Source organism: Staurois parvus, unplaced genomic scaffold (genome assembly GCF_062004578.1).
Source record: "Staurois parvus isolate SC_StPar_1 unplaced genomic scaffold, SC_StPar_1.0 ptg001246l, whole genome shotgun sequence".
Classification (NCBI taxonomy): Eukaryota; Metazoa; Chordata; class Amphibia; order Anura; family Ranidae; genus Staurois; species Staurois parvus.
Genome location: NW_028319042.1, coordinates 671,306 through 743,394, shown reverse-complemented (window position 1 = coordinate 743,394; position 72,089 = coordinate 671,306).

Below are 72,089 nucleotides of genomic sequence, written 5' to 3'. Positions count from 1 at the left end.
ACAGCTGCACAACTGATGAAGGTGAGTTTGGGGGGGAAGTCTACAGAACCCCTCAAAAGGTGGAATAAATGGTCGAAGGGTACCAGATGGGAAATTCCCCGGGAAGGTACATTTGACGCATGGAGGTGGGAAAAATTCATCTCTGAATTTGAACCACGGATGCAGGCGTCAGAACTAGAGATCGCACAGCTATGGCTTCACAGGTCAATCCAATTAGGGAGGCAGGGCATACATAAACTGGTGTCTGTCCGGAAGAACCAGGTGATGTATACCTGGCCTCCAGAGGGAATAAAACAGGAGAATCCGGTGTCAGAGGTGGAAGAAGCTCTTTCAGGGCTGACTCTACTAAGGCAGGCAGGATCAGGGTCTGCTGGGGTTCCCCAACAACCAACAGTGGCTGAGATAAGTATAACTGCACCTGTCTCTTCTGTTAGTGACGTCACTCTTGATGTACCTTCTGTGTCTTCTGTCTCTATGCCTCAGCCTCTACCTCTACCTCTCCTTTCTTCCTGCTTCACCCCAGCTCCTTCTGTTTCCAACTATGAAGCCTTCTCAACAACCGATTTGCAGACTATCTGTGAATCAAGGGGAGTAGACACCCGGTTAAAAAACAGGGCGGATTGCATCAAAGCGCTACGAACCACTGATCAGACCCCTGCCCCCCAGCTATACCCTGATCTGAGGGACCTCAAACCTGAAGGTGCAGTAAGCGAGGTGGTTAATCTAAGCCCACCGATGAAGCTGGGTCAGCCCTTGCACTCTTCCCGGACCGAGGCCTATCCAGTCAGGGTGCAGCAATTTGAAGGTCCTCCCAATGCACGGGGGGAACGGACTTTAGGGGAACGGGTAGTTTGGCATGTCCCTTTCACCCCGGCAGAGATCCGCACTATTCTGGCTGAGCTCCCGGACTATCGAGTCAATCCGAGAGGATTTGCTCGAATGTTTGGACAAAACCAGTTCAGCTATGGTATGAGCGGGTCAGATTGTGCACAGATCCTACGGGCAAAGGTGGGCATGGAAGTGGCCAGTACAGTGATTGCAGGGTGCTCTATAACCACGCATGAGGAGATGACTTCAGGGGGCAAAGAGTTCTGTACACAGCTAAAGGCAAAGCTTCCAGAAATGTATGGTGCTACCTCTACTACGGACATGATGAAGCTCACCCAGGGTCCTAATGAGGAAAGCGCCTGCTTCTGGCGCCGTCTCAAGCAAACGGCACTGGATGCAGATCTGGAAGTTGGACCTGATGCTCCAACTGAAGGGGTAAAGGTGACCGCGACGCACATTCTGTTGCGGGCCAAATTTTTGGAAGGCATCAATATTAAAATTCGGGAAAGGCTGGTTCTGGCCCGACCCGAATATAATGAGATGTCTATCCCTGCTATCCTTTCCACTCTTGCGGCAATAGAGAGGGAAATGGATAGAAGAAAACAAGACAAGGCCAAAGTTCTTATGTCCCAGACCTTACACGAAAAACCAAGGGATCTGGGTCACAGGAAGGATAGGCCCCCACCCAGGTGCTTCCAGTGCCACCAAACGGGGCACATGAGGAGGAGCTGTCCCCAATTACCTAAAGGTCGGTGGCAGTTCATTCCTGATGAGTCCTCCGCCCCTATGACCACCATGGTAAGTAACTCCTATGAATTCTCATAGGAAGTTGACAAATCGGTGTCGGCCCAGATCCATCTTTTTCTAGAGGAATTAAAATATCCCCTCCCTTGCCTCACTGACACCGGTGCAGCAAGAACGGTCCTGCGAAAACAGGACATCCAAGGCAAGGTACCCCTCTCAGGGGAAAGCCCTCCTAACCCCTACTAACCTCACTATCAAACGATGCACTATTCTTAACCCAGCTTCTCTTCTTCCTGTGTCGGAAGATGAGAAGGGGGGGGAGGACAGCAATGACAGTGCTGAATTTTGCAACACGACTAACAATACTAACACCTCTTCTGCTAACATGTCTTCTTTGTCCACTACTAATCTCTCTTCCAAAGGACACGACTGCATCTCTTTGGTGGAACTGGAGTCAGCGGCGACACACCCCATATCACCCCGAGAGTAGCGGTAAGGTTGAACGTCTTCCGATACCCAAAAACCTTGGCCTGAGTGTCTCCCCATTGCCCCCTATTCCATCCGGAATGCCCCTCGGCAACCACATGGGCTGTCACCCTACGAGGTGTTGTTTGGGGGACCTCCCAAAACAGGGTTGTACTTTCCTCAACAGTTGTCGTCTTTGCATTCACAGCTTACAGGTTATGTGCAATCTCTGCAACGGGAGCTGCAGAAGATACACCATCGGGTTCGCGAATCGCTCCCCGATCCAAATACAATAACAGGTGTTCTTTCTATTGAGCCAGGTGATTGGGTCGTCCTAAAGAAACATCAAAGAACCGGACTCGAGCCACGGTTCACCGGACCATACCAAGTCCAGCTGACGACACCTACCTCACTCAAGCTCGAGGGACGAGACAACTGGGTGCACGCAAGCCACTGCAAGAAGCTTCTCAGCTACACCAGAGAATGAGGGGTGTCATTTTCCTTTTTCTTTTTGTTTGTATGTCATACATGTGTGTGAACGGAGGAAAAGACGGCAGATACCCCAACCTTTTATTTAAAATGCACCTGCGTTTAGCCAGAACCGCCAACAAAACCAACTGTTGGGTATGCTCTAAGCCCCCACCCAGTCATCACATGTCCGCAATGGCCGCTGTTCATGCCCTATATGACATCCGCGTCGGCATGAAAAAGCAAGGGACCCCTGGTCAGCCCCCACGTAGACATTTGTCGGTAGAACTTAATGACACATTTTTAGCAGGTAACATCAGTTTCAGCACCAATATTAGCTCTAGCTCCTGTAGGGCCCTCACCAGTCCATTATGGGTAACTGGGCAGCTAGGCAGCCCTCAGGTGTGCTTTAACATCAGCTTTGGCACAGGTAACAAGTTTGTTGGGATTACCACCTGCGAGGGAGGTATAACTGTCAATCTGACTAACCAGACTTCCTTTCTGAGTAACCACACTGACCGACCAGACCACGTGTGTTGGAAGGACGGATGTGATGTGCAGACTGAGGGAGCAATCCCCCAGTCTGTGCAACTGTTGCTCAGTACCAGAGGCCGAACGAGGAACTCCTCCTGTTCTGCTCTGACAGGTCCATACTATTTTCTGTGTGGTTCGGCAGCCTATAGAACATTTCCCCAGAACGCGAAAGGTTCGTGTGCCCTCATAAAGCTAGTCCCCGCATCCTATGTAGTGATGGACCATGAAGAGTTGATGGTCCACAAGAAGGTAAGGATGGCAGGGAGAGTTCGCAGGGAGCTGTTCTCTGAGGGCGACCAGGCATGGGCTTGGTTCCCCTCATGGACAGGATGGGGAATAGAACTTATGAAGCGCCTGAACAATTTTTCTGTCATCGTGGATAGTATGTTTAACGAGACCGTAGAGGCTGTCAGAGAAATTGCCCAAGAACAACGGCAGATGGGAATTTTAGTGCTTCAGGAGAAGATGGCCCTTGATTATCTTTTAGCCGCCAAAGGGGGGTTCTGTGAGTTCATCGGAGAGGATTGTTGTACTTGGATAGAAGACACCGATGACAAGGTCCAGGCCCATATGGACAAAGTTAGTGAACTACAGGGAAAAGCTAGAGCTATAGCTAGTGAGGGTTGGAATCCGTTCAAGGGTTTGGGAGGATTGGGAGATTTCCTGTTCTCCATCGGATCTTGGTTGAAGGAAGTGGGAGTGTATATCCTGATGCTTCTCTTTTTCATCTGCCTTTTATATGCCGCGGTGAGATGTTCCTGTTGCCTCATCGACCGTGTAAGCCAAGCTCGGGCAGACGACCACATCTCCATGCCCGCTCCTGGGATCCCACTCCAACCACTGATCGGAGGAAGACCTCACCAACCATCCACCTTCTCTACAGATTACGTCCTGGCTTCCCTCTAATTTATCTCTCTGAAGACCACATTCTCCAAGACCTTCAAGCAAGCTTCAAGCCTCATCATGGTTTGTGTCTGCGATTTGGAAAACTGTCTGGGTCGAGACCAGCCTTGTGTGGCCCCGTCTGCAGGGGCAATTTGAGAATCTGTTGCTGGATCTCCCCAGACCACCGTGGGATCACAAGCTTTATTCATACCACAAGTCTGTTTGTGGTTTTTGCAAGAGCCTTCCTGTAGTGAAGGTTCCAACGCTCTTGAGGATCATCGCTTCAATCAAGCCTGTTTGCGTCGAGTCTGCGTCGGGTCTTGTTGTTTCAGGTACCCCGTGGAGCTTTATTCTCAGGGACAACTACAGGAACTCTTTGAAGTTTGAGACTACACCCATCAAGCTGAAGAAGATCAAGAAGGGACACGAGGAGAATATGATAAAACAGGAGGGAATGTCATGGAAATTTTGTATTGTTGGTCGAACTTTAAATGTGTCATGTATTCGTGTTATTCATATGTCTCTCGTGTGGCTTAATTAAAGCTCTGAAGGCTGCAATTGGGCCATGCCATGTACAATGTATGTATTACAGTACTCGGCTTGGTAATGGATGAGATGGCAGATCTGCGCTTATAGACCGGCGTGTATACCACCACGGCATTCCATGCGAATGCTGCTGTCAGTAGACCGTGGGCCTGTATCCACATATCAGCAGCATGGTACCACGTGGGCTTCATAACGCAATGCGCAAGCGGTGTGAACTCCACGTGTAGGCTTATGCATATCTTACAACCCATTACCAACTTGAAACTGTATCTTGGATGGATGTGTTTTAATAAAGATCGTATCGGGCCCATCCAGGTACAGACTGATATTTTTAGGGAGTGCTTGTGCAGAGAATTTTACATACCAATAGAAGCTAGTAGGACAGGAAATATGACCTCAGATGGCTCATAGGGGGGAAGGGGAGGAAGTCTGCTGACCTCAGAAGGTTCATGGGGGAGGACCAGTGATAGATAATAGCAAAGGCTATGCTCCAATTGGAATGTACATCTTCTGTATAGGCAATCCCCATTGCATTGTTCGGTGGGAGGGGTTTGACTTTATTCATGTGGGGGGCATGTGTGTATTTTTAATAAAAACAGAGAGCTGAGCCTAAAGCCGGCCCTTATGTGGATTGCAACCAGCCTTAGAGTGTCGTGTGATCATTCTAGGGTAACGGAGCTCCATCACCTACAAATCAACAGGACCAAAGTATTTGGATGGGCAGGAATCGTGTAGTTTGGCTGCAGTCGTGGTAAGCGAGATTCACACAGCTTTATGGGGGATTTCTGCGCATCCAACTGCGAGTACTCACGGTAAGGAGAAATTCGTTAAAGCGAATTTCCAAGACAGGGGGGGGGGTTGTGGGGTGGGTGGGGGTATTAGATAGGTGGTGGGGGTAATGGAATAAAGATAGAAAGGGACATATCTGATGGTTTTGTATGTATATGAGAGTAATGAAGAAATATGTATTTTTCATGGAAAATTAATAAATATTTAAATAAAAAAAAAAACATGGATGCTTTGTTCTACTTTAAGACTACTAATCACTATGTGCAAGCAATACTATCCTACTACAGTACCAGGGGTGGACTGACAACTCATGGGGCCCCCGGGCAATAGGGGATCATGGGGCCCCTGTATCCTTGCCCAAACTCAAAAAAGCCTATGAAAAAGGTACCAGGGGCATCTCATGGGGCCCCCTACTTACCCTGGGCCCTCGGGCAGTGCCCGAGTTTCCAAATGGTCAGTCCACCCCTGTACAGTACCAAGATTTCCTGGAAATATGGTCACTTCTAGGTGCTGATCCCTCACGGAGTAGTGCCATCCAGCACCCTCCCATATTTTCCTGATGCAAGTAATACTACCCTATTACAGAGCCCAGATTTCCTGGAAATATGGTCACTTATAGGGGTTGATCACTCATGGTGCAGCACCTTCTAGCATCCTCTCATACTTTTCTAGTGCAAGCAATACTATCTCATTGCATAGCCCAAATTTCCTGAAAATATGGTCACTTCTAGGGGATGCTTACTCAGGGAGTAGTGCCATCTAGCACCCTCCATACTTTCCTGGTGCAAGTAATACTACCCTACTAAAAAGCCTAGATTTCCTGGAAATATGGTCACTTATAGGGTCTGATCCCTCAGGGTGCAGCACCCACCCATACTTTCCTGGTGCAAGCAATACTGCCATACTACCCAGCTACAGATCCTAGATTTCTTGAAAATATGGTCACTTCTATGGGTTGATCCCTCAGGGAGCAGTATCATCCAGCAACCTCCCATATGTTCCTAGTGCCAGCAATACTACCCTACTACAGAGCCCAGATTTCCCTTCTAGGGGCCAATCTCTTATGTAGTAGTACCTTCTGGCACTCCCCCATACTTCCCCTGAAATGGTCAGCTCACAATTATTGACCATCCAAATTCCCAACTTTCCATCTTACAAATAGGTCTGTCACAGGTTAGCCTGCAGTTCTTGTTTGTGTTCTTACCTCCTTGCTGCAGTGCTGTTCCTGATCCCTTTCACATGTGTGTTTGTCTGTGCTCACCTATGAGCGTCATCTGCTATTCTCTGAGTTTTATTTCCTTCCCTTCCATCACTTCCTGGCCCACCACTTTGCCTGAGCAACTTCTAAGTTCTCTGAGCTCCTGTCTGTTGCTACTTCTGTATCTGATGTATCTGACGTATGTACAAGATGTATCTGACAACACGTCTACCAACCCTGGCTTCATCCACTGACTGTGCTTGATTTCCACCCATCCTGACCTCGACTTGTCTATCGGCTTTCCTGTTGTCTCTTGCCATTACACTCTGCTCATGCGAGTGGTCTCTGCATCTCCAGCTGGGCGTACCTGGGGGCAGTGACCTGGTTCTAGCTTGCTGCAAGTCCATCCCCACCATCAGGGGCTCTGGTGAAGAAGCAGGCTGGGGCTTAGGCTGGGAAACCCCAAGTTGGCGATCTACAAGGGCTCACTACCACAGGTGCGTGACAAGGCCCACCTTGACCATCCCTCTGAACACCTTTTGATTAGGGGAATCACCTTCTTTAATACTCAGCTGGGGGTCAAGGACCTCTACTGCTCATTACCCTTTGATCTGATCTGATTCTCACCCATAATTTTTTGATGTATATGACAACATAAATAAAGCAAATAAAAAGGCAGAATTTAAAAAAATGTTGCCTCCATGCTTGAACATTTAATGCTCCCCAGCAAGCCGTACACTGAGCAACCCCAAACATCAGAAAGATATCAGGAACCTCAGTCTATCTCTGTCCTGGCCATGGAGTGAAATGCTTCAGCATGGGGCCAGGACAGAGATAGACTGAGGCTGCTGACATCTCTCTGAGGTATGAGGTTGCATGGTGTGTGGCTTACGGGACACTGCTTTCATTCTTTGGCTTTGACGGAAGTTTAGACAGAATCTCAACCCACCCTGCACCCTAGTTGACATCCACCAGATTTGGCTGCACAAACCGGAGCGGAGACCCGAAGTTAAGTTACCAGGTTCCCATTAAATCCTCTCAAACTATCACAAATCTACTAAGAGACATATCAGCATGGATGTGCATAAAAATGGGGTGTGCAGCTCTATACAAATAAACACACTATCATAGATATGGCAAAAAAGAAGAAAAAGTCCTGTAAACTGAATGGTAAACAGTCTGAGGTAATATATATGATTTCAATCCAAATGGGTATATTCCAGTGATGGAGTATATATGACTTCAATCCAAATGGGTATATTCCAGCATCCTGACATGAAGGTGTAGAAAAATTGCCCACTCACCGGAAGTGCAATTTTAATGTGCACATAGAAATTCCATGTAGCCGGAGGTCCCGTGAAGGTACAGCCTGATGATAAAGGTATCCTCTGGTGGTTATTGAGGTGACAGCTGCCAGGGATGATGGTCTGGACCTATTTGCCAAATCCTCCAGCCTGGGCGGACTACTGGAATGCTGGGCTGAGATGTGAAGGCTCAGTGCCAGGTAATAGAGAAGAAAACGCTCATAGTGTAGTAATGTAAAATGTATTATGGTATAAATATTATGGTAAAAATAAGCATACAGGGTGATAGTAACCTATACAAATATCATGAGCTCTTGAATACACTGACACATCACCCCTACAGGAGACGTGTTATTACACAAAGCGCATCTAGGAGGAGCCTCTGCACGCCTTGACGTCACGCCACCGGATCAGGAGGTCCGGTGGCCATCATATTTATCTACTGGTCAGTGTATTCAAAAGCTCATGATATTTGTATAGGTTACTATCACCCTGTATGCTTATTTTTACTATTCAAAATACTAACCACAGCTTAGAAAGCCATCCACAACACTGCCCCTAGCTACATCACCGACCTCATCCACAGATATCGGCCAAATCGCCCACTCCGCTCCTCCCATGATATCCTCCTCTCCAGCTCCCTCATCACCTCCTCCCACGCTCTCCTCCAGGACTTCTCCAGAGCCTCTCCCATCCTCTGGAACTCCCTACCACAGCATGTCCGGTTAGCCCCCACCCTGTCTGCCTTTAGGCGATCTTTGAAAACTCACTTATTCAGGGAAGCCTACCCCACCTCCACCTAAGAACTGTACTTGAATCACCTCCACCAGATCATCCCCCGCAGCTATCACCTTTTGTATCACCTTTTCCTTCCTTTAGATTGTAAACTCCACGAGCCGGGCCCTCCTATTCCTTCTGTACTGAAATGTATTGTAATTGAACTGTCCCCCACTATAATGTAAAGCGCTGCACAAACTGTTGGCGCCATATAAATCCTGTACAATAATAATATGACATGCAAAACACAAATAATTCATCAATAAAACGCTTGGCTTTGGTGTCCACATATCACTAGAGAGTTTCTAGGCAAAAGCTTCTAGTTTACTCCTCAATTAATACACATACATTTCCAAGTAATATCTTGCAATGTAAAACCTGCTTGAGCTCTATATCAAGGTCATAAACCTATTATTTATTTCTGGAAGACAACAATATGGATAAACAATAGCCGGTATTTAATTATACTCATTTTCGGTTTGTTCTTCTGTGTTATAATGGAGCTCAATCAACGTCTGTTGTCATTAAATAGATTACACCCACAACAAGAGCAGCAGGCACAAAGCTGGACTCATTCCTATTGACAAACCACTTTGCATTTTAACTAAAGAGGTCACAGTGATGTCTTAATCATTACCTGCTCATTACAAACCCATTCATTGGCTGTACAGCCAGATCCGGAAAAGTCCCAGAGCTGAGTAATTATTGCAATTGCAGTCATTCTCATATCATTTATTATATTGTGCGCAAACAAAACTAATGTGTTCCACTCCATGGCTGTTATTATAATGACTGGACCTTGTACCTGGAAGGTTGACATGCGATGTACTTAGCTGTCAACTAAAAGCTGCATTTCTATATTTCTCTTTAAGTCAAGGATAATGGCAGTTATCATTTAGAAAGCTTTGTTTCAGTAAGAATTACTTGACTGGCTGACTGATATCTAAGGACTGATTATCTGCAATACATTGCACATTTGTTCTCGGGTTTAGATACACTTTAAGTCAAGAATATTAGCGATTCTAATTTAGAAAGCTTTATTTCAGAGAGATAATTATTATTATATTATTATACAGTATTTATATAGTGCCAAAGGGTATGCTCAGCGCTGTACAGTAGCAAGGGGGACAGAACATGAGACAAGACGGTAACAATACAATACACGAGGGGTTCGAGGGCCCTGCTCTTTTGAGCTTACAATCTAGGAGGGAGGGGAAGGTGGTACAGGAGGAGATGGCTGTGGGGGATGGAGTGGTGGAGGTTAGTTGTTAGGTGAGGTTGGGGTAGGCTTCCCTGAAGAAGAGGATTTTCAGGGTGCGCCTGAAGGTGAGGAGGGTAGGTGACAGTCTGATGGATTGGGGTAGGGAGTTCCAGAGGATGGGGTAAGTCCTGGAGAAGTCCTGCGATCGGGCGTGGGAGGAGGAGACCAGGGAGCTAGAGAGCAGGAGGTCCTGTGAGGAGCGGAGGGCACGGGTAGGGTAGTATCTGGGTATTAGGTCAGTTATGTAGATAATTGACTAGTTTATTGCTGAACTTAACACACATTGGAGCTACTTATAGGTGATCTATTTTAGATATTAGATTTATATTGGGGCATTGTTAATATATAAACGCACAGTGAATATGTTTCAGAAAACGCATGGTTAATATGGGCATTATTATGGGATGGAGTACGTTAAGATGTTCATTATAAGGTGATATGATTAACCATTTCAATACCGGGCAATTTTACACCTTCCTGCCCAGGCCAGTTTTCAGGTTTCAGCGCTCTCACACTTTGAATGACAATTGCGCGGTCATAAAACATTGTACCCAAACTAAAATTTTATCATTTTCTTCACACTACTAGAGCTTTCTTTTGGTGGTATTTAATCACCGCCGGGGTTTTTATTTTTTGCTAAATTAACAAAACAAGACCAAAAATTTTGAAAAAAAAAAGTTTTTCTTTGTTTCTGTTATAAAAGTTTGCAAATAAATAATTGTTCTTCATAAATTTAGGCCGAGATGTATTCTGCTACATGTCTTTGGTGAAAATAACCCAAATTAGGATGTATTATTTAGTTTGTAGGAAAGTTATTGAGTTCACAAACTATGGTATAGATCTGAATATTGATCAATCCTGAAGTACTGACAGCCAATCTAATTTCTTGAGGTCCAAGAATGTCAGAACAGTACAGATATCCCCCAAATGTCAGAACAGTACAGATATCCCCCAAATGTCAGAACAGTACAGATATCCCCCAAATGTCAGGACAGTACAGATATCCCCCAAATGTCAGGACAGTACAGATGTCCCCCAAATGTCAGGACAGTACAGATGTCCCCCAAATGTCAGGACAGTACAGATATCCCCCAAATGTGAGGACAGTACAGATATCCCCCAAATGTCAGCACAGTACAGATATTCCCCAAATGTGAGGACAGTACAGATATCCCCAAATGTCGGAACAGTACAGCTATCCCCAAATGTTAGGACAGTACAGATATCCCCCCAAGTGTCAGGACAGTACAGATATCCCCCCAAATGTCAGGACAGTACAGATATCCCCCAAATGTCAGAACAGGACAGATATCCCCCAAATGTCAGAACAGGACAGATATCCCCCAAATGACCCCTTTTTGCAGAGTAGACAGTCCAACGTACTTCATAAGAGGCATGGCGAGTTTTTTGAAGTTGTATTTTTTTGTCATAATGTTTCGGAAAATGAAAAAATTAGTTTCACTATTTTTTTTTTACATATTGTCACCAGTGCAGTACAGCGTCATCATATAACTGGCATGGCGGTGATCAGGGACAGTGACTGGTGACAGTATGAAAAAAAAAATTATATATATTTTTTTATTATTTTTTATTAACTTTTTTTTATTTTTTTAAGATTTTTTTTACATATTTCACTATGACCAAAGTAGTACAATGTTACCATAATAACATTATACTACTTTGGGGAAGTGATCAGTATTTTTTTTTTTTTTTACACAATTTGCTTATAGCAAAGAATTATTTTGCTATAAGCAAGCATTTACCAGAATGACATCGATTCATTTAGGGTTTTTTTTTTTTGTGCTTAGCTGTGATTTGGCCACAGCTAATCACATGACATGTGCATGTGATTAGCTGTGACCATTCACAGCTAGGCAGTAGTATACAATGGATGGCATGAATGAAGCCATCCATTGTATACAACTGTCATGTGACCTGCTGTGATTGGTCACAGCAGGTCACATGGTACCTGCAATGGGGTCGATACTCAGATCTGTCATCGGCCGTGTCCGAGGTACACGGCCGGTGACAGATCGCGCCGCTCTGCAGGAGCGCAATCTGCGCATGTGCGGGAGGATGCCATATGGCGTCCACCCGGAACGCTGATGATATTTGCCGCCCGCCATTCGGCCATAGGGCGGGCGGCAAATGGTTAAGCACTCATACGGTATTTAAATAATTGTCATGAAGCAAGATTTATGTACATTTATTATTTGATTATTTAGTATTGCGCTGCATTTTTTGTATATACATTGTGCGAACTCGCATCAAAATGGTAGAGCTTTTCTTTTAAAAGTACACAGCAACTCGCTTCTTCTTCTTTTTAAAGGCCTTTTAGCCAAATTTTATTTAAATGAAAGTTCAATAAAGGCTTCCCACGCAGGGGTATCCACCATCAAACAAATGAAACAACATTCAGCCTTCTGGCTCTCTCAGGTATACCGCTTTTTGTCTGTCACCTACAGACTCCTTCAAAAGGGCCTTTAACACACAGCTAGCCCCTAGCAGCCCCTTACTACTTCTACCTCACCTGGGGTGGAGCCCTCCTGACTCCTGGGCACTGACCTCTTGTCTGCTGGAGTGGAACCCAGAATCATGGTTTGGGCCTCTACAAAAAGGCCTGCACACACTTGTGCAATCAGTGTGCTGGCTGCTCTCAAAACTTGGACCCAGGATTGGAGATTTCATCCCTCCCAAATCTCTTAGAAATTTCCAGGCCACAGGTCCCAAAACAGGCTGTACAAACCAAAGAGTTGATTGTAGCAAACCAAAGAGGAAACTGATAAACCAGTTTCCTCTACATTATGGGAACTGCCTGGAGCCCCTCAACCTGTATATTCGAGAATCCTGGGTCACCACTGATTTCCACCGTGGCAGGATACCACACTGCCCAGGGGCGGACTGACAACTCATGGGGCCCCCGGGCAATAGGGGATCATGGGGCCCCTGTGTCCTTGCCCAAACTCAAAAAAACCTATGAAAAAGGTACCAGGGGCATCTCATAGGGCCCCCTACTGACCCCGGGCCCTCAATAGGGGATCATGGGGCCCCGTGTCCTTGCCCAAACTCAAAAAAGCCTATGAAAAAGGTACCAGGGGCATCTCATGGGGCCCCCTACTGACCCCGGGCTCTCGGGCAGTGCCCAAGTTTCCAAATGGTCAGTCCGCCCCTGGCACTGCCACAATATTTTAGATACTAAACCATTTTAACTGCTAGCTTGCTAAACCAGTCATGACAATTCTGTTATACATGTAATAATCTGCACTTTCTTTTTTTTTGCTAGGAAATTATTTACAGTACCTTGAAAAAGTCTTCATACCCCTTGAAATTCTCCACATTTTGTCATGTTACAACCAAAAACGTCAACGTATTTTATTGGGATTTTACGTGTTAGACCAACACAAAGTGGCACATAATGGTGAAGTGGAAGGAAAATGAGAAAAGATTTTCAACATTTTTTACAAATAAATCTGTGAAAGGAAGTGTGGCGGCATTTGTATTCTGCCCTCCGGAGTCAATACTTTGTAGGACCCCCTTTGGCTGCAATTCCAGCTGCAAGTCTTTTGGGGGATGTCTCTTTGCACATCTAGAGAGGGACATTTCTGCCCATTCTTCTTTGCAGAATCCCTCAAGCTGTCAGATTGGATGGAGAGCGTCTGGGAGCAGCAATTATCAAGTCTTGCCACAGATTCTCCATTGGATTTGGGTCTGGACTGTGACAGGGCCATTCTAACACATGAATATGCTTTGATCTAAACTATTCCATTGTAGCTGTGGCTGGATGTTTCGGGTCGTTGTCCTGCTGGAAGGTGAACCTCCGCCCCGGTCTCAAGTCTTTTGCAGACTGTAACAGGTTTTCTTCTAAGATTGCCCTGTATTTGGTTCCATCCATCTTCCCATCAACTCTGACCAGCTTCCCTGTCCCTGCTGAAGTAGAGCATCCCCACAACACGATGCTGCTACCACCATGTTTCACGGTGGGGATGGTGTGTTCAGGGTGATGGGCAGTGTTAGCTTTCCACCACACATAGTGTTTTGCTTTTAGGCCAAAAAGTTCAATTTTGGTCTCATCCAACCAGAGCCCCTTCTTCCACATGTTTGCTTTGTCCCCCACATGGCTTCTCACAAACTGCAAACGGGACTTCTTATGGCTTTCTTCTTGCCACTCTTCCATAAAGGCCACATTTGTGGAGTGCACGACTAATAGTTGTCCTGTGGACAGATTCTCCCACCTGAGCTGTGGATCTCTACAGCTCCTCCAGAGTTCCCATGGGCCTCTTGGCTGCTTCTCTGATGAATGCTCTCCTTGCCCGGCCTGTCAGTTTAGGTGGACGGCCATGTCTTGGTAGGTTTGCAGTTGTGCCATACTCTTTCCATTTTGGGATGATGGATTGAACAGTGCTCCGTGAGATGGTCAAAGCTTGGGATTTTTTTTATATCCTAACCCTGCTTTAAATTTCTCCACAACTTTATCCCTGATCAGTCTGGTGTGTTCCTTGACCTTCATGATTTTGTTTGTTCACTAATGTTCTCTAACAAACCTCGGAGGGCTTAACAGAACAGCTGTATTTATACTGAGATTAAATTAGACACAGGTGGACACTATTTACTAATTTTGTGACTTTCTAAAGGCGATTGGTTCCACTAGATTTTAGTTAGGGGTATCAGAGTAAAGGAGGCTGAATACAAATGCACTCCACACTTTTCAGATGCTTATTTGTAAAAAATGTTGAAAACTATTTAGAATTTTCCTTCTACTGCACAATTATGTGCCACTTTGTGTTGGTCTGTTACATAAAATCCCAATACACTTACGTTGTTTGGCTGTAACATGACAAAATGTGGAAAATTTCAAGGTGTATGAACACTTTTTCAAGGCACTGTAGAACCCCCAAACATTATATATATATATATATATATATATATATTTATTTATTTATTTATTTTTTTTTCTTAAAGCAGAGGCCCTAGAGAATAAAATGGTGTCACAATTTTTTATGTCACATAGCAGTTAAGCAACAGTTCTTAAAATGTAAATTGTTTGGAAAAAATTAACTTTAATGAATGTTAGTGAACACAAAAACAATATAATACCCAATTTTGGTAAAATGTAAAAGGTGATTTTACACTAAGTAAATACAAGGTGGTCAAAAAGTTTTGAGATTAGTTTTGTAACACACCAACAGATGGGAGCACAAAGCTGCACACACAGTCACAGGGAGCACCAACCTTCATAAGTTAGTGTGCCAAAAGACAACGTCCTATGTATATCGGGAGCTGTGCAACTGGTACTGTTCTGACCATGTGTGTTACATCTGCTATTTCATAATGGACAGCATGTTATAACAAAGAGCAAATGTGAAATTATATGTGAAACTGGGCATTATTCCCAGACATTTGATACTAGGCACAAAGATATGATCGGCGGCTATTCTTGGCATCCCTTGTGTTAAGATGGGGTGATTCTTGGCTGTGTGATGTCCATCTTCCCCACCTACCCCACCCTGGTCCCTATGGAAATGCCAGTCCACATAGCCATTACCTATGCTTGAGAAGGGAGCTTACCTTTGCCTTTCATCGGATTTGAGGGAAATCCCTGAGAAGGGAATCCAGTGCCTGCCATGTTAGAGTAAAACAGCCCCGGGTAGTTGCCAATCTGGTTTCCCAGCAGAGTGCTCCTTCACCTATCTGGCCCAGGGGGTGCAGGTCTACTCACTTAGTCCTTCTCCTGTGTTGGGTCAGTGGCTGCTACCAGGCCTTCTAGCTGGGCCGCCCCTTCCCTGCCACATGGGCTGTCCTCTCTCAGGCTGAAGTTTCAAGCTTTCCTCCTTACAAGGTTCTCCTGCCTGGAGGTGAGCCCATTTCCCATCTAGGCCCCCTCCCAGGCTTCTCTTTTCCAGCTTCCTCCTCTTCCACCAGAACTCTCCTCCCACTCTCCTCCTGCTGAGCAGGCTCAGTTACTCTTCAAGGCTGTTCTAGCCCCCTTGCCAAGCCTCCTGTTGGGGATTGGCCAGGATCCTCTAAGAGTGCAGACCAGCCACTCCTCACATTTTCCCACTGCTTCTAGATCTTTCTACAAAGTCCAGGAGCAGGGGGAAATTTCAGAGAGCTGATCTGCAGAGCCTCTCAGCTCTGTCCCAAATTTGACCTACCTGGCTATCACTCCCAGGCTACTACTCAGCCTGTAACTAACAATTGAAGTTAGAGCTCCCCCTTGCTACCTAGGTGGGTGCTACAGTTAATAAACAATGCATTGGAGTGCCATGACCCAATTTCATCTTATATCTACTTTGACACTCCAACAGATTCCTAGTTGACTATATGCTACAGAACTATGAGCTAATCTGCTATGTTCAGGGCTTTTTTCAGCCGGGACACAGGGGGAACGCAGTTCCGGGACCTCTAGTACTGAATGCATGTAATGGCAATGGGTGCTGAGGTGTGCTGGAGTATCAGTCGTTGCTAGGAGGGAGTCAGTTGTTGCTGGGAAGGATCTACTGTTGAGGAATGTATCTACTGTTGTTGGCTGCTGGAGGGTCTATCGATGCTGGTTGCTAGGAAATCTATTGTTGCTTATGGGAGCCTATTGTTGCTGGGGTGGATCTATTTTTGCTGGGGGGTATTTTGTTGCCATGAGGGTCCTTAATTGCCGGGGGGATTTATTGTTGAAAGGGGGTGTACTGTTGATGGCTGCATGAGATCTATTAATAACAAATTACTTAAAACCACAAAATGATACTTGGTCCTGTATTCTATAAAAGGGGTGGTTCTGGGAGGTGGGTAGGGGTTGGAACCAAGGGGCAGGGCTTGGAGGTGGGTAGGGGGCAGAGACAATGGGTGACTAAAAAGGGAGAGTTCCTGCACCTATTCTGTGAGAAAAAAAGCCCTGGCTATGTTCATACATTGTTACCTATAAGGTTGTTACCAGGGGCGGACTGACAACTCATGGGGCCCACGGGCAATAGGGGATCATGGGGCCCCTGTGTCCTTGCCCAAATTCAAAAAAGCCTATGAAAAAGGTACCAGGGGGATCTCATGGGGCCCCCTACTGACCCCGGGCCCTCGGGCAGTGCCCGGGTTTCCAAATGGTCAGTCCATCCCTGGTTGTTACTAAACCCCACTCAGTGCACAACGAGGAGCCTTGAGCAGCCTTTTCTTTACCAAAAGAGTAAACAGATTGGACAATCGTCCGTCACACCAGCGGACGGGACATTGAGAACAGATGTCTGGAAATATCCGAAAAACTTTTGCCGACTGCCGGCTGTGCACGCTCTGCATATTCAATTTCATCTTTTAATTTGCCGTGGAAGGAAATTAAGATGCAATTAAAACCCAAGAGACTTCAACACGAAAATCTAATATTGGATTATGGTTCCTCCTCCGTGATAATTCAAAAGAAAGGCGCAGTTAATTTTACATTAAAATCATAGTAATAATGCCCTTATTTTCTGGGCTATTGTGAGTTATGAAGACAGCTTAATGAAAAGCCATTTTCTTCATATTCCGGTGACACAAACAACGCGTGATGAATTGACCAACAAACGCTCTCTGAAATTGAATCTAAGCGGGCTGAATGCATTGAAGATTTAGTTAATTACAAGCAAATGATTAATAGGCCTTTTTATACACCACTCAATTTATTGTGATTACTAAGTATAGTGATTACCACTTTCTCATGGCATTCAGGGGTTTCTCCATATTGCCATGGCCTAAAAAAATAAATAAAAAATGAATACATCAAAGAGACTTTTCATGAGGCATAGAAGTTTTAGATGTTTCTCAGAGCTTGTGTGAGATACAATAATATGGAGGAGATTCCAGAGCTGCAGTAGGAATGGAACGCCGAAACCGATGCACCAGGGCATATCGCATTGACAGGATGCATTGATTACTGGAAGGAATTCATTTTAGTTGACTTGGGATGCAAAATACAGCACGTGAGAGTTCTGAAACGTATTGCTGTGAACAGGTCCTGCTGGGGGCAATGTAATTTCTCTTTTCCATGTGAGCAAGTCTTTGTTTTTGTACATGAACCTTTTGACTGCTTTTTTTCTTTTAGTCCGCAAACGTGCAACTATAACAAAAAACCCGTAAGTGTTCACAAAAAAAGTGCAAGTGCAAAACACCACACAAAAAAGTGCACTTAGGGGTGTGCTTTGTCCTTCCCCCAAAGGGGATGGACCACTACCCTGATCCCCCGGGGCACGAAGCTCCTGACAGGGACAAGGTTCCCATTTGGTCCTCCTGGCCAAAAGGCCTGGCGGACCACCGTTCCTTGTGGCCAGCCGAAGCCAGCCACCCAGTACTTGGAGGCTCTCCTGAAGAGAAAACCCCCTAGGGACAGGGGAGGAAGGAACCAAAAGGCCACACATCCTCCCCCTAGACTTCAGGGCAGGCCCGAGGACCCACACCCTCCATCCTGTGAGGAAAACACACACACATAAGTAAAGAAAAAGTGACAATACGTGGGAGTGAATAAATTAAATAAATAGAAAATAAAAAAGTGGTCTGCTGAGGATCATAGCCATAGGGCAACAACAGATTCCCAACCCCCCAAGGAGGCTTTGCCTAAAAAAATAAATGATGTAGCTTTTTACTGGAAAGTTCAAGCTCACGGCTATATTTGGTAAAGCAGTATTTTTTAATTCAAACATCCTAGCAAGCTGACCAACTAGAAGTATTTGGTCCCAGTCACAGAAAAATTGTGAGCATCCAAGTGACATAACATAGCCCAGACATTTGTTCTAGCTACAGGTTGTTTGTGTTCATGTACATTAGGGGTTGCCAAAGTACAGCCCCCGGGCCACATCTGGCCCCCTATGAGATTTTATCCTGTCTGCAGCTAGGGTCATTGTTTGGATCTGGATCTCAACCCAGGACCTCTTCTGTGTCTAGCTGTAATTCTTCTTGCTGAGCCATCTGAGATGCTGGAAAGCAACCTATCTGATTTCTTAACCACCTCTCATCCGGCCGTTGTATATAAACGGCCAGACGGTGGCAGTGCAGGGTCGGGTGGCCGTTTATAAACAGCCTCCCCGCACCATGCTTGTGCGCGCTCCCTGTGATCCGGTGCCCGCTGTGTCCTCCGGACACAGTGAAACACCGATCATTGTACGGGACCTCTGTACGAGGTCCCGATCATGTGATCACTAATTGGCCAATCAGTGAGCACATGCAAAGTAGTAAGCAAGATGTCACTTGTGAAATCATTGCTTACTACGTGTGAAATCTGTGAAGGATCACAGAGGTCACATGGTACAGGGCTATTCACAACAGCCTTGTACCATGTGACAAGCTGTGACCAATCACAGCTCACTCAGTAGTTCTCAATAGCTGCAAGAATGCAGACAGAGAGAAAGAGAAATGATTGTTTTTATATCCTATATGGGCATAGAAGCAATCAGTGTTAAAAAAAAAAAAATCTTCATCACCCCCCCACAATTAGTACAGCGTCACTATGGTGACACTGTACTGCTAGGTTGACAGTATGTAAAAAAAATATATAATATAAAAAAATTAAATAAAAATGTAAAGAAAAATGTTTAAAAATTATAATTTTTGGTTATAAATTAATTTGGCTTATTTTTTTTTTTTACTAAAAAGATAATGGAATACATTTTGGCCAAGATTTATGATGAAATATTATTTATTTGCAAAATTTTATAAGAAAAACCCTTTTTTCAAAATTTTTGGAAGTTTTCATTTACATAGCAAAAAAAAAAAAATCCCAGCGGTGAAAGAATACTACCAAAATAAAGCATTATCTGTCTCACAAAAAGGGTTAAAAATTTATATGGGTACGGTGTTGCATGACCGCACAATTGTCAGTCAAAGTGTGATAGCGCTGAAAGCTGAAAATTGCCCTGGACAGGAAGGGGGTAAAAGTGTCCGGACTGGAAGTGGTTAAGACAACCTTGTCTTGTGTCTTTTTTTTCTTGAACCTTGAACCCCTTGGTCCGCCCATGAACTTCTTATTAAAGCCTTCACACTACCCTTTTGCCAGATTATTGTGCTCTGTTCAGCCAATATCTCATTCTTGTTACTCCTGCTGCCAACTGTATCTTCATTAGCACTTGTTACCGGCCTTTGGTTAGTTCCTTGACTACGCTCCTGCTTGATCCCAACCTGCAACCACTTATTACCAACCTTTGGCTTGTTTACTGTCTACTGGACCCCGGCTTGCTAACCTCCTGGTTGGGCGTTCCTGAGGACTGTGACCTGGCACTAGCATGCAGCAAAGCCCATCTCCATCATCAGGAGCTTTAATGAATACTGGTTAGTACTTAGTCCCTGCACCTTGGGTGAGCCTCAGTCATCTGTCAGGGTGACCTACTTGTATACCTATCCTGCTGGTTGATGGGAACCTCTCCACTGCTTCTTGTCCTCGAGCCTGATCTCTGACTGTGACAATCACTGGCATCTGCTGAGTGCACAGACTGGGGATTCAGATCATTTGGTTTCCATTTCTAATGGGAATGCTACGTTGGCAACTCAGATATGTAAGGGAGGCTCACTTGTAATGGGTAGAATTCAAATGTGAAAAGGTGACTCTATGAAAAGGGGGGATGCCTGATGTGATGGGAAGACTTCTGATGAGAAAGAAAGAATCTGATGTGAATGGGGACCCCGATTTGAAATTGGACTCTGTATAAAGTGGGGGACTTTATGTGGTGGGGAAACTTCTGATGTAAAAAGTGGACTTCTAACATGATCGGGAGCCTCTGATGTGAAGTTATTTCTTGGAGCATGTGTACTGATTCATTTAAAATGTATGCATTCATTTATAAAATTGATTTCCCAACACCCCTGATGCCCACTGCACTTACTTCCTTGGATGATTCATTGCCCACGTTAGCTGATGTAGTGGTCTGGGCATTTGAAAGTCACTTTCTCTTGCACCCTTCACCAACCAATGTCAGCCCATCATTGCAAAAATTATGATACACAGCCTTCAGGCTGCGTACTGCATTTTTGATGTGCCCAAACCGCTACACCAGCTGGCATGGGCAGTGCAAGATAAGTAACAAAACGAAAGTGCACCAGTGATTAAGTTTACCTTTCCATTTTTTTGTGAAAAGGTGAACTAACCCTTTAAGAATAGAAAGACCTAAAAGGTACATAAGGATCCCCATGGGACCTTAACTACAGAAAAAGTAGAAAAAATATCTAAATAACCGATTGTCAATTTTTATTCATATAAAGATTTTGGCAGAAAGGCCTGTAAAACCTGATAATGGTTCCACTACAATTACACATACAGTACAAAAAACTGAACATTCAACGTACAGTATACCCTTGTGGAATACACATACGTCGATATACATAAATATATCTTGGTTGATAGTGGTGTGGTCTTCCAATAACTCCCAACATGTTCTCCCAACAAAGTTCCTTCTTCATGGGAACAGATGGGTATCGTAATTAAACAATGTGTATGTCAGCATGACCATATCCAGCACTGATAAGAACAACCCTCAAAAAGAGAGAGAAAGGGCTGGTGTCCACCTGTCAGGAATGGACTTGCCAATAATGGTGGGACTCACCTGCCTTATGGGCTGCAGTACCAGGGCTGGCCAGCGGGTGCTCTCAGCAATCAGAGACTCACCCCTGCAGTCAGCCAAACACCTGAAGCTGATTGCAGGGGTTGTATTTAAGGAATGGCCAGACTCACAGTCAGGGCCTTGGTGTGTGTTTTTCCATGGGCCCCTGTATCTTGTATCCTGTGTTCCTGTTCCTGTTCCTGTTTCTGCCTGACTTGTTGCCGACCCTGCCTGATCCTGACCTCTGCTGACTTCTCCTGTTTGATCCCTGGCTTGTGACCCTGACCATTCTCTGCCTGACCCTCTGCACCGCGCTGCCCGTGAGTTACTGAACCCAGCTTGTGACCCCGACCACTCTCCCGCCTGTTCCTGGTACTCCGTTTGCCTGTTTGCTACTGACCCGGCCTGCCTGACGACTCTTGCATTGTATGTATTGTTATCTGTAGGTGCTTTGGTTTGTTTGCACTGTGTTTATGTTTAGTTTTGCACTGCGTTTTGTATCGTTAGTTCCTAATAAATCATATTGTTTATACCATATCTTAAGCCTGCGTATCCCTGTGTCAGTCCACACACCTCTGGTCATACCCGGAGCCCTGACACCACCTAGGATCGCAAGGAGTTTGCCAACAGTTTGCCACACAACTACAAGGGTCCCAAAGGGCCACCACACGGATATCTGGCCAGTCCGCTGGATGTGGAAAAGTAGATGTCAGTGTAAGCAGGTGTCCCGCCTTTACACGGACAGAAACATTGATTCATTACTATACCCATCTATTTCCCTGAAGAAGGAACTTTGTTCCGAAACATGTTGGGAGCTATTGGAAGACCACACTGCTATCAACCAAGACATATTTATGTATATCGGTGTATGTGTATTCCACAAGGGTATATGTTGAATGTTCAGTTTTTTGTACTGTATGTGTAATTGTAGTTGAACCATTATCAGGTTTTACAGACCTTTCGACTAAAAATTGAGTAAAAATTTACAGTTGGTCTAAAAGATACTTTTTTTTTAATTTTTCTGCCATTAAAGTCCCAAGAGGATCCTCACATACCTTTTAGGTCTTTCTATGTACAATTTGGGGATGTTGGCAGCTACCAGTTACTCAGCATCACTAGGCTCATATCTATTTAACCTTTTAAGAAAGTCCATAAAGGAGAATAAATACAAGTAAGGGCTACAATGGGGATAGTTACATAGTTGCATAGTTAGTCTGGCTGAAAAAAGACAAAAGTCCATCCAGTTCAACCATTAAAACAAAAAAGTTATAATCCTACACCCACAGTTGATCCAGAGGAAGGTAAAAAAACCCAGCAAAGCACGATCCAATTTGCTCCTGCAGGGGAAAAAATCCTTCCTGATCCCCCGAGAGGCAATCAGATATTTTCTGGATCAACTTTACCTATAAATGATATATCCAGTTCAGGGGCGGACTGACAACTCATGGGGCCCCCGGGCAATAGGGGATCATGGGGCCCCTGTGTCCTTGCCCAAACTCAAAAAAGCCTATGAAAAAGGTACCAGGGACATCTCATGGGGCCCCCTACTGACCCCAGGGGATCATGGGGCCCCTGTGTCCTTGCCCAAACTCAAAAAAGCCTATGAAAAAGGTACCAGGGGCATCTCATGGGGCCCCCTACTGACCCCGGGCCCTTGGGCAGTGCCCGAGTTTCCAAATGGTCAGTCCGCCCCTGATCCAGGTATATTCTGTGTATGTATCTGTGGATGCTTCCAGTCAAATCCAAAATGAAACTGAATGGAGCCTAAAACTATTTGCTATTAGTCCAAAAAACTGAATATTTGTTTCCTCATATAAAATAGGCCTATGCATTTCGAGGAACCTTCAAATGCCCCCTTTATCGAGTCATAGTTGGTCAAAGAAAAAAGTGCACAAAAAGACTCCTTTTACTTGAAAACAGCAAGACCAGTTACTGAAATTCAACATTACAAACATCTTTTCTTATTTACGGAACTTTGTTTCCAATAAGTTGTTTCCAATTACAAGGAGTCTTTTTATGTCCCTTTTTATATTTATCAACTATTCGGGCTTTGATGAAGGGGGTATTTTAAGGCCAATGAAAAGTGTTGGTCTATAATATGTAATATTTTATTTAGCCACCTCCCGTCCAGCCCATGTATATAAACGGCCGGACAGGAGCAGTGCAGGGTCGGGTGGCCCTTTATAAACGTCCTCTCTGCTTCCTTGCTTGTGCGCGCTTCCTGGGAGCGGGCAGCACCGCGATCCAGCGCCCACTGTGTCCTCCGGACACAGCAAAACACTGATTGTTGTACGGGACCTCTGTGTGAGCTCCCAATCATGTGATCACTGATTGGCCAATCAGTGATCACAGGAACAGTAGTAAGCAAGATGTCACTTCTGACATCATTGCTTACCACTAGTGAAATCTGTGAATGATCACAGAGGTCACATGGTACAGGGCTATTCACAACAGCCTGGTACCATGTGACAAGCTGTGACCAATCACAGCTCACACAGTATTTCTCAATGGCTGCAGGAATGCAGCCAGAGAGAAGGAGAAATGATTGCTTTTACAGCCTTTATGGGTGTAAAAGCAATCAGTGTAAAAAAAAAAAAAATCTTCATCACCCCCCACAAGTAGTACAGTGTCACTATGGTGACAATGTACTGCTAGGGTGACAGTATGTTAAAAAAAAAAAACATAAATAATAATATAAAAAAATGTAAAAAAAAATTTAGAACAATTTTAATTTTTGGTTATAAACTAATTATTTTATTTTACTAAAAAGATAACTGAATACATTTTAGCAAAGATTTATGAAGAAAGATTATTTATTTGCAAAATTTTATAAGAAAAACACTTTTTTTCAAAATTTCATTTAGATAGCAAAAAAAAATAAAAATCCCAGTGGTAAATAAATACCACCAAAATAAAGTTTTATCTGTCTAAAAAAAATGTGAAAAATGTCATACGGGTACAGTGTTGCATGACCGCGCAATTGTCATTCAAAGTGTGATAGCGCTGAAAGCTGAAAATTGGCCTGGGCAGGAAGGGGGGGAAAGTGTCCGGACTGGAAGGGGGTGAAAGTGTCCGGACTGGAAGGGGGTGAAAGTGTCCGGACTGGAAGGGGGTGAAAGTGTCTGGACTGGAAGGGGGTGAAAGTGTCCGGACTGGAAGGGGGGGAAAGTGTCCGGACTGGAAGGGGGGTAAAGTGTCCGGACTGGAAGGGGGGGGAAGTGTCCGGACTGGAAGGGGGGGGAAGTGTCCGGACTGGAAGGGGGGGAAAGTGTCCGGACTACAAGGGGGTGAAAGTGTCCGGACTGGAAGTGGTTAATGTGGAGCTTCAAGTAAAGGCAAGCATCCGGCTACCAAAAACCCACAAGAGGAATGCAACATGGACTGTTTAACCGCTGGCATGGCAAGCTTTGCCAAGAAAGTGATGGCAGCAAGCAGGGGCGGACTGACAACGCATGGGGCCCCCAGGCAATAGAGGATCATGGGACCCCTGTGTCCTAGCCCAAATTCAAAAAAGCCTATGAAAAAGGTACCAGGGGCATCTCATGGGGCCCACATCCGATTCACCCAGCTGCCTGGGCCCCCCTACTGGCCTGGGCCCTGTACAGGAGGACTGGTGGTACCCCTTTATCCACAGCCCTGCCCCTACAGCCTCTTTGCCCCAAGTGATTCGCGAGATGAAACTCCCACCCATGAGCCCTGGGCACATTCCCCCACCCACCGCTAAACAATTAAGTGGTCCCCCCCCTTCTTCACCTCTTCATTTCGATACCCCTATACCCAGGGGCGGACTGACAACTCATGGGGCCCCGGGCAAAAGGGGATCATGGGGCCCCTGTGTCCTTGCCCAAATTCAAAAAAGCCTATGAAAAAGGTACCAGGGGCATCTCATGGGGCCCCCTACTGACTCCGGGCCCTCAGGCAGTGCCCGAGTTTCCAAATGGTCAGTCTGCCCCTGGCAGCAAGTAGAAAGCAGATGGATGGAGATAATAAAGGTCAGAACTTCCATCCCTTATTACTAATTTGCATCATATCCAATTTCCTACCTCCACAGGCATTACAACCAATAGTGACAGTAGGGCCAAAAAATGGATCTAGGGGCATTGTATGTGAGAACGTTGAGATGCCCACATACCATGAGAAGACCACCATTTGCTGGGGGACCTAAGAATAAGGTAAGTATTGCTCCATATTAATTCCCTCTAGACAAAAGCAACATTTGCCCTTAAGGTGCGGGGAGGTGGGAGAGTATATAATCATTTTTCAATGCTGATAGGTTCAACTTCAAGCAAAGATGCTAATCACATTCACTTTTACATAGATAAAAATACTTCTGGGCAAATATGAAAAAAAAAAAGTATGATGTGTACTAAAAATCTACAGTTTTTCTTTTTCCAACCCCTTCACTACAAATCCTTTTTCGTATTTCCAATTTTTCATTTGACGTATGCAAGATCGCACATTTAACAGAATACAAATTACACTTCACTGATTTTCTTGCATTTTGCATTTTTCCGCAACAGAAATATCCAGGCCGCTGAAGCCTCAGCTCTGCTGATGGAGTCAGGATGAATTGGCACATCTCAGTAATTCATTTCCTCCTCTGCCATTTGACATACAAGTGTTAGACAAGACTAATTAATCAGAGTCACAAAAAGAACGAGGGCAATCCTGATGAATCTGATGACCAGCGAGAGATCAGTTCACTGCCTAATCAACCTAATGATTTCTGACAAATGTGTTCGTGTCGTAGCAGGTGCATTGCCTGACACAGGAATTTATTCACACAGGTTTTTGTGCAGAATGCTGGTGTACTTCATAAATCACAAAGAAATTCCCTACAAAACCTCGTGAGTGGAACGTGATGAGGAACAATGTAAATCTTAATGCAGCCTATCCATTCAGGAAGAGACCTGTGGCTGTATTGAGAATGCAGGCTATCCTTTCACTTGAAAGCAGTGACATCACTGAGAATGCAGCCTATCCATTCACTAGAGAGCGGTGACATCACTGAGAATGCAGCCTATCCATTCACTGGAGAGCGGCGACATCACTGAGAATGCAGCCTATCCATTCACTAGAGACCGGTGACATCACTGAGAATGCAGCCTATCCATTCACTGGAGAGCGGCGACATCACTGAGAATGCAGCCTATCCATTCACTGGAGAGCGGCGACATCACTGAGAATGCAGCCTATCCATTCACTAGAGACCGGTGACATCACTGAGAATGCAGCCTATCCATTCACTGGAGAGCGGCGACATCACTGAGAATGCAGCCTATCCATTCACTAGAGACCGGTGACATCACTGAGAATGCAGCCTATCCATTCACTAGAGAGCGGCGACATCACTGAGAATGCAGCCTATCCATTCACTAGAGAGCGGTGACATCGCTGAGAATGCAGCCTATCCATTCACTAGAGAGCGGTGACATCGCTGAGAATGCAGCCTATCCATTCACTAGAGAGCGGTGACATCGCTGAGAATGCAGCCTATCCATTCACTAGAGAGCGGTGACATCGCTGAGAATGCAGCCTATCCATTCATTAGAGAGCGGTGACATCGCTGAGAATGCAGCCTATCCATTCATTAGAGAGCGGTGACATCGCTGAGAATGCAGCCTATCCATTCACTAGAGAGCGGTGACATCGCTGAGAATGCAGCCTATCCATTCACTAGAGAGCGGTGACATCGCTGAGAATGCAGCCTATCCATTCACTAGAGAGCGGTGACATCGCTGAGAATGCAGCCTATCCATTCATTAGAGAGCGGTGACATCGCTGAGAATGCAGCCTATCCATTCATTAGAGAGCGGTGACATCGCTGAGAATGCAGCCTATCCATTCACTAGAGAGCGGTGACATCACTGAGAATGCAGCCTATCCATTCACTAGAGAGCGGTGACATCACTGAGAATGCAGCCTATCCATTCACTAGAGAGCGGTGACATCGCTGAGAATGCAGCCTATCCATTCATTAGAGACCGGTGACATCACTGAGAATGCAGCCTATCCATTCACTAGAGACCGGTGACATCACTGAGAATGCAGCCTATCCATTCATTAGAGACCGGTGACATCACTGAGAATGCATCCTATCCATTCACTAGAGAGCGGTGACATCACTGAGAATGCAGCCTATCCATTCATTAGAGAGCGGTGACATCACTGAGAATGCAGCCTATCCAGTCACTAGAGAGCGGTGACATCACTGAGAATGCAGCCTATCCATTCATTAGAGAGCGGTGACATCACTGAGAATGCAGCCTATCCATTCACTAGAGAGCGGTGACATCACTGAGAATGCAGCCTATCCATTCATTAGAGAGCGGTGACATGACTGAGAATGCAGCCTATCCATTCACTAGAGAGCGGTGACATCACTGAGAATGCAGCCTATCCATTCATTAGAGACCGGTGACATCACTGAGAATGCATCCTATCCATTCACTAGAGAGCGGTGACATCACTGAGAATACAGCCTATCCATTCACTAGAGAGCGGTGACATCACTGAGAATGCATCCTATCCATTCACTAGAGAGCGGTGACATCACTGAGAATACAGCCTATCCATTCACTAGAGAGCGGGGACATCACTTAGAATAGTATATCCATTCAAAAGTAAGACTGCACTCTATTCATTCACTAAAGACCAGTAACATCACTAAGAATGCAGACATATCTTTTTATTTGTGATCAATGATATCACTGAGGATGCAGTCTATCCCTTCACTAGAGACCAGTGAGATCACCAAGAATGCAACCTAGCATTCTTTTAAACCTGGTAAATTTGCCTTATTTACCACCAGGCAAATAAGGCACTTGCCTAGGGCGGCATTTTTCAGGGGGGCAACACCTCGACCCAGAAGAAGGGATGGAAGAAGGGACTCGTACACCATGGGAACCAGGTGGCATCCAAGAGAGGCTGTGGGCTGCTTGATGTTGTATGTAGAGCCTGCCTCTTGTTCCCAGGGATGTCCAAAGCTGTGAAGATGGATGTCTCTATTTCCGGGAAAGGAGGGGGGGGTAGTGGAAAGCTCTCCAAGATGGAGGGCAGGGGTGTTGTTGGTCAATGTCAGGCTCTCTCCGTGGGGGGGGGGGGGTGTTGTTCAGTGTCCGTGGGGGAAGACGATTTTGTGTTGCCTAGGGCAGCACAAAATTTAAATACACCACTGAACCTAGCCATTCCTAAGGGACCAGCGACATCACTGACAATGCAGTCTATCCATTCATTAGAGATTGGTGACATCCTTGAGAATGCAAACTATCCATTCACTAAAGACCAGTAACAAAATTGAGAATGCAACCTACCCATTCACTAGAAGCCAGTGGCATCGCCGAGAATGCGGCCTGTCTACCCACTAGAGACCAGTGACATCACTAAGGATGAAGCCTACCCTTTCACTACAGACCAGTGACATCATTGACAATGCAACCTATTCATTAATTAGAAACTGATGACATCACAAAGAATACAGCCTACCAGTCTACTCATTAGCAACACCACTAATACATCACTTTGCATTTATTAGAAGTCAGTGATATCACTGGGAATGCAGCTAATTAATTAGAGACAGATGACATCACCAAGAATGCAGCCTATCCATTCTTTAAAGACCAATGACATCACCAACAGTGCAGCCTATTCATTCATTCGAGACTGATGACATCACTAAGAATGCAGCCTATCCATTCACTAGATAATGGTGACATCACTGAGAATACAGCCTATCCATTAGCTAGAGACAAGCGATATCGCTGACAATACCACCTATCAATTCACTAGAGACTGATAACATCACTTAGAAGGCAGCTTCCATTCATTAAAGACTGGTGACATCACCAAGAATGCAACCTATCCATTCATTACAGATCAAGAAAATAATCAAGAGTGCAGAACTATGACATTAGCGATAATGCAGCCTATCCATTCATTATAGACTGGTGACATCACCAAGAATGCAACCTATCCATTCATTAAAGGCTGGTGACATCACCAAGAATGCAACCTATCCATTTATTAAAGACTGGTGAAATCATCAAGAATGCAACCTATCCATTTATTAAAGACTGGTGACATCACCAAGAATGCAACCTATCCATTCATTAAAGACTGGTGACATCACCAAGAATGCAACCTATCCATTCATTATAGACTGGTGACATCACCAAGAATGCAACCTATCCATTTATTAAAGACTGGTGAAATCATCAAGAATGCAACCTATCCATTCATTATAGACTGGTGAAATCACCAATAATGCAACCTATCCATTCATTAAAGACTGGTGAAATCACCAATAATGCAACCTATCCATTCATTAAAGACTGGTGAAATCATCAAGAATGCAACCTATCCATTCATTAAAGACTGGTGAAATCATCAGGAATGCAGCCTATCCATTCATTAAAGACTGGTGAAATCATCAAGAATGCAACCTATCCATTCATTAAAGACTGGTGAAATCATCAAGAATGCAACTTATCCATTCATTAAAGACTGGTGAAATCATCAGGAATGCAACCTATCCATTCATTAAAGACTGGTGAAATCATCAAGAATGCAGCCTATCCATTCATTAAAGACTGGTGAAATCATCAAGAATGCAACTTATCCATTTATTAAAGACTGGTGAAATCACCAATAATGCAACCTATCCATTCATTATAAACTGGTGACATCACCAATAATGCAACCTATCTATTCATTAAAAACTGGTGAAATCATCAAGAATGCAACCTATCCATTCAATAGAGCCTGATGACATCACCAATAATGCAGCCTATCCATTCATGAAAGACTGATGACAATACCTATCCATTCACTAGAGAGCAGTAGCATCAATGACAATGCAGCCTTTGCTCTCACTTGAGATCGATGACATCACCGATCATGCAGCCTATTCATCCATTTATAGGCTGACTACTGTTTGAAGAGCTCATTTATATATTTCACGCTTCCTGAATTTTAAACATGGTTGTGTTTGCTTTCCGTGGAATAATAGTAATTTTAATTATCACAAATGAAATTACCCATTTTTCAGATGAAGAAAATCATTAGAGTAAAATATTAATTTTGGAGCTGATTCATCTCCCTGAATATCTACAAGCGTCCCATGATCTCCGCTCTCGTACTCCACCATACAAAGTTCCTCTTTCATCTTGGTTCTTACAAGCCCTCACGAATCACTGCCTTTTGATCCTTACAATTGAGGGTAAAGAAAGTTCTTTTTCCTTCTTTCATTGATTTAGAAGTGAAAATGAAAACATTGCAGATCAATGATTACCCAGCTGGTGGTACCACTCAGTCCCCACCATGGTGCCTCTCTGTCTTATATTCTCAGCTTCTTTGTCTCTAAAACCGTAAATGAAGAAACCGGTTGCGACTATTATAACAGGTTGTGGGGTTCACACTTTGTAAGTTATCTTTAACCAACGAGAAATTGCCTTTTTTACATCGCCATGGGGGGGCGCTAGAACGGGCTCAGGACAGTTTGACCTTTTTCAGTAGGCATATCAAAGTGGGTTTTTTTGAACATTGCATTGTTCACTTCCTGTATCCTTGTGACCTTTATAAATTATCTAGTGGTGGAACAGTTAATATTTGGCTGCTGTTGCTCTTTTTTTAGCTGCTGTTGCTCTTTAACCCCATAAAGGCTTAGAGTTGCAGATCTACAGTACATCCGAATATCAGGTGCTTTCCTGAACTAGGCCAAAAATCTGCAACCTTGTATTAACCCCCCTGGCGGTATTCCTGAGTGTAGCTCGGGGTAAAGTTTCAGTACCAAAAGCGGTAACTCCGAGCTACACTCGGGCTTACCATGCGGAGCTGCATAGGGAGTCCCTACAACACTTACCTTGTCCTTCGCTCCTGCGATGTGTCCCCTGCAGCATCCCCGGCCATCTCCTCCGGCCGATGCCGGCATCTGGCTTCCATGTTCCGGTCCCTGTGATGTCGAGACGTACGGGCACCGGAACCGGCGGCAAATTTGAAAATTTAAAAAAAAATTAAATTTTTTTTAAAACGATTATTTCATAGCAAAACATTCCTGTATCAAACCATTTCACATACATTTTGTCCCGAGTGCTTTGTCCGGCGCCCTGCCTGCATTTTGACTGTTCTTTCTGCCTGGAAACTTAGAAACGTCCACGGCGTCCAAAAAGCGTCCCTTTAGGTCAAAGTCGGTTTTAGACCGGCTAGAGAACAGCGATAGTAAATCAGAACCACTTGCAGAATTGAGTGATAATGATTCGTGGGGGAAATTCCTCATCAGACACTGAAAACGATTCTGCGACTTTGCTCAGCGATGTGCGAACTTGGTGCTATATTTCACATTTCAGTGTTTTTGGTTTGATTATATTATTGAATTACATTTATTATTATTATATTATTATTTTTTATGAGTATTTATTATATTATAATTTATGATTTCGTGTTTCAAGTTTTATCATCCCCGGGATGTTTACTAGACTCTTGTTCGGACAGATTTCAGGGAGTTATTCCTAAATTACAGCCTACAATAAAAAACTACATATTTCCATGCAAAATAATGGTACCGCTTTCAGCACCAAAAATCTGAAATAATCAGACCGCCAGGGAGGTTAAAACAGGGGTCTCCAAACGATAGCCTGTGGACCAAATGTGGCCAGCTACAAGATTATACCTGGCCCACAGCAAATCCAGATGGCAGAAACCAAACCAACTGGATCCACTGCCATTAAATAAATCACTCAGCAATTTATAAACCTAAATATTCACATAGTGAATATCCAACTTCTAATCCCAAGAAAAAGACAAATTTTCACCCTTTAAAGCAAATACTAATATTCACAACCTTTTTCTTATCCTTAACTCAAATTTATTAAATCAAACCATAAAATTATAAATAAAAGTCCCAAAAATGCATTTCCAAGTCCAACAAAATCACTCAATCCTGTGTGTCCAACTTCCATATTTCCATCACTCTGGACCCGTGAATACCTCAAAAAAATATAAAACTAAAATAGTGTATTGCCTTCAAATAATAAGTTTATACCTTCAAAATAAATAAGTATATACTTTAATCTGTGAAAAAAAAATAGATTCAACTGTGAATAACACATGAATCGTGCAAAATCACTCTGTGTACACTATAAAATAAACTAATAAATAGTGACAAATTGTATACACTCAAAAAAAAATGTTTTTGATAAAATAAAATATAAATAAAAAAAATATAATAAATAAATAAACAAACCAAATAAATAAAACCAAAAAAACAAAAAACAAATAAATATTAAGCGATAAATAAATAAAATAAATAATAAATAAAATAAATAATAAATAAAATAAAATAATTACAAAAATAAAATAAAAAATTAACACTCCGTGACCACTTCTATATGGCAAGAATGCATACAATTACCCTCATGGAGTAGTATTAAGCCTTAAGGGATATTCAGATGTTTCAGCAGTCACTTTCAGGCTCTCAATAGCTGTATGTAGGGTAAACCTTTAATGCACCATCATCCTCATAAAAGATAGAAAAGAACCCAAGTAGTAAAATATAGTAGGTACCAAATCTTTTAATAAAGCATCTTACATTAGGGACTTGAACAATCAGTAATAGATTCCCATGACTCAGCCACAGCAGCTTCCCAGGATGTAAAACACGTTTTTCCAGTAATCAAAATGGCCGCGCCGCCACTTCTGGTTTTGCTCAATTACGTCAGACATCACGTCCCCTCAATTACGTCAGACGTCAGATTTTGTTGGACTTGGAAATTTATTTTTGGGATTTTTATTTATAATTTTATGGTTTGATTTAATAATTTGAGTTAAGGATAAGAAAAAGGTTGTGAATATTGGATCCACTGCCAGCCAGCCAGGCACTCCTGGATGTAAGGGGAGACCAATACCAGGAGAGCTTCATCCAGCGCCCAGAGCAAAGATGTGGAACTACGTCCTCCTCCCCCCTGCTAATGCATGCTGTAGAATGGGTGTACTTCCATGTGCCTCCTTCTTCTCTGCCCCCTTGCTTTGGCTTCCCCTTGTTGGTATGGGGTATGTAATACACATGTGTGGCCATTTGCCAGCTTTGTAGAAGCCAGTAGGTAGTTGTGCATACATAGTGTGTTCTTCATTTCAGCTGTGGAGGGATGGAGTGGAGAGTGGGCATGTTGGAGACACCAATCTGGAGCAGGCATGTGATGAGGAGGTGCTTCAACCTACTGCTGCACCCAGGGCATTGGCCCCCCTGTCCACCCCTAGTCCTTGCCTTGGGGGGGGGGGGCATTGATGGGCACTCCCAGATGTAAGGAAGGTCTGTAATAGGCACTCCTGAATGTAAGGGGGTACTCTGATGGGCACTCTTGGATGTGAGAATGGACTCTGCTGGGCACTCCTGGAAGAAAACTGAAACTCTGAAGGGCACTCCTTAAGCCTGATCACTGGGGGAGGAAAGACTAAAGAAATGCTTTCTTCTGCCTGCAGCAGACTTATAACATCATCTCAGCCTAGACAACATCATTGATTGGAGGTCAAGCACATGATAAAAGGTACAAAGAATGTATTCATGCAGAAATTAAAATGTAAAATTGCTGAAAGGCCCACTTTAGCCCAGGTTCACACTGATGCGGTGTGGAATTTGCTGCGTTTTCTGTGCGAATTCCGCATCAGAACTGCACCCCGTTCGTGTGAACCTCTGCGGATGTGTATGTTACATTAACCCGAAAGCGCTACGCAAAACGCAGTGCTATGTGCAGAATCAGATCGCATAGGTATGAATACCCATGCAATTCGCTTCTAGTGCGGACCAATAAAAGGGTCCTGCACCTTTTTGCTGCGGATACATTGCAATTTGAGCCATACAAAATCTACGGCTCAAATCGCACCGCACACAAATCGCATGTGATTTGTAGAGGAATGCGGTGCGGTTCCTGGGCGAATCACATAGTTACATAGTTAGTCTGGCTGAAAAAAGACAAAAGTCCGTCCAGTTCAACCGTAGAAAAAAAAAAGTTATAATCCTACACCCACATTTGATCCAGAGGAAGGAAAAAAAACCCAGCAAAGCACGATCCAATTTGCTCCTGCAGGGGAAAAAATTCCTTCCTGATCTCCCGAGAGGCAATCGGATATTCCCTGGATCAACTTTCCCTATAAATGTTATATCCAGTTATATTCTGTGTATCCAAGAAAGAATCCAGGACTTTCCTACAGCAATCCACTGAGCTGGCCACAACCAACTCTTGAGGGAGCCTATTCCACATTTTCACAGCTCTTACTGTGAGGAAACCTTTCCGTGTTGTGATATACTGCACCGCATGTATGTGAACCTGGGATTAACCCCCCTGGCGGTATTCCTTAGTGTTGCTTGGGGTAAAGTTTCAGCACCACAAATGGTAACCCCCCCCAAGTTAAACTCGGGAATATCTTGCAGCGTTGCTTGGGGATCCCTTCTGCACTTACCTTGTCCTGCGCTCCCGCGATGTCCCCCCTGCAGTGTCCCTGGCCATCTCCTCCGGCCGATGCCGGCATCCGTCTTCCGGGTTCCGCCCTGCGACGTCGGGACGTACGGGGGACAGAACTGGCGGGATATTTGAAGATTTTAAAAGTGACATTCACTAAATTCACTAAAATCACATAGTATAACATTCCTGTATCAAACCATTTCACATACATTTTGTCCCGAGTGCTTTGTCCGGCGCCCTGCCTGCATTTTTACTGTTCTTTCTGCCTGGAAACTGAGAAACGTCCATGGCATCCAAAAAGCGTCCCTTTAGGTCAAAAGCGGTTTTAGATCGGCTAGAGAACAGCGATAGTAAATCAGAACCACTTGCAGAATTGAGTGATAATGATTGGTGGGGGAAATTCCTCATCAGACACTGAAAACGATTCTGCGACTTTGCTCAGCGATGTGTGAACTTGGCGCTCTATTTCACATTTCAGTGTTTTTGGTTTGATTATATTATTGAATTACATTTATTGTTATTATATTATTATTTTTTATGATTATTTATTAAATTATAATTTATGATTTAGTGTTTCAAGTTTTATCATACCCGGGATGTTTACTAGACTCTTGTTCGGACAGATTTCAGGGAGTTATTCCTAAAAATTACAGCCTACAATAAAAAAAATGACATATATCCATGCAAAAAAATGTACCGCTTTGAGCACAGAAATATGGACATAATCAGACCGCTAGGGAGGTTAAACTCTTCATTTTGGCAAAAACTACTCCTGACATTGAAGATGTTAATCTTGGAAAGCATGAAGAGATTTGATAATAAATAATAGAACAAATCCTTTTTTGACCCAAGATCCCAAGCGGTCTGTTGTCCAGCATATGTAAGACAATGTTGAATAAGAACAAGGATTGTACCTAATGTACTTGTGATGTAACATTTTACTGATGGCAGCCGTGTGATATACTCAGGTGGCAGCGGCGGCGGCAGAGATGGCAGACTGCAACACATTTTCACATTGTTCCTGTTTATTTATTTAGATCTTTTGTCCATGGAAGAAAGCAGATTAAGACAAATTCCTTGTCCTCGGCGGGATCCCAGGAGAGTCCAGCGTTTGAGAAACTCATTGCCATTAAACCAGGAACACAATTATACAAGTCGCAAGACAAATCATCTCGCTCACAAGTGCTTATTAGATTTTCTCTCTGAAGGTTAAAGACTGAGCAGTAATGTGCAGCTCTGTTCATTTCAGGAGGTTTAGAAAATAAGAACACCAAGAATGTGAAATTCAGCCATTTGTCTGACAGGTTCTCCAGGTGCAATGGGCAGCGCTTCGACAAGAGCCCGGAGCTGGGTAGAAATAAAAATTACAAGTATGTTGGGTTTAAAGCAGAACTCTGGTTATAAATATGAGAAATGGCAAAATATTGGCTCCTTTTCCCTTATATTGTTCATTAAACCCACATGGAAGAAAAATATATTTTAAATATATATTAAAAATATTCTTCTCAAATATATTGACATATATTTGAAATATTGCTATTTTGACATATTCAGTATGTTTAAAAAAAAAAAAATATATATATATATATATATATATATATATATATATATATATATATATACACTGCATGTTGATATGTGTTTTTTACATATTACAACATATATTAAAAATATTTTTAAAAATATATATTTTTAAATATATTCTTCAGATTTTTTTTTTTACATACAAAAAAGTCATTTTAACATATATTTTTACATATATTTGCAAAATGCATACCAAAAATTTAGATTAAATGTACTTTTAACGACATACAGTATATTTGAAAATATATTTTTAAAAATATTTTTCATATATTTTGTAATAGAAATGCAGTTCAACATACAGTGTGTATATATAGATATATAAATATATATATATATATATATATATATATATATATATATATATATATATATATATATATTTATTGCAATATACTTTGAAATATATTGAATACGACCAAAATTGTAGTATTTCAAATATATGTCATTACATTTGGGAAGAATATATATATATATATATGTGTGTGTGTGTGTATACTGCATGTTGATACATTTGGGAAGAATATATATATATATATATATATATATATATGTGTATGTGTGTGTGTATACTGCATGTTGATATGCATTTTTTGCATATTACAAAATATATTAAAACATATTTAAAAAAAAATATTTGTTTTAAAATATATTCTTCAGTTTTTTTTAACATGTAAAAAAGTAATTTTAACATATATTTTCACATATATTTGCAAAATGCATATAGATAGATAGATTAAATGTACTTTTAAAGACAAACAGTATATTTGAAAATATATTTTAAAAAATATTTTTCATATGTTTTGTAATAAAAATGCAGTGCAACATACAGTATATATATATATATATATATATATATATATATATTTATTTATTTATTTATTTAAATACATTTTGAAATATATTGAATATGGCCAAAATTGTAGTATTTCCAATATAGGGCATTACATTTGGGAAGTTTATCTTTAAAGTATATTTAAAATATATTTTTTTTCCATGTGGGAAGGCCCTATCCTGTTGTGCACCTATCCCCTGTTTTGCAATTCAGCCCCCCCCCCCTTCCCTCTAATGTACTCCATTTCTCTGTCCTTCTATTGTACTCATCTCCTTATTATACTCCAATATCTCCTCTGGCATCCTACCCCACCCTCCACTCATAGGTGTGCACAGCCTATTATATTAGGGTGTTGAGGGCCAGTGCTCCCATTAGGCAAACTAGGCAGCCGCCTAGGGTGCAGGCATGGCCAGGGGTGCAGAGAAGGCAGTACAGCTCCATTGTAACATTAATTATATTTCCCCTGGGCCCCAGCAGTTCACCAGAGGGGCCCAGGAGGCGTGGAGCAGTGGGGGACTCTTTTTTTTTATTGTCGGGTGCAGACGGCTAAAGCCGTGCTATGTTTTGCAATGCTGATCAGTGGCGGCCGGTCATGGCTGCTCATAGCCTTTCACTGGAGGAGAGATTATCCCTTCCTCCACCGGAGGATGTAGGCGAAGGCGAGGCTGTAGCCCAGCGGCTGTAGGCGATTCAACAGAGAGGTGGCCGAGGGCACAGGCAGCAATGGGAACCCGGTGCAAAGGCAAGCTCACAATTTCTGAGGCACAGACAGAGACTCTGACAGTCAGACATACGGCACCTTCTGTACTGTGTGATCATCATCATGATAACGACGATGATCACATAACCACAGTGAGATGCTTCCTGTTAGTTCTTATTTACACTTGTGTTTGACATTGCAAATGTGTGGCTGAGCCACACTTTTACTGTCCCCCAAGCAGTCCCCATTATGCTGCAATTGGGAGCACTTTAAAAAAATGCGTATCTTATTTAAATTTTTTTAATCACTTTTATTCCTATTATAAGGAATGTAAACATCCCTTATAATAGAAATCTGCATGACAGGTCCTCTTCAAGAAGAGATTTTGGGTGAAAACGTCTTCCTTACCTTTAAAAGCAAAAGATAAAAAATATTTAAAAATTTGTTTACTTCCAATGACGACCAGATATGACGGCACAACGTCGCTTCGATCCTCCATCATGATAGAGGCGATCAAAGACCGTAGAGTCTATCATCACCGCCATCTTGAGGAGGCTGCACTGTTGGATCATTTCTCCAGCTGGCTGCTGTTAATGGTAAGTTCAAGAAACAGCGGCGAGTGGCGGGGAATGTCCTCTTCTGCCGCTACGGGAAAGCGATCCAGTGGTTCAAGAGCCACTAGGACTGTTTTCATGTGAAAGCCAGATGTTCACCGAAAAAACGGTACCGGGGTTATGGTTGATATCTTCAGCCATAGTACACTAAACCACTTGAAAACCTCAATGTTTATATATATATATTGCGATCTTCAAGTGATTTTAATTGTAACAAATTCCCCTGAAGTGAGCTTTAGGCTTTAACCTTATCCTTAACCGTTAAACGTGATCCTATCTTCAATGATGAATTCCAGATATAGATATTGTATACGTAGTTACACTAGGCTAGCTTGGGCCAACGTAGCTATGCATATACAATATCTGGCCGAAGCTCCTGAAAGCTGGAAATCACCGAAGTAGACACGGCCAATGCAGTGCTACTCTAATAATTATTATTATTATTATACAGGATTTATATAGCGCCAACAGTTTGCTCAGCGCTTTACAATATAAGGGAGACAGTACAATTACAATACTTTCCGTACACAAGGAATAGGAGGGCCCGTGGAGCTTACACTCTAAAGGAAGGGGGAGGTGATACAAAAGGTGATAGCTGCGTGGGATGATCTGGTGGAGGTGATTCAAGTACAGTTCTTAGGTGGAGGTGGGGTAGGCTTCCCTGAAGAAGTGAGTTTTCAAAGATCGCCTAAAGGCAGACATGGTGGGGGCTGACCGGACATGCTGTGGTAGGGAGTTCTAGAGGATGGGAGAGGCTCTGGAGAAGTCCTGGAGGTAAGCGTGGGAGGAGGTGATGAGGAAGTTAGAGAGGAGGATATCATGGGAGGAGCGGAGTGGGCGATTTGGGCGGTATCTGTGGATGAGGTTGGCGATGTAGCTGGGGGCAGTGTTGTGGATGGCTTTGTAAGCTGTGGTTAGTATTTTGAATTTTATACATTGGATTAGTGGAAGCCAGTGGAGGGATTGGCAGAGAGAGGCAGCAGTCGCTGATCGGTTGGTAAGGTGTATGAGTCTAGCAGCAGCATTCATAATAGACTGAAGGGGGGATAGCCTGTGTAACGGTAGACCAGTGAGGAGGGAGTTGCAGTAGTCAAGGCGGGATATAACCAAGGCGTGGATAAGTTGTTTTGTGGTGTCATTGGTCAGGAAGGGGCAGATTTTGGAAATGTTCCGGAGGTTGAGGCAGCAGGATTTAGCCAGTGAGTGGATGTGGTGCCCAAAGGAGAGGTCAGAGTCTAGGATTACACCTAGCACCCTGGCATGAGGGGAAGGACCAATGGTTGTGCTGTTGATCTTAATGGTAAAGTCATGAGTGGGGGATCGGGGGGAGGTAATATTACAAGCTCAGTTTTTGAAAGATTGGGTTTGAGGTAGTGACGTGACATCCATGCTGATATGTCGCTTAGTAGATTTGTGATACGTGAGGAGATTGAGGGGGTGAGCTGGGGAGTGGAGCGATAGATCTGGGTGTCATCAGCATAGAGGTGGTATTGGAAGCCATGGGAGGTGATCAGTTGGCCCAGGGAGGAGGTATAGAGAGAGAAAAGATGGGGCTCAAGAAAAGAACCTTGGGGTACTCCAACAGAAAGAGGAAGCGGAGCGGAGGAGTTTTATGTGACACTGAAAGTGCACTGAGAAAGGTAAGAGGAGAACCAGGAGAGAGCAGAGTCATTAAGGCCAATGGAGTGGAGTTTACTGAGGAGGAGCGGGTGGTCAACTGTGTCAAAGGCAGCGGAACGGTCAAGGAGTATGAGTATGGAGTAATGGCCGTTGGTTTTAGCAGTTAATAGGTCATTAGTGAGTTTTAGCAGGGCAGTTTCTGTGGAATGTTGTGGGCGGAAGCAAGACGGGATCAAGAAGGTTGTTGTCAGTGAGGTAGCAGTTCATACGGTTGTGAACAAGGCGCTTGAGAAGCTTGGAGGCAAACAGGAGCAGGGAGATGGGTCTTACGTTATTCAAAGAGGTGGGGTCCAGCGAGGGGTTTTTGAGGGGTAACCAGTGCATGTTTGAGTGGGGAGGGAAAGGTGCCCATGGAGAGTCGTGAGGGGACAGGATCCAGGGGACAGGTGGTGAAGTGGGCCTTGGAAAGGAGCTTGGTAACTTCCTTGGTGGTAACAGGGTCAAAGGAGGAGAGTGTTGAGTTTGGTGTTGGGCCTGGTATGTTGGTTAGAGGAGGAAGCTTGACACTGGAGATCTAATCACGAATTGTGTTGATCTTCTTCTTGAAGTGACTGGCAATCTCCTGTGCAGTAAGTAAGTTGGTGGGTGGAGGCAGTGGGGGGTGGAATAAGGAATTAAGGGTAGAGAAGAGTTGACGAGGATTGGATGAGAGGGTCTTGATGAGAGTGTTATAGTAGGTTTGCTTAACAGCATGGAGGCTGGAGTTGTATTTGAGAAGAGCAGATTTGTAGAGGGTAAAGTTTTTCAGGGATTTAATTTTACGCCATGCCCGCTCAAGAGTGAAGCTGCATCTCTTGAGACTTCTGGTGTCATCTGTTTGCCAGGGTTGAGACAGGCGAGGCCTGGTTCTGCGTGTAGAAAGAGTAGCAAGAGCATCCAGTGAGGATGATAGATAGTTGTTGTAGGCAGATGTGGCCAGCTCTGGGCAGGACAGGGGTGCAATTTCATCATAGAGGCGCTCAGTAGCGGAGTAGAGAAGGTCAGGGCTGAGGTGATGGAGGTTTCTACAGGAAACGGTTTGCTGATTGGAGGCATGGGAGGTAGGAGGCAGGGAGAGTGTGAAGCTGATAAAGTTGTGATCATCTTCACCTAATTCCAGGTCCCGTATGCATTACCAACTTATAAGGGTCTTAGGTTGCTTCATTAGACTTTTTTTCTATATGCCCACCCCCCTTCCCCACCCGCATTTTGTTCAATTGGAGAATGCTTTGCAATTATTCAGAAAATGCAAAGGATTCCCTGAATGGCACCTGTGCTGAGGGGCCGACCTCCTGGGTTCATGATGCATCAGGGTGACAGCTTAGCGCAGGACCCAGAAGGTAGAGGAGATCAGTGGAGGTGTCTACATCATCAGTTCCCTGCTTGCAGGGAAATCAGCCAGGTATGGTATATGCATAGTCACATCGGTCCAAGATGTAAAAAATGTACCATACCTAGAATTTACTTTTAAGTAGAATTAAGTGAACTTCTGAAAAATGTTAAAACATTCTTAAACCAAAGTTAGAATTTCCAAACCAGAAATATACTAAGTTGGGACCTGGTGGCACTGGCACGGGACAAGGTCATCCAGCACCCAGGGCAAAGAAGCCAAACTGCGCCCCCCCCCCTTCATTATTATCATGTACCTGGTGCTGAAGGCCAATGGAGAGAGGGCTTCCCTTGCGGCTATGTTCCAGACTCCCCTGGATATGGGACAGAAGGAGTCAGGCCCAAAGTAACATGGGTCGCCTGTAGGAGTGCTTGTCAGAGATACACCCAGGAGCACAACTGATGCACTGGAATGGTGTCTGCAGACAGGTGGTGCCTGTGAGAGGTATGCAGGTCTTCAGGATAGCAGAGGACCACAGAGTGGTCGGTTAAAGGCCAAGGTCAGATGCCGGGTGGGGATTGGACCAGACATAGTAAATAGGATAGCTGGGGTCATACACAGGAGAGCAAGTGAAAATATCTATTAGCCAAGTCAGGGTCAGATCAGAAGCGCAGGTGAGAATATCTATTAGCCAAGCCAGGGTCAGATCAGGAGTCAGGCAGAGAAGACAGGTCCAAGAACAAGTCAAATCAGTACCAGGAGATCACAGTAGCAAAGGAACACAGACAAAGGTACTGGGGAGCCAGAGATCAACCAGCAATTTGAGGGAGTGATGGGCTTCCTTGAAAAGGCCATCGGGCACCAAACTGAGCTAATGCATGTGTAACTATGCACCAGTGCGCATGCATGTTCTGGCACACATCCGTGCTCCAATGTGCATAGATTTCTGCGGCCATTCAAGGTACTGGCAGAAATGCCAGGTGTCCAAATACCTCTGCTGTAGACAGAGCCCTGACAATTATGTACGAGTTTAGGGGATGCTACCACCAGCAGTCATCTTCTTATCAAAATGCCTTGCATCAGAATATGCTCACTGGCGCCCTCACCCATACAATAAACTGCTGCACCCCCCCCCCCCCCACACCCATTGTCCTGGCCCTGACTGACAGCCAAGGCTAAGGTGCTCCAACTATAGAAGAAACAGCCCTTAGAGCAGTCTTTGGTCCTTTTCTCCCAGAAGCCTTTTTGAAAATCCAAACTACCAAAAATAACACTAAGATTTGGATTTGGTTTTGGACGAAATTTGGAAATCAGGTATCCCTTTAAACCATTCCAACCTTGCACCCATGTCCTTGGGTGGCAGAACAATTGGCACAAAGACCAAACTGACCCGCTGAGATTTACTTGTGCCAGGTATTTCTTCACAAGATTGAAACAAGGAAGTTCAAGTGCAGCCAAACACTTTGCTTCTCTTTGTTATAGAATAAAAAAGTCTTACGAAGTAACCTGAGAAACATATAAGTTGGAAATTTTAAGAAATATGTGCAGCTAAATCATCCAGAAATACTTGGCACAGCAGCCTGGACGTTTGTTAAGTTCCGTAGTCACAGAGAACACAAAGTTTGGGAACTTTCAGAATCATTTTATCTTTCGGGATTATAAGATTTTCTTACTGGCCTCATCCCAAACAATTACTGGAAGGTGCATCCGAGGAGCACAGCAATGCTTTATCCGGTCACGTTGAATCATTGTGGGAAGCGGCCGCTAAAACTTCAGAGTTGTTAACCCAAATATTAACCACAGACACAACGAAATGACATTGTAAGAATTGTGCGGAGAGATAGACCCATACCGGCGCTGTGAAATAAATGATATGGTGGATACTTCTGGCAGATGTTGTGTCATCACTGAGGAGCAAAGTATCTCAATGTGCTCAGGAGGACACATCGATGTGTTATAGTCTCATATCATGAAATCTACAGAGAAACACTTCCAGAAAAGAATTTAGAAAATGTTTACAAGCAATAAGCTGCTTTCTATAAGCCACCAATGGGATCCATTTATTTTGTAGAGCACGAAATACAACAGAAAGACAAGAAGAATGTCCTCTATGCTCAAGAGTGATACAATGATATAGGAACTTCAGGTCCTTGTGCAACCAACACCAGCACAGGCCTTGCTACCCTCTAAGGGTCGGGGGGAACACAAATGACTCAAAATTTGACTGCAAAAAAAGGAAGAAAGGGCGCACTAGCCTACTGCATTTATAAATAATAGTAAAGTCAGCGCTCCTAAAAGTAGCCGCTAAAACACCAGGAGGTACCAATAAAACTCCAAAAAGATCAGAAATGTATAGGGTGTAGCGCTGTATATTAAAAAATTCAAAATAAACCAATATGTCCACATATAATGATCATAAACGCATGTGAATACGTAAACGGATAGAAAATCTGTAAACAGAAGAAAATGCAGCAGATGAACTTGTGACTCCAGCCAAAAGTGAAAAGTGCGCACTCACCGGAAGCGCATAGATAATGCGCATATATGTAAATTCTCAAGGTAAACTGGTCAATCTGGTGAACTTTTTCCTATGGTGCAGTCATCAAGCCATTAGGGAAGTAATTAAATCCACTGGTTCCAGAGGTCCTCCTGTCAGGAATGGCAGAGGCTCACTGTGGGTCCTTTCTACCTCAAAAGCTATGGTGGAGAGCTTCTTCATCATGTCCAGATGGAGCTCCACCATGAGGATGGCAATAGATACATAGTTCTCCCCAACAGCCACTATCGATTCTTCTTCCTACCAGTCGGAGAGTGCAGGGCAGCAGGCGGGGCACCGAGGCTGTCGGGCAGGAGTACAAGTCCCGACGGCTGCTAGTGGATTCAGAGGAGGAGGCGGGCACTTTCCGAGGCCCTGTCGGCCATTTTGGATTAAGGTGATAGCCGGAAACCAGAGAGAATGTCAGAGGGCAGGCTCTTGCAAATGATCGCCTACTGCAGGGGTGGCCAACCTGCGGCTCTCCAGCTGCTGCAGGACTACAAGTTCCATCATGCCTCTGCAAGTCAGTAACTTCCCATCTTTGCAATGCCTCATGGGAAATGTAGTTCCACAACAGCTGGAGAGCCACAGGTTAGCCACCCCTGGCCTACTGCATTACCTGATAATTAATTTTATTAAATCCAACATATATGTACTCACAAATAACTGTGGTATCAAAGGCATATCAATATCCAAAGCAACCAAGTCACCAGGTCAGCTCCCAATTGTGAGAATACCCTCACAATATTGACACGTTTCGAGGGGCGATCCCCTCAAAGGGCTCTGAGGAAGAAGGGATTGCCCCTCGTGTCAGCCATTTGAGGGTCTTCTTGTGTTTGAGAGCTGACCTGGTGACTTGGTGACTTTGGATATTGATATGTTTTTGATACTACAGTTTGTGAGTACGTATTTCTTTTGGATTTAATAAAGTTAATTCTTAGGTAATTCACTAGGCTGGAGCACCCTTTCTTCCCTTGTTTTGCAGTTCTATGGCCCTACCTGGTATTGTTAACAGAAAATGGACTGCTTGACAATTTGTTGCATCACAAGTGTTATAGCTTGGGATTTTTTTCTCAAAGAATAGATGCAAGAACTCCTCCCCTCTGAGTTGTGCCTTGTCTCTGCCCTCTACCCACCTCCAAGAACCATCCCTTGGTTTAACCCCCTATTCACCTCCCAGTACCGCCCCTTTTTGAGAATACAGAACCAAGTATTATTTTGTGGTGCTATGTAATTTGTATGGTATTTGTCAATGATAACCAGAAAAGTAGTAACATAGAAAAATAGATCCCCTGCAGTCAGCAACAACATTCCCACCCAGGGGCGGACTGACTATTTGGAAAGTCGGGCGCTGCCTGAGGGCCCGGGGTCAGTAGGGGACCCCATGAGATGCCCCTGGTACCTTTTTCATAGGCTTTTTTGAGTTTGGGCAAGGACACAGGGGCCCCATGATTCCCATATTGCCCGGGGGCCCCATGAGTTGTCAGTCCGCCCCTGTTCCCACCCCCAGACAACAATAAATCCAATCAATAGACCTCTCCCTCAACAGTAGTTAGAAAACAGTCAAAGGTCATCACTCAATTTTATAGATCATTTCTTCAGTACAAAACACTCTTCAATTCCAGCAAAACAGAGGTCATCATGTTTCGCTTCCTCAGGACCTTCAGATAGGACTTACAGGAGTACGACCTAACTATGACCCAACTATAAAAACATACATTAGGGTATATCCTTAAATATATAATTTTCCACAAAACTGAAACAAATAAACATATTCAAAAAAGTAAATACACAAAGCATAGGAAAACTGGTGCACTTCCATGCTATCACAAGGCATCCCTACACAGGAAGACCAAGAGGCCATCACTCACTTTTGTAGATCATTTCTTCAGTACAGAACACTCTTCAATTCCTAAGAGGTCAACGCGTTCCACATATATATTTCCTCAGGACCTTTAATTAGGACTTACAGGAGTATGACCCAACTATAAAACATACACTAGGATATATCCTTAAATATATATTTTTCCACAAAACTGAAACAAATAAACATATTCAAAAAAGTAAATACACAAAGCATAAGAAAACTGGTGCACTTCCATGCTGTCACAAGGCATCCCTACAAGAAGAACACCAAGAGGCCATCACTCACTTTTATAGATCATTTCTTCAGTACAGAACACTCTTCAGTTCCAAAGAGGTCAACGCGTTCCACATATATACTTCCTCAAGACCTTTAATTAGGACTTACAGGAGTATGACCCAACTATAAAAACATACATTAGGATATATCCTTAAATATATATTATTCCACAAATCTGAAACAAATAAACATATTCAAAAAAGTAAATACACAAAGCATAGGAAAACTGGTGCACTTACATGCTGTTACAAGGCATCCCTACACAGGAAGACCAAGAGGCCATCACTCACTTTTATAGAACATTTCTTCAGTACAGGACACTCTTCAGTTCCAAAGGAGTCAACGCGTTTCGCATATATGCTTCCTCAGGACCTTTAATTAGGACTTACAGGAGTATGACCCAACTATAAAAACATACACTAGGATATATCCTTAAATATATAATTTATATATATATATATATATAATATATATATAAATATAAAACAAATTATTATTATTATTATACAGTATTTATAAAGCGCCAATAGTTGGCTCAGCGCTGTACATTACAAAGGGGGACAGAACATGTGACAGAACAATACCAATAAAATGCAGAACATGAGGGGATCGAGGGCCCTGCTAAACATATATATAAAAAAAAGTAAACACATAAAGCATAGGAAAATGAGATTTGTCTAAATACAAAGGAAAGGTGAAATTGAGGATGATCTTTTGGTAATATCTACCTGCGAATGCTATAATAAATTGCTGATCTGCTGCCAGTCTTGCCTCTTGGTTTTCCTGTGTAGGGATGCCTTGTGATAGCATGTAAGTGCACCAGTTTTCCTATGCTTTGTGTATTTACTTTTTTGAATATGTTTATTTGTTTCAGTTTTGTGGAAAATGATATATTTAAGGATATATCCTAGTGTATGTTTTTATAGTTGGGTCATACTCCTGTAAGTCCTAATTAAAGGTCCTGAGGAAGTATATATGTGAAACGCGTTGACCTCTTTGTAATTGAAGAGTGTTCTGTACTGAATAAATGATCTATAAAAGTGAGTGATGGCCTCTTGGTCTTCCTGTGTAGGGATGCCTTGCGATAGCATGTAAGTACATCAGTTTTCCAACGCTTTGTGTATTTACTTTTTTGAATATGTTTGTGTCCGTTTTGTATAAATTTAGTGATGGCCTTAGACTGTTTTTAAAGATTTTTATTATTCTGGGCCTTTTATGAAATGTAATAATTCCTTGCTATTGTACAGCGCTGAGCATACCCTTTGGCGCTATATAAATACTGTATAATAATAATAATAATAATAATAATAAAATATTGGTCTAAAAATAAATTGTATGCCACCACCACCCAGTAAAAATCTGCACCCCCCTTCCTAGCACTAATACTCTTCTCCCTTCCCCTCCTAGCACAGATATTCTCATCCCCAACACAAATGTTTGCTGCTCTGAAGCTGCTGTCCTGCCAGCTTGTAGGTAGGAACTCTCTACACAGCAGCCCCCATCTCACATGATACCACCTCTGCCAGGGCAGCCGCCCCTCCTGCCCACCCCTTGTCCCAGCCCTGGCTGGAGCATTCCACTCTCTTAGCAGGTTGACTCTATTTCCAGACTGGATATCCCCAGCAAATATGTGAACCAGCTCAATCAGGGTTGAATCACCCTGTTTTTTTCCCAAGAATCTTATTCAGCTTTATCTAATAATACATCGGAGGAATGCGAATTTTAATTTTGAATAGTTGAGCTGCAGAGGAATTAAACCCCCAGCTGGACTGTGAGTTCATCAAATCATTAATATGTTCCAGCTAAACGCACGGCCCATCTTCACTAATCCCCTCCCAAGATCCCAGTGCTGTAAATCTCGAATCTTCAATGGCCTCTCGAACCGAGCCGTGCAAGAAATCCCAACCGCCATTGATTTTGTGAAATAACAAGCAGCCATTAATCTGCTGGCCGAAAATGATGGTCAGAGTTATTATCATAACATTTGCTTATCTGCTAGAAAAAAAAAATTGATTTGCCCATTTTCTGGTGCTTTTATTTTCCTTCCCAGCATTAAGACCTTGTTGTTTTTTAATAGATGAAATTAAGTAAGAAACTTGAACAGACTGTTCATTGTGTTCTTCCATTATTATCCGGTGTGAAAAATGAGCATCGTAATAGAGCCATTAGAGAAAGCCGTATTGTGCTTATATTTCATTGTTTAGTGTGTGTTATTGCTGAAAAAGTGCCACCAACCCGCTAGACTATTCTGTGCTAAATAGAGATGAGGAAACCTAAAGGAGGGACACAATCCATGAACTGTCCTCTGGATCTAATCCTAAGGAGATGTGTAGAAGGCTTTAAAATCTGTCAATTTGCTTTCTACAGTTTTAAAGTGGTAGTAAAGTCCCGTTTGTCTATTTACACCTACAGGTACGCCTATAATAAGACTTACCCGTAGGAACAATAAATATCTCCTAAATGTGCACCATTTAGGAGATATTTACTCCGGCGCATGTGCACTGCGCTCTCCATGGAAGGCCTACCAGTCAAACGGCCGCATCCAGTGAACCGGAAGACTGGGTGAAGGTGAAGATTGAGGACTACACTGGGGGAATGGGGGGTGAAGCCATTTTTCTCCCCTATTCCTGGAAACAACTTTAACCTTCTATGTACCTTCACTTCTGGAGCACCTATTGGCTATTTACTAACACTTTCCAACTTTACTTATTGTGCTTTCCATAAGTGGATTCAAAGTTCCTTTTGACTGGAGGTTGCTCCATATCACTTGCTGGAGGCCTCCTTTTCATCCAGGCGGGAGTGTTATGTCCCACATAGTTCACAGGACAAAGCCCGCTTCCTCAGGGAGACAAAGCATTAATTCCAGTTGACGATATTGCACTGGCCATTTGGGAGGTCATCAATATCATCAACTGGAATTAATGCTTTGTCACCCTGAGGAAGTGGGCTTTGTCCCGTGAAACACGTTGGAATATATCAACAAAGCATCATTTCATATCTCAAGGGTGGAGCAACCTACCAATATGTAAACTGTCACTTGTGATGCTACTCTAATGTCCTAAGCATCAGTACAGGTACAGTAAATATCTCCTAAATGTGCACCATTTAGGAGATATTTACTAGGGCAGCGCTGGTGATGTCACCGGCGCATGTGCACTGCACTCTCCATGAAAGGCATATCAGTCAAACAGCCTCAGCCAGTGAGCTGGAAGACTGGGTGAAGGTGAAGATTGAGGACTACACTGGGGGAATGGGGGTGAAGCCATTTTTCTCCCCCTCCCCTATTCCTGGAAACAACTTTAACCTTCTATGTACCTTCACATCTGGAGCACCTATTGGCTATTTACTAACACTTTCCAACTTTACTTATTGTGCTTTCCATAAGTGGATTCACAGTTCCTTTTGACTGGAGGTTGCTCCATATCACTTGCTGGAGGCCTATTTTTCATCCAGGTGGGAGTGTTATGTCCCACATACATTGCACTGGCCATTTGGGAGGTCATCAATATTGTCAATTGGAATGAATGCCTTGTCTCCCTGAAGAAGTGGGCTTTGTGCCGTGAAACGCATTGGAATATATCAAAAAAGCATCATTTCATATCTGAAGGCTGGGTCAACCTACCAATATGTAAATTGACACTTGTGATACTACGCTAACATCCTAAGTATCAGTAACAATATGTACTGCAATTAGGCTACCATTTGTAGTTCTGTTCATTTAATACATCTGGATTTTTTCTGACCCTCTATTTATGTGTCTGATTGTCATGCTCCACCAGTATGGTGGCTTTTTAACTTAAGAAAAGGTGGTAAATTCTTTTCTATTTTTGTTTCCCATTTTTATATAGATATTGTTTCATATAGTTTGATATCTTTAAAACCCAATTAGTTTTTTCTTGTTAGGGTTAGATTCGCTGCATAAGCGTATAATAAGACTTACCCGTAGGTACAGTAAATATCTCCTAAATGTGCACCATTTAGGAGATATTTACTAGAGCGGTGCCGGTGATGTCACTGGACTCCATGGACAGCGTACCAGTCAAACGGCCACAACCAGTGAACCGGAAGACTGGGTGAAGATGGAATCCCCGGGGAGTCATGACAACACTCCGCTGGAGGACTTCAATTTCAGGTAAGTCTATCATAATGTGCTAGCACATTATGCTCTTAACTTTTTTTTGTTAGATTTTTTTTGTTTTATTTTTTGCGGCTTACCACTCCTTTAACTGTTTTGTTTAAAGCTGATTTCCAGGATTTAACCCACTTTGTAAATAAAGTGAAGGGACAGTATGAGTTAAGTCCAAGGAGCTGCATGACATCTCCTGGTTTATCTCTATTATTTGTATCTGACAGGTTTATTGCACTATTGGGAATTACACTTGGGGCTGTGAGAGCGGAGACAGGCACACAGAGCAGCTAAGTCTGCAGCTCCCTTTTGCTGCCCATTCCGAGAAGCCTTTGTAATGTGCTCACATAATACAAAGGCTTCTGTGAATGGACAGGAGGATGGGTGGACATAGCAGCTTCAGCGACTCTCCTGTTCGAAATGCATAGCTCAGGAGCAGGGGGGGATAGTCCCCTATCATTGGTATTATTGGGAGGAATAGTAGAATAGTGCCCCATTGTCGGTATCAGTATCAGGGATAAAAATTCCAGGTGCTCTGGTTCCTCTAGATTTTAGTTAGGGGTAACAAAGTAAAGGAGGCTGAATACAAATGCATGCCACACTTTTCACATATTTATTTGTAAAAAAAAAATTGAAAAGGTTAGAAGCAGAAAATGTCTTACCTTATAGAGGGTTATGTTGGAGGTGTGATATCCCAGTGGTGGGTGAAATCATAAAGGTAGAGAGAAGTCCAGGAGCAGGAAATTGTATTTGCAAAAAAAGTTGAAAAGGTCAGGAGCAGAAAATGTCTTACCTTGATGGAGGGTGTGATATTCCACTGGTGGGTGCTATCAGAAAGGCAGAAAGAAGGTCAACAAGACAACATTTTCTACCATATGGAGGGTCATATCGGTAGGCCTGATATCCCAATGGTGGGTATGTTCAGAAAGGTAAACAGAAGATCAGGAGGAAAGTATTTTCCACCTTATGGAGGGTCATGTTGACATCCTGGTGGTGGGCGTACTCAGAAATATACAGAAGATAAGGTCAAGAACAAAATATTTTCTTTCATATAGAGGGTCATGTTTGGAAAGTATGATTTCCCTGTGCAAACAGAACAGAACAGAACAGAGAATGTCAGTAGGGGAGTATTTTCTACCTTTATGAGCAGTCCCAGGACAGGGTCATCCAGCGCCCAGGACAGAGATCCAGAATTGCCCCCCTCTCTCCCACTGGTAATACTTTATCGTATAATGAGTGTACCACCCTAGATTTATTCTTTGCCCCCTTGCTTCTCTGTGCTTTGGGAAACTGTTCTTCTTGCCCACCCATTGCCCCGGCCCTGTTATGGAGGGTCAAGTTGGAGGTGTGATATCCTGCTAGTGGATGTAATCAGAAAGGTAGAAAGAAGATCAGGAGTATTTTCTCCCTTGTGGAGGGTTTTTTTTAATTCTAGGTGGAAGGCAAAGAGAAGGATGGGAAGAGAATATCTTCAGTCTTATGGAGGGTCCTGTTGGAGGGTTTGATTCCCCAATGGGAAATGGGGGATTAGTACGGTAGAGAGAAAGTAAGCAGGAGAGTATTTTCTACCTTATGGTGGGTCTTGTTCAAAGGTTTGATACCCCAGTGGTGATCCATGTAATGAAAAATAAAGAGAAGGTCAGGAGTTGAGTATTTTGTATGTTATGAAAGGTCATATGTTAGGGTGGTCATGTAATCAGAAAGGTAGAGAGAAGGTCAGGAGAAGAGGATTTTCTATCTTATCGGGGGTTATGTTGGAGGTGTGATATCACGGTGGTGGATGTAATCAGAAAGGTAGAAAGAAGATCAAGAGTATTTTCTCCCTTATAGAGGGTTTTTTTTATTCCAGGTGTAGTGGAAGGCAAAGAGAAGGATGGGAAGAGACTATCTTCTGTCTTGTGAAGGGTCCTGTTGGAGGGTTTGATTCCCCAATGGGAAGTGGGGAATTAGAACGGTAGAGAGAAGGTAAGCAGGAGAGTATTTTCTACCTTATGGAGGGTCGTGTTCAAAGGTGTGATATCCCAGTGGTGATCCAAGTAAAGAAAAACAAAGAGAAGATCAGGAGCTGAGTATTTTGTATGGTATGAAGGGTCATATGTTAGGGTGATCATGTAAACAGAAAGGTAGAGAGAAGGTCAGGAGAAGAGGATTTTCTATCTAATCGGGGGTTATGTTGGAGGTGTGATATCACGGTGGTGAGTTTAATCAGAAAAGGTAGAGAGAAGGTCAGGAGCAAAATATTTTCTACCTTACGGACTGTCATATTGGTGGGTGTGATATCCCGGTGGTGGGTAGTCAGAAACGTAAAGAGAAGTTCAGGAGGAAAGTATTTTCTACCTTATAGAGGGTCATATTGGTGGGTGTGATATCCCGGTGGTGGGTAGTCAGAAATGTAAAGAGGAGGTCAGGAATAAAGTATTTTCTACCTTATAGAGGGTCATATTGGTGGGTGTGATATCCCGGTGGTGGGTAGTCAGAAACGTAAAGAGAAGGTCAGGAGGAAAGTATTTTCTACCTTATAGAGGGTCATGTTGGTGGGTGTGATATCCCGGTGGTGGGTAGTCAGAAACGTAAAGAGAAGGTCAGGAGGAAAGTATTTTCTACCTTATAGAGGGTCATGTTGGTGGGTGTGATATCCCGGTGGTGGGTAGTCAGAAATGTAAAGAGAAGGTCAGGAGGAAAGTATTTTCTACCTTATAGAGGGTCATATTGGTGGGTGTGATATCCCGGTGGTGGGTAGTCAGAAACGTAAAGAGAAGGTCAGGAGGAAAGTATTTTCTACCTTATAGAGGGTCATATTGGTGGGTGTGATATCCCGGTGGTGGGTAGTCAGAAACATAAAGAGAAGGTCAGGAGGAAAGTATTTTCTACCTTATAGAGGGTCATGTTGGTGGGTGTGATATCCCGGTGGTGGGTAGTCAGAAACGTAAAGAGAAGGTCAGGAGGAAAGTATTTTCTACCTTATAGAGGGTCATGTTGGTGGGTGTGATATCCCGGTGGTGAGTAGTCAGAAACGTAAAGAGAAGGTCAGGAGGAAAGTATTTTCTACCTTATAGAGGGTCATATTGGTGGGTGTGATATCCCGGTGGTGGGTAGTCAGAAATGTAAAGAGAAGGTCAGGAATAAAGTATTTTCTACCTTATAGAGGGTCATGTTGGAGGGTGTGATATCCCGGTGGTGGGTGTAATCAAAAAGGTAAGGAGAAGATTAGAAGCAGAGTATTTTCTCCTTACAGAGGGTCATGTTGGAGGGTGTGATATCCCGGTGGTGGGTAGTCAGAAACGTAAAGAGAAGGTCAGGAGGAAAGTATTTTCTACCTTATAGAGGGTCATGTTGGTGGGTGTGATATCCCGGTGGTGGGTGTAATCAAAAAGGTAAGGAGAAGATTAGAAGCAGAGTATTTTCTCCTTACAGAGGGTCATGTTGGAGGGTGTCATATCCTAGTAGTAAGCGTAATAAAGAAGGGTAGAGAGAAGGTTAGAAGAGTATTTTCTTCATTATGGAGATTCATATTGGAGGGTGCGATTCCCCTGCATTGGGTGTAATCAGAAAGGTACAAAGAAATCCGGGATTGAGTGTTTTCCATGGAGTTGCTCAAGGCAGAGGGTCTGCATGGTTTGGTAGAAACTTTTGATTTCGGAACCTCGAAAAACACATTGAAGTCCTGACCCATAGCTACATTCCTTTAGATTAAATACAAATTCTTTTTATCTGAGTTTTTTTCATATATACAATTATTTTATGGTAAGTATGCAGAAACTCTCCCCTCCCTTATCTTCAATATTCTATCAATGCTTCTCTTTCCTTGTATCATGGCAACAAGAACTACTAGAAAGACACAGCAGGTACATCTCATCTTCTCATCATCTCTATGAATTCCCCACTCTGCATAAACACCGACACTTCACAAAACTCAGCTGCTCTCTCTCACAACCTTCCCAAACGTTAATCAAAGCTTTTCATTGACAAGCAGTCCTCCAAATTTCCTCCCTCCCTCCACGGATGATGTTTCCCATTTCTGACACAGGACAAAAAAAAAAATCTCACAGCAGAGAGTTCAATAATTATTAGATCAGGATCAGTTTACAGCGATGAAATGGGCCTGTAGCGCATTGCCGCAGGAAACGCAGGAGGAGGTGTGGAACGTGTAAGTCATAGACTGCTTCTGTATTTTATTCGTGGAGCAGAATATAAAAAGGACACACGGCGAAGAGATACATAAAACTTGATATTACTATTCTTCGCTGCTACTTTTCTTCGTTATGTAGAGCTGCCATAGAGAAGCTGCCACCAGCGTCTGCACAAGAGCTTACAGTTAGGAAGCCGGGGAATCAAAGACGTATTCATTTTTGATTACCTTGATTATGTGTATGCGGATCCATCTAATCTGAAGAGAATCACACAACCCTGATCTATAAATCTTATAATTCCCTGCAGACCAAATAAAGGTGCATGCAAACGTTCAGGCAAAGGCAAAATGTTGAAAGACTTGGTGGATTCAATCTTCACTTTAAGTATTTAAAGTCTTCCATTATTAATATTAGGACTCCGTTGTACAGCGAGTCCTCAGGGCTCCATAGAGAACACTGAGGATGATGCGACTCTGCACCAGATGAGCTTACACTTCAATATCACACACTATTAATATACAGTTTATACTGTATATCTCTGACATATACCGTAGTGCTGTACAGAGAACACCGAGCCAGTCACATCACTCCCTGCACCGGATGAGCTTACACTTCAATGTCACACACTATTAATATACAGTTTATACAGTCAGGTCCATAAATATTGGGACATCGACACAATTCTAACATGTTTGGCTCTATACACCACCACAATGGATTTGAAATGAAATGAACAAGATGTGCTTTAACTGCAGACTGTCAGCTTTAATTTGAGGGTATTTACATCCAAATCAGGTGAACGGTGTAGGAATTACAACAGTTTGCATATGTGCCTCCCACTTGTTAAGGGACCAAAAGTAATGGGACAGAATAATAATCATAAATCAAACTTTCACTTTTTAATACTTGGTTTCAAATCCTTTGCAGTCAATTACAGCCTGAAGTGTGGAACGCATAGACATCACCAGACGCTGGGTTTCATCCCTGGTGATGCTCTGCCAGGCCTCTACTGCAACTGTCTTCAGTTCCTGCTTGTTCTTGGGGCATTTTCCCTTCAGTTTTGTCTTCAGCAAGTGAAATGCATGCTCAATCGGATTCAGGTCAGGTGATTGACTTGACTGTATATCTCTCACATATACCGTAGCGCTGTACAGAGAACACTGAGCCAGTCACATCACTCCCTGCACCGGATGAGCTTACACTCCAATGCCCCACCACAGTCACACCATTATTATTATACATTTATATAGCTCTGTCATATACCACAGCGCTGTACAGAGGACACTGAGCCAGTCACATCAGTCTCTGCACCAGATGAACTTACACTCTAATGTCCCACCACTGTGACACCATTTTATATTAAATATTTATATAGCTCTGACATATACCATAGTGCTGTACAGAGAGCACTGAGATATTCACATCACTCTTTGCACCAGAGGAGCTTACACTCTAATGTCCCACCACAATCGCACACCCAATATTATTATATAATGCTGACATATTCCATAGGGTTGTACAGAGAACATTGAGACATTCACATTCGCACCAGAGGAGCTTACACTCTAATGCATTAGGTTGAGCACCCCAAAGCACAAACACACATACCTATCTTTCTGATCTCCCTTGCTGCAGATTCAGAGTGAAGGAGAAGATCTTCCACACTTCTCATATAAGCAGAGCCGATCAGTGCATCGTGCGTGGTGGCGAGCCAGAGCCTGCAGCTGGCTTTTGGACCTTACCTTTGTTCTTTGGATTTACTATTTGTGAGTGCATTTAGTTAGAGTTTTTAACTTTTATTGTTTATTAACCTCTTTACGCCTGCCGCACGCAAATATGTGGCCTCCCGGCGTCTGGACCTAGACGCCGAGCGGCCGCACATTTGCGCTCTGTTAAAAAAGGACTTATGTGCTGAGCGCGCGTAGTGCGCGCTCCCAGCACACATGTCCGGTACTCACGGAAAGGTCCCGATCACCTCTGTCGATCGGGACCTTTCCCGATCATATGACTGCCGTGACGGCGCATCACGGCGGTCACATGACCCTAAACTCCGCCTTCCAGCTTCTGAAACTCTTAAAGGGCCGGGAGGCACTGGTGTGCAGGGGTTAAAGGGTACTGCACCAGAGCTTGTGCGCTCTCTGTCTTTTTATTTGTTTGCATGAGATTAGAACTGTTTCAGAGAAATTTTTCAAAACTTTGTGCTGGTTTGGTGAAAAAAAAATTGCCAATTAAATTCAAAATCTCTCATTTTTGTATTTAGTATTGGGAAAATTTTCTGCAAAAAGCAAACAGAAAAATTGCTTTTACACCAATTTAGCAAAGTTTCCGTCTTCTCCACCTTTCGCACCAGTTAGACGTATTATCTACATGGAACACCACTGGTAGCGAAAATGTGTAATTCCACCCAGAACAAAAACACCCACACAAGCATGATCAAAGTGCCGCACTATATATGCCGCTAGGCAGCGGTGATGCAAAAACCACAATATAATTATCTCCTTCTTCAAGGGCGTAGAAACTTTCATCAGCGTAAGATTCCCTTTCTGAAGAGTTTTCTTTCAGGAATTCCTTCCATTAAACTTGCCGATTTCCCACTATTTTCTGCTTTAACCTTGGCGATGAAACGCTCATTTGCGGCATTCAGCTTGGGACACTTTGTGTCTTCCATTGTTAATAACCTCTTTTTCTCTTAATAGAGGAGCAAAGAATATCTACTGCTCAGCATTGTTCCAGGCTGAGGATGGGAGGGAGGGCAGGGACTGCAGTGCCTGGGCGCTCTAGCCACATGAAAGAACTCCAGGAGCTCTCCAGGGTCCTGAAAGTCTCCAGCACTGTGTTCTTCAAAGAGGGAGGAGGACGAATATAAACATGAAGCTACCGAGGGCTTACAGTATTTATAGAACCAGAAGCCAATGCTGTGTTACATTCAGATACGTGTTCGCTGAGATAAAAAGAATGTTTCAAATTTTAAAAGAAGGTATTCAAAGTAAGAACTCCAAACATCAAAAGAACGATTTTCCAATAGAAATGGTACAATAGGTATAAATATCCTGGTATGTTGTGTTGCATCGAACATTATACAACAAGAGTATCTTCTGCATTGTTCATCCCAATTTATATTCTTCAGAAGAAGACATATGTGTACAAGGCGTGACAATTTAATTCCAGGAATGGGCGGTAAAAAAATTGTTTTCTTATCTGTATACTAACGGCTGTTGTCAGCCCTTGTGAAGCAAAGCACTTCTCTAGACCAATGTTTCTCAACCTATTTTCAGTCAAGGTACCCTTTAAAATGATGGACAGTCTCGAGGCACCCTTTAAAATGATGGACAGTCTCGAGGCACCCTTTAAAATGATGGACAGTCCCGAGGCACCCTTTAAAATGATGGACAGTCCCGAGGCACCCTTTAAAATTATGGACAGTCCCCAGGCACCCTTTAAAATTATGGACAGTCCTGAGGCACCCTTTAAAATTATGGACAGTTCCCAGGCACCAAATATGCAGCAACATCCACACATGTAGGACACCCAACATTAGAGGTGATTTATTCCTTCAAAGAAAATACACTTTTGCACATTGGTACTGACTAGTATTCCAGTGTTTCTCTTCTCCCTCAGTTTTTCTCCAGCACTGAGCTAATGTGACCCCAGCATTGATGGAGAGGGGCAGGGGAGGGTCACACTAGGATGGTGTGCAGGCAGTCGACATCCTCCTTATCAACTTGTGATGTTATTGGTTGTCAGGACTCCGGTGGCTAGAAGGTCATAATGGTGCACAATGAAAACTTGTGGCTTTATGTAACTAAAAGCCAGACTTGTTCCACCCGCTGACTTGTATACAACTTTTGGGCAATTTTTAGACATTTTGCCAAGGACCCCTGAAGAAACCTCAAGGCTCCCCTGAAGAAACCTCAAGGCACCCCTGAAGAAACCTCAAGGCCCCCTGAAGAAACCTCAAGGCACCCCTGAAGAAACCTCAAGGCACCCCTGAAGAAACCTCAAGGCCCCCTGAAGAAACCTCAAGGCACCCCTGAAGAAACCTCAAGGCACCCCTGAAGAAACCTCAAGGCCCCCTGAAGAAACCTCAAGGCACCCCTGAAGAAACCTCAAGGCCCCCTGAAGAAACCTAAAGGCACCCCTGAAGAAACCTCAAGGCACCCCTGAAGAAACCTCAAGGCAACCCAGAGTGCCTGGGCACCCTGATTGAGAAAGGTTCCTCTAGACGACTGTGCCACTGCTGAAAACATTCCTGGAATTCATTTTCAGGAATGCTAAACAGTATATTTGTCTTGGCGTGCTAGATGTCCAGAATGTCATCAAAATGCCTGACAAAGGGGTCCTGTGCAGCTCCAAAACATTGCACATTTTTGTGATGTAATCTCTTTGCAACAAAAACCTTTTTTGACCACATTGGAGATCCATGGTGTGCTGGCGAATATGTACGTTTGCCAGAATGTTGTCAAATCTGTGTCCCTTTAAGGAATTTTTTCTATTTTGGAAACAGCCAAAAGTGGCAGGGTGCTAAATCAAGGGAATAAGGTGGTTGGTCAAGTTTCGGGATGGATTTTTGGGCCAGGAACTTGCAAAATTTTCAAGTCTCTACTTGTCATTCAAAAACACTTTTATGTTTTGTATGTGCAGGAGCATTGTTGTGGTGAGGAACCCACTTGTTAGGCCAGAGTTCTGGTGTTTTCCTCCAAACAGATTCCTGTAACCTTTTAATTTTCCACATTACCATCTGTCCTTTGTGTTTTTGGCTGCCCACTTCTTGAGGTATTGTGGATATCTTCCCGTCCCTATGTGCCGTTAAAAACCACTGGATTTCTTCATGGAATGTTCACCATAAGATAGTTGCAAAAGAGCTATAGTTTCACTTGCACTTTTGCACATTTCTGGGCAAAATTTGATGTTAATTCGCGGCTCTAGATTCCTGTCACTCTATTTCCGCCAACAGCGCAACTCACATTATATTTCTTCTACTACCCCGTAAAGACTGAGTCAGGGGATTAATGTGGTTGCTCAAATTTCCAAATGGATTTCTGGGCCAGGAACTTGAAAACATTTAGCACATTATGTGCAGGAGCATTGTCGTGGTGAGGAACCCACTTGTTAGGCCAGAGTTCTGGTGTTTTCCTCCGAACAGATTCCTGTAACCTTTTCATTTTCTACATTTCCATCTGTCCTTTGCGTTTTTGGCTGCCCACTTCTTGAGGTATTGTGGACATCTTCCCATCCCTACTTGCCGTTCAAAAACACTGGATTTCTTCATGGAATGTTCACCATAAGACTGTTGCAACAGAGCTAAAGTTTTACTTGCACTTTTGCCAATTTTTGTGCAAAATTTTATGTCAATCCGCGGCTCCAGATTCCTGTCACTCTATTTCCGCCAACAGCGCAACACACATGTTATTTCTTCTACTACTCCATAAATACTGAGTCAACTGGTCTGCCACCCAGGACAGTGGCTGCCCATTTCTTGAGGTATTGTGGACATCTTCCCGTCCCTACGTGCCGTTAAAAAACACTGGATTTCTTCATGGAATGTTCACCATAAGATTGTTGCAACAGAGCTAAAGTTTCACTTGCGCTTTTGAAAATTTCTGGGCAAAATTTTATGTCAATCTGTGGCTCTAGATTCCTGTCATTCATTTTCCACCAACAGTGCAACACACATGTTATTTCTTCTACTACCCCATAAAGACTGAGTCAGGGGAATAATGTGGCTAGTCAAGTTTCCAAATGGGTTTCTGGGCCAGGAACTTGCAAACATTTAACACATTATGTGCAGGAGCATTGTCGTGGTGAGGAGCCCACTTGTTAGGCCAGAGTTCTGGTGTTTTCCTCCAAACAGATTCCTGTAATCTTTTCATTTTCCTCATTTCTATCTGTCCTTTGCGTTTTTGGCTGCCCACTTCTTGAGGTATTGTGGACATCTTCCTGTCCCTACTTGCTGTTCAAAAACACTGGATTTCTTCACGGAATGTTCACCATAAGATTGTTGCAACAGAACTAAAGTTTCTCTCTTACTTTTGCAAATTTCTGGGCACAATTTGATGTCAATTCGTGGCTCCAGGCTCTTGTCATTCATTTTCTGCGAACAGCGCAAAGAACATGTTATTTCTTCTACTACTCCGTAAAGACTGAGTTAGGGGAATAATGTGGCTGGTCAAGTTTCTGAATGGATTTCTGGGCCAGGAACTTGCAAACATTTAACACATTATGTGCAGGAGCATTGTCGTGGTGAGGAACCCACTTGTTAGGCTAGAGTTCTGGTGTTTTCCTCTGAACAGATTCCTGTAACCTTTTCATTTTCCACATTTCCATCTGTCCTTTGCATTTTTGGTTGCCCACTTCTTGAGGTATTGTGGACAACTTCCCATCCCTACTTGCCGTTAAAAAACACTGGATTTCTTCATGGAATGTTCACCATAAGATTGTTACAACAGAGCTGAAGTTTCTCTCGCACTTTTGCCGATTTCTGTTTGATGTCAATCAGCGGCTCCAGATTCCTGTCACTCCATAAAGACTGAGTCAACTGGTCTGCCACCCAGGACAGTGCAAGTTAGAACATGTCAGAACACGCTCAAATGCCAATGGCTGTGTGACTCCCCGCCATAGCGCTATGCCATGGCCATTTCGGGAATTACATTTTCACACCTCGTACATAAGCAAAGCAAGACCAACTCAATCATATAGCAACAAACAGTACAAAGACATACAAGAGAATAGTCACGGGATGGAAAAGATAGAAAAGCTATACCCCGGAGAAGGAGGCCCTTGAGAAAGGAGGTTCTTTTACCCAGAAACATTGGGTTCTGCTCCTTCTCTCTTTTATACCAGAATCTGGCTCTGCTATCTTTCCTAAACGGTAATGGTTTATGATACGCAATAGTTCAGCAAACTAAATATGTCTATGAGGGCTCTCATTTATCAAGATGACGGTACACAATATTTAGTAGTTACTAACATACCACCAGTGGGAAAAAGATGACCCCTAGTGTAGAGTAAATCAAGGGTTCATTTTAAATTCCACCGATCTGCAGTCTGCCAGTTGACAGGTTACATCAAACCCCTTTTGAAGAAGTTGGAAGTGATGAAACGCGTCAAGGCATGTGACGTCGGACGTAAGATGTAAAACGGAAGTAGCGGAGCGGCCATCTTGAGAGAGGTTCTGTATACCCTATGCTGTATTGGATGGACATTACACTTTTTCAATGAGGATACATGCGATTTTAGAGGTTTTTTCTTGTAAGCACATTTTTAACCACCTCCCGTCCGGCCGTTGTATATAAACGGCCGGAATGTGGCACTGCAGGGTCGGGTGGCCATTTATAAATGGCCTCCCCGCACCCTACTTGTGTGCGCTCCCCGGGACCACGCAGCACCGCCATCCGGTGCCCGCTGTGTCCTCTGGACACAGTGAAACACTGATCGTCGGACGGAACCTCTGTGCGAGGTCCAGATTCTGTGATCACTGATTGGCCAATCAGTGATCACATGCAAAGCAGTAAGCAAGATGTCACTTGTGACATCATTGCTTACTATGTGTGAAATCTGTGAATGATCACAGAGGTCACCTGGTACAGGGCTATTCACAACAGTGACAAGCTTTGACCAATCACAGCTCACTCAGTAGTTCTCAATGGCTGCAAGAATGCAGACAGAGAGAAATGATTGCTTTTACATCCTATATGGGTGTAAAAGCAATCAGTGTAGAAAAAAAAATCTTCATCACCCACCCCCCCCCCCCACAAGTAGTACAGTGTCACCATGTTTACATTGTACTGCTAGGGTGACAGTATGTAAAAAAATAAATAAATAAATAAAATAAATAATATTAAAAAAAATTAAAATGTAAAAAAAAAGTTTAAAAATTATAATTTTTGGTTATAAACTAATTTGGCTTATTATTTTTTTTACTAAAAAGATAACGGAGTAAATTTTAGCCAAGATTTATTATTATATTATTTATTATATTATTTATTTGCAAATTTTATAACAAAAACACTTTTTTTCAAAATTGTTGGACTTTTTCATTTACATAGCAAAAAAAAATAAAAATCCCAACAGTGAATAAATACCATCAAAATAAAGTTTTATCTGTCTCAAAAAAATGGTAAAAAATTCATATGCGTACAGTGTTGCACGACCGCGGAATTGTCATTTAAAAAGTGTGATAGCGCTGAAAGCTGAAAATTGCCCTGGTCAGGAGGGGGGTATAAGTGTCCGGACTGGAAGTGGTTAATAAAGTGAACCCATTTATACAACTTACTACACTATATGGTCTTTTCTCTTTTTGAACTGTGATATGATGCTTTAATGCGATTGGAGATTGGATCAGTGTGGATTAAGAGGAGCCATTTCTCATTCATTTCCATTTATGCTATTGGACATTTATAGTCCGGTAAGGTGCATGGTTTGGCAGGTGGTGGAGAGTGCTTTTTCCTTTCACTGGTGGTTTTGAGGAGGGGAGCACTTCACATGTCCAAAGGATACTGCACTATGATATGTTTTTCTTCTGAGGTATTCCTTATGAGGATGATGATCATCCGTAGGATCAGCCTTGAGCAGATTCTTATGAGGAATGAGATGTAAAGCTATATATACGTATTTTTAGGGTAAGAGTATTGAATTCAGCCACATAGAAGTGGACACTGGGTGATTTTTGCAAATTTTGAACACAAATACACATCGAGAGTTGTTTTTGCTTTAAATTTTATTTTTGAGGATAATGCACTATATGTAGTTTTTGTTCTTTTGAGGTACACTTGGATACTAAAGAGTTCATTTTGGAGATGGATCAAGTGAAAATATTATATTTTGAAGATTCACAGATGCTGAGGAGGTTTTTTTTGACTGAGGTTACATCAAATGATATAACTAGACTGGTCATGGTATACCTAGTAGTAGTTAGTAGCATGCAGGGGCGGACTGACAACTCATGGGGCCCCCGGGCAATAGGGGATCATGGGGCCTCTGTGTCCTTGCCCAAACTCAAGAAAGTCTATGAAAAAGGTACCAGAGGCATCTCATGGGGCCCCCTACTGACCCTCGGGCGGTGCCCGAGTTTCCAAATGGTCATTCCGCCCCAGGTAGCATGCCACCAAAGGGGAAAAAAATGCTACTAGTGTTGAGTAAATCAAGGGTTCATTTTGACGTCCAGTGATCTGTAGTCTTTCAGTTGACAGGTTACATCAAATGATGCCTTTTTATGGAAATATAACCCTTTGGGGATAATACACTAGACTGGTGCGCCTCCTTCTTGTTCAGTCTTTTTCAGTTGTTGTTGGATTTTCCCAGTCGTCAGAGGCAGTGGTGTATTTAGGTTTTATGCTGCCCTAGGCAACACAAAAATTGCCCCCCCCCCCCCACAGAAAGAGCCTGACATTGACCAAGAACACCCCTGCCCTCCACCCGCGCCTTCCACTAGCACTACCCCCACACAGCAGCCACCATCCCCCATGGCGAGAAAGAGAGACACTCACCTTCAAGCTCTGGACATCCCCAGGAAAGAGAGTTGGGCTGTGCATACACATGAAACCCACAACCTCTCTCGGAACCCACCAGGTCCCATTGCCGCGTGTGTTGCTTCTTCCGTCCCATCTTCCAAGGGGCAGTGCTGCCCCCCAAAAAATGCTGCACTAGGCAAATACCTTGTTTGCCTTGTGGTAATACACCCCTGGTCAGAGGGCAGCAAGGCCTGGTGCTTCCCTGGAAGTGGTTCTGCAGGTGGACTTGTGAACTGACCCTCATCCATCACACTTATGCGCAGGAGGATTTGTTTTATTTTAGCTACATCAAATGATGTCACTGGAATGGTCCTGGTATATCTAGTTGAACTTAGTAACTGGCCACCAATGGGGAAATGATGACCCTCTAGTATCGAGTAAATAAATGGTTCGATTAATCTCCACCGATCTGCAGTCTGTCAAGTGACTCAGACCTACGATTATGATCATTGTGCAAGATCAAACTGATACATTTTGTACTAATAGAGAAAAACAAAACAGAGGGCGCACCGGCCTTGTGCATTACCTTTAAAAGTATGTTTATTAAATTTAAAGGAAGGTATTCTACTCACAAAAGTGCATGAATATAAGCACATGACATGAGACTGCTCTGTCCAACTCGCACTACGTTTCTGAATGGTGATGAGAATGATGGACATCCAAAATGTCTGACACGTTTCGAGGGCTAGCCTCTTCCTCAGAGCCTCTGTTTGTTTTGTTTTTCTCTATTAGTACTTTTGGACTCCCCGGTTCTTTGAGGGCGGCAAGGCGCGCATATTCCAAGACATTCACATCACTGATATATTTTGTAGACATATGTACTATGTTGATGGGTGAAGGTAACCAGGGTAATATGTAAAAGGGTATAGTGTAGGTGAAAACAATACTAAGATGTTTTGGTCATATTGAAGCCCTATGTGGCCCTCTATGGAAAAGGTATTTTATCTTTTGTTCATTTTTTTTTACAGTGGAAAATAACCACTTGATGGCTGCCCTATAGCAGTTTTACTGCTACAGGGCATCTGGTCTGTGCAAAATCATGTACAGTGGGGAAAAAAGTATTTAGTCAGCCACCAATTGTGCAAGTTCTCCCACTTAAAAAGATGAGAGAGGCCTGTAATTGGCATCATAGGTAGACCTCAACTATGAGAGACAAAATGAGAAAACAAATCCAGACAATCACATTGGCTGATTTGGAAAGAATTTATTTGCAAATTATGGTGGAAAATAAGTATTTGGTCACCTACAACCAGGCAAGATTTCTGGCTCTCACAGACCTGGACCTTCTTCTTTAAGAGGCTCCTCTGTCCTGCACTCATTACCTGTATCAATGGCACCTGTTTGAACTTGTTATCAGTATAAAAGACACCTGTCCACAACCTCAAACAGTCACACTCCAAACTCCACTATGGTGAAGACCAAAGAGCTGTCAAAGGACACCAGGAAAAAAATTGTAGACCTGCACCAGGCTGGGAAGACTGAATCTGCAATAGGCAAGCAGCTTGGTGTGAACAAATCAACTGTGGGAGCAATAATTAGAAAATGGAAGACATACAAGACCAACGATAATCTCCCTCGATCTGGGGCTCCACGCAAGATCTCACCCCATGGGGTCAAAATGATCACAAGAACGGTGAGCAAAAATTCCAGAACCACACGGGGGGACCTAGTGAATGACCTGCAGAGAGCTGGGACCAACGCAACAAAGGCTACCATCAGTAACGCACTACGCCGCCAGGGACTCAGATCCTGCAGTGCCAGACGTGTCCCCCTGCTTAAGCCAGTACATGTCCGGGCCCGTTTGAAGTTTGCTAGAGAGCATTTGGATGATCCAGAAGAGGATTGGGAGAATGTCATATGGTCAGATGAAACCTAAATAGAACTGTTTGGTAGAAACACAACTCATCGTGTTTGGAGGAGAGAGAATGCTGAGTTACATCCAAAGAACACCATACCTACTGTGAAGCATGGGGGTGGCAGCATCATGCTTTGGGGCTGTTTCTCCGCAAAGGGACCAGGGCGATTGATCCATGTACAGGACAGAATGAATGGGGCCATGTATCGTGAGATTTTGAGTGAAAACCTCCTTCCATCAGCAAGGGCATTGAAGATGAAATGTGGCTGGGTCTTCCAACATGACAATGATCCCAAACATACCGCCCGGGCAATGAAGGAGTGGCTTCATAAGAAGCATTTCAAGGTACTGGAGTGGCCTAGCCAGTCTCCAGATCTCAACCGCATAGAAAACCTTTGGAGGGAGTTGAAAGTCCGTGTTGCCCAGCGACAGCCCCAAAACATCACTGCTCTAGAGGAGATCTGCATGGAGGATGGGCCAACATACCAGCAACAGTGTGTGCCAACCTTGTGAAGACTTACAGGAAACGTCTGACCTCTGTCATTGCCAACAAAGGATATACAGTCATGGCCGAAATTGTTGGCACCCTTGATATTTTTCCTGAAAATCAAGTATTTCACACAAAAAAGGTATTGCATTAACACATGTTTTGCTATACACATGTTTATTCCCTTTGTATGTATTGGAACAAATATAAAACAGAGGCAGAAAAGCAAATATGACATAATGTCACACAAAACCCCAAAAATGGGCTGGACAAAAGTATTGGCACCCTTAACTTAATATTTGGTTGCACACCCTTTGGAAAACATAACTGAAATCAGTCGCTTCCTATAACCATCAATAAGCTTCTGACACCTCTCACCCGGAATTTTGGACCACTCTTCCTTTGCAAACAGCTCCAGGTCTCTCTTATTGGAAGGACACCTTTTCCCAACAGCAATTTTAAGATCTCTCCACAGGTGTTCAATGGGATTTAGATCTGGGCTCATTGCTGGCCACTTCAGAACTCTCCAGCGCTTCTTTGCCATCCATTTCTGAGTGCTTTTTGACGTATGTTTGGGGTCATTGTCCTGCTGGAAGACCCAGGATCTTGGACGCAAACCCAGCTTTCTGACACTGGGCCCTACAGTGCGACCCAAAATCCTTTGGTAATCCTCAGATTTCATGATGCCTTGCACACAGTCAAGGCACCCAGTGCCAGAGGCAGCAAAACAACCCCAAAACATCATTGAACCTCCACCATATTTTACCGTAGGTACTGTGTTTTGTTCTTTGTAGGCCTCATTCCGTTTTCGGTAAACAGTAGAATGATGTGCTTTACCGAAAAGCTCTATCTTGGTCTCATCTGTCCACAAGACGTTTTCCCAGAAGGCTTTTGGCTTACTCAAGTACATTTTGGCAAACTGTAGTCTTGCTTTTTTATGTCTCTGTGTCAGCAGTGGGGTCCTCCTGGGTCTCCTGCCATAGCGTTTCATTTCATTTAAATGTCGACGGATAGTTCGCGCTGACACTGATGCTCCCTGAGCCTGCAGGACAGCTTGAATGTCTTTGGAACATGTTTGGGGCTGCTTATCCACCATCCGGACTATTCTGCGTTGCAATCTTTCATCAATTTTCCTCATCCGTCCACGACCAGGGAGATTAGCTACAGTGCCATGGGTTGCAAACTTCTTGATAATGTTGCGCACTGTGGACAAAGGCAAATCTAGTTCTCTGGAGATGGACTTGTAACCTTGAGATTGTTGATATTTTGCCACAATTTTGGTTCTCAGGTCCTCAGACAGTTCTCGTCTCCTCTTTCTGTTGTCCATGCTTAGTGTGGCACAGACAGACACACAATGCAAAGGTTAAGTGAACGTCTCTCCTTTTTATCTGCTTTCAGGTGTGATTTCTATATTGCCCACACCTGTTACTTGCCCCAGGTGAGTTTACAGGAGCATCACATGCTTGTAACATTCTTATTTATCCGCAGTTGTGAAAGGGTGCCAATACTTTTGTCCAGCCCATTTTTGGAGGTTTGTGTGACATTATGTCGAATTTGCTTTCTTTCCTCCCTTTTTTTGTTTTGTCCCAATACACACAAAGGGAATAAACATGTGTATAGCAAAACATGTGTTAATGCAATACGTTTCGTGAGAAATACATGATTTCCTGGAGAAATATCAAGGGTGCCAACAATTTCGGCCATGACTGTATAACAAAGTATTGAGATGAACTTTTGATATTGACCAAATACCTATTTTCCACCATAATTTGCAAATAAATTCTTTCCAAATCAGCCAATGTGATTGTCTGGATTTTTTTTCTTATTTTGACTCTCATAGATGAGGTCTACCTATGATGTCAATTACAGGCCTCTCTCATCTTTTTAAGTGGGAGAACTTGCTCAATTGGTGGCTGACTAAATACTTTTTTGCCCAACTGTATATACAGGAAGATCCCTTCCTCAGCAGTAAATCCCTTCCAGCAACAATTGACCTCCATCGACAATAGAATTCCCACCGGCAACAATAGACCTTCCCAGCAACAATACTCATTCCAGACCCAGGATATGGAGATTTTGCAATCCAACTGGCCCCTGGTCTGGTTTCCATCTTTGACGAAGGATTGGTAGAAGATCTGAAATCCTTTCTCTGATAATCCTTGGTGGCGCCCCCCTCTGCCCGCTCTTGGTAGCAGCTAAATTATTATTCTGGCCAATGAAATGAATTCACGCCCCAGCACACGATTGCCTGTAAATGCTCCCAAACGCTTTGACAAGCATCAGGCATTTTTTTTTTCCTGCCAAAACGCTGCTGCCAAGAGGAGGAGCGTTTTTAAAACGTCCTGAGTGCACAGTTACTATTTATAAGTACAGTTGATCCAGGGAATATCCGAAAGAAATGTAGTCTCCAAAAACAGAAAGGTTTCCTCACAGTGAGAACTGTGAAAATATGGAATAGACTCCCTCAAGAGTTGGTTCTGGCCAGCTCAGTGGATTGCTTTATTATTATTATACAGGATTTATATGGCGCCAACAGTTTGCTCAGCGCTTTACAATATAAGGGAGACAGTACAATTACAATACATTTCAGTACAGAAGGAATAGGAGGGCCCGGCTCATGGAGCTTACGATCTAAAGGAAGGGGGAGGTTATACAAAAGGTGATAGCTGTGGGGGATGATCTGGTGGAGGTGATTCAAGTACAGTTCTTAGGTGGAGGTGGGGTAGGCTTCCCTGAATAAGTGAGTTTTCAAAGATCGCCTAAAGGCAGACAGGATGGGGGCTGACCAAACATGCTGTGGTAGGGAGTTCCAGAGGATGGGAGAGGCTCTGGAGAAGTCCTGAAGGTGAGCGTGGGAGGAGGTGATGCGGAGCTAGAGAGGAGGATATCATGGGAGGAGCGGAGTGGGCGATTTGGGCGGTATCTGTGGATGAGGTTGGTGACGTAGCTAGAGGCAGTGTTGTGGATGGCTTTGTAAGCTGTGGTTAGTATTTTGAATTTTATACGTTGGGTTAGTGGACGCCAGTGGAGGGATTGGCAGAGAGAGGCAGCAGTTGCTGATCGGTTGGTAAGGTGTATGAGTCTAGCAGCACCATTCATAATAGACTGCAGGGGGATAGCCTGTGTAACGGTAGACCAGTGAGGAGGGAGTTGCAGTAATCGAGGCGGGATATAACCAAGGCGTGGATAAGTTGTTTTGTGGTGTCATTGGTCAGAAAGAGGCGGTTTTTGGAAATGTTCTGGAGGTTGAGGCATCAGGATTTAGCCAGTGAGTGGATGTGGGGCCCAAAGGAGAGGTAAGAGTCTAGGATTACGCCCAGCACCCTGGCATGAGGGGAAGGACCAATGGTTGTGTTGTTGATCTTAATGGTAAAGTCATGAGTTAAAAAAGTCCTGGATTCTTTCTTGGATACACAGAATATAACTGGACATAACATTTATAGGTGAAGTTGATCCAGGGAATATCCGATTGCCTCTCGAGGGATCAGGAAGGAATTTTTTCCCCTGCAGGAGCAAATTGGATCGTGCTTTGCTGGGGTTTTTTGCCTTCCTCTGGATCAACTGTGGGAGTAGGATTATAACTTTTTTTTTTGGTTGAACTGGATGGACTTTTGTCTTTTTTCAGCCAGACTAACTATGAGGCCTAAATAGGTCCATAAACTCACATTCTCATTGATATCTTGATCTCACACTTTTTATTCCAGGACTTTTTGGGCCTCCCCTTTGAGCTGTCAGAAAACTGTCCCTGCCTTGATCCGCGTTTCCTTTGACACTCTCTGGATTCTCTTCTCCACTTTCTAATCCTACAATTTAATAAAACGGTGCCGCGTGCGTGGGGTTGGAAGTGAGAAGTATCATCTATCAGAGTGAAAAATGAAACACAATTAGGCTGTCAGATTAATACAAAGAGATAGAATTAGCAAAATGCTAATGTGGCATAAATTATACAAACAAAGGGGATCCGTTCACAGAGCTCCGTCCTAATTCACCGAACGAATGTACGGTACGCACAGCCAGGCTCTCACAGACAAGCTATTAAACATCCTTTTATATCCCGCAACACCTGTACAATGGGACCCGAATCTGCCGGCCTGGAGATTATTTCCTGGAAAGTGACACTAAAAAGGTCATTTGTGGAATGGAAAGGATGTCGTTTGGATTCCTTGCCACAATATCTTAACTGCTTCCCGACCGCCCTATAGCAGAAATACTGATACAGGGAGGCAAGGGTGCGCAAAGGGCGTATTTACCACAAGGCATTTGCCTAGGGTGGCATATTTCAGGGGGGCAGCATCGCCACCCAGAAGAAGGGATGGAAGAAGGGACACATGCAGCATGGGGAGCAGGTGGGATCCAAGAGAGGCTGCGGATTGCTTGACGGTGTATGCAGAGCCTGACTGCAGTTCCTGGGGATGTCCGGAGTTGCAAAGGTGAGTATCTTTCTCTCTAGCGCTGGGGAGGGGAGTTTGCCGGTGTATGGGGGGAGGTGGTAGAGGAAGTCTCTCTTGGGGGGGGCAGGGGTGTTGTTGGTCAATGTCAGGCTCTCTGCGAGGAAGGGGGGGGGGGGATTTTTGTGTTGCCTAGGGCAACACAAAACCTAAATACACCACTGGGCGCACGCAAGGCTTGTGCATGCCCTACCTGTCAATCACCAGGTCCCAGCTGGTGATTACTCACCAGCGCCCAGTGATTACAGAGGATCTCTGACTGTTTACAGTTCTCCTCCCTGTCAGCTCGGGCACACTGCACAGCACAGCCATCCAAAGCAGTTACAGTGAAGCACACAGACACCGCCTCCTAGTAAAACACACCCAGCACACAGTTAACCCTTTGATCGCCCCTCATGTTACCCCTTCCTCCCCAGTGCCATTAGTATGGTGTCAGTGCTCTTTTTTAGCACTGATCACTGTATTGGTGTCACTGGGGATGTCAGTGACACCAAGTCAGTTCCCCCCAGTGTCAGATTGTCTGCCGCAGTCCCACTATAAGGCGCTGATCACCGCCATTACTAGTAAAAATAAAAATGAAAAAAATCCCAGCATATACGTATACCGCCATTTGTAGACGCTATTACTTTCACATAAACCAATTAATTTACAAGTATTGGGATTTTTTTGGGAGTCACGGAGCAGAATACATTTTGGCCTAAATTTATGATAAAATTTTATTTTTTTAATTTTTTTTACTGGATGTGTTTAATAGCAAAAAATCAAGAGTTTTGTATTTTTCTCAAAATTGTCGATCTTTTTTTTTTTTGTATAGCGCAAAAAATAAAAAATACACAGGCGATCGAATACCACTGAAAGAAGGCTCCATTTGTGGGAAAAAAGGACATAAATTTCATTTGGGTGCAGCGTCGCATGACCGCGCAATTGGAAAAACATGGCCCGGTCAGGAAAAGGGGTAAATCCTCTGGAGGGCAAGTGGTTAAAGCAGAACTCCCAGGCTCCGTTCGCATCTTGCGCAGTGGGAACTCACATTTCTGCTTGCGATTTTGCTTGCGCGATTTTCCGCCATTCTTCTCGTCAAGCATAGGGCAACCCATTCACTATAAGTGTTCCTTGCCCAAATGACGCTTATGCGCCTTTTTGAGCGATGAGCTTTGCAATTGCCACTCAGTTCTGTCCCGCAATATTTGCAGCTAAATCAAAAGTGAGCTTGGGGTGCCATTAAGAAAAATGACACCCAAAAACGCACATTTTAGGCTCTGCCATTCACCAATGAATGGAAAGGTCCGATTAAATGAAGGTCTTGAGGGGGGGGGTTCCTCTTCCCATATCCCAGACTTACT